General features: G+C 40.3%; 1 protein-coding gene and 2 non-coding genes across 4 annotated transcripts; 1 reads left to right on the forward strand and 2 right to left on the reverse strand.

Moving 5' to 3' along the window:
• Positions 1 to 19,226: 19,226 nt before the first annotated feature.
• On the reverse strand, positions 19,227 to 37,840 carry CUNHXorf21 (chromosome unknown CXorf21 homolog). 2 transcript variants are annotated; one of them, XM_023751315.1, is made up of 2 exons: positions 37,708 to 37,840; positions 19,227 to 20,623 (listed from the first exon to the last, which is right to left on the reverse strand). In XM_023751315.1, exon 2 carries the CDS (start codon positions 20,620 to 20,622, stop codon positions 19,729 to 19,731), a length of 894 nt encoding a protein of 297 aa, XP_023607083.1. In that variant the 5' UTR covers position 20,623; positions 37,708 to 37,840; the 3' UTR covers positions 19,227 to 19,728. The 2 variants fall into 2 exon arrangements, with proteins under 2 accessions (XP_023607083.1, XP_006085713.1); XM_006085651.3 differs by having other exon boundaries at positions 37,698 to 37,809.
• On the forward strand, positions 34,647 to 34,753 carry LOC111825290. Its single transcript, XR_002828462.1, has one exon. It is a non-coding gene; the product is annotated as a U6 spliceosomal RNA (small nuclear RNA).
• Positions 37,841 to 46,679: 8,839 nt separating the features above from the next.
• LOC111825298 lies at positions 46,680 to 46,785 on the reverse strand. The gene has a single exon (XR_002828470.1). It is a non-coding gene; the product is annotated as a U6 spliceosomal RNA (small nuclear RNA).
• Between the last annotated feature and the right edge of the window lie 25,304 nt (positions 46,786 to 72,089).

Below are 72,089 nucleotides of genomic sequence, written 5' to 3' on the forward strand. Positions count from 1 at the left end.
ACATATGTCTCCTTTTCCCCCAATTGACCCCATCCCCCCAGCCATTCTGACCCCAGGCAAGGTCCCACTGCCCCAGTATCTGTGTCCATTGGTTATGCTAATATGCATGCATACAGGTCTTTTGGTTGCTCTCTAACCCCCCCTCCCCTGCCATTTGTCTCTGGATCTATTCTTGTTCATCAAATTATGTTGATCATTATATCCCACATATGAGTGAGATCATGTGGTATTAATCTTTCTCTGACTGGCTTATTTCACTTAGCATAATGCTCTCCAGTTCCATCCATGTTGTTGCAAATGGTAAAAGTTCCTTCTTTTTTATAGCAGCATAGTATTCCATTGTGTAGATGTACCACAGTTTTTTTTAATCCACTCATCTTAGCCATGCACTCTTGAAGATTTACAATACTATCTATACATATAAAGAGGTAATGTGCTAATTGCCATTACAGTGTCCCCGTAACAACCACTTTACATATTGATGCCCATGCAGCAGGGGGCCGGTGGCTGGAGCCAAGTTCCCGGGGGTCTGAGGAGAGTGCCTGACAGGAGCACGGACTGCAAAGAAGGAAGAGGAAGCAACCAGGGAGCTCTTCCAATCCCCCTGCATGGACACCCTACCCCAGCCCCCGCACCCCCGGGGGAACGACAGACATCCTACCCCAGCCCCTGCACCCCCAGGGGGACAGGGACGCTGAACAGACGGGGAGAAGACCCAGCCTCGGAGGTAGCTGCAGCCCGCACCTCCAACTCCCGATCTCTTCCCCCCACCACCCCTGCCAGGGGCGCCCACAACAATAGCACGCCCGTGACCACCCGTCAGTGCCCCCAAGACACCCGGGGCCTGCGGCCCACCACTGCCTGGCCCCCTCCTCTGGGGCCGGGCACAACTCTCTTCCCTACAACTCGAGACCCAGGTGGAGGTAGGCCTGAGTGGCCCCCCAGGGTCAGACCCTCCCCCTCCCCCACAGCAGCAGTGCCGTCTCCGCAGCAGAAACACGCTGAACCTCGCTAGGGGCACAGCTAAACCTGCCCTCCTAGCCCACCTGGCTCTGCCCTTGCCCAGCCCCCACCCTGCTCCAGGAGATTGGAGCCCCGCCCTGAGCAGGTACAGCTGCGAAACAGCCACCACAATTTAAAGAATGGTGCCAAGCGGGAAGGTTTGACAGTTACTCCCCCTTCAGCCTCGCCACCCTCCTAGTGCCCCCCTAACTCCCTGCCCCCTGCCAACACCTCCAGGGATGACAACCACTACAGGGCTGCTGGACAGAGCCTGCCCCTCTGAGGCCTGGGGAACCCTCTGCAAAGCTTCCATAGCTACAGTCCCAGGAAACCATCATGCCCTCCTCCCCTAATCAGCACCTGCTATCTGTGAGGGTACCCATGGGCTTAGAAATAACAACCCCTTCCTGTTTAGACATCACTTACTTGATGAAACATTTCTAGGTTTATTAGCTCAGAGCCTCCTCATGACAACCCAGTGAGGTAGGCGGAGAAGAGATTACAATTCCCATGGTATAAGCGTATGTATTCAGAAATGAAGCTCAGAGAGGAAGAGTGGTTCCCAAGGTGCAGCACATGCCCCACGGGGGGGGGGGGACAAATTGATTTTAAGTGGGGGCAATTCGAGAATGAGTTAACAGTGAATTTTTTGCATTTCTTATGGTTCTAGGGGGCCTCATCTACAGCGTATCCTACATAATAAAAGGCTAATATGCAAATGACCAAATGGTGGAATGACTGGTCACTATGATGCATACTGACCACCAGGAGGCAGACACTCAACACAGGAGCTGCCTCCTGGTGGTCAGTGTGCTCCCACAGGGGGAGCGCCACTTAGCCAGAAGCCGGGCTCATGGCTGGCAAGCACAGCGACAGTGGTGGGAGCCTCTCCCACCTCCATGGCAATGCTAAGGATGTCCGACTGATGGCTTAGGCCCACTAAGCCATCAGTCGGACATCCTCCCAAGGCACCCGGACTTCTAGAGGGCACAGGCCAGTCTGGGGGACCCCCCCGCAAGTGCACGAATTTTGTGCACCGGATCTCTAGTAAGAATATAAATGCTCAAGAAACCCCAGAACATCCTGGTTTGAAGTGGTTCATATATACTCAACATCCTCTCTTGTGACCTTGCTAGCCCCTGGGTAAAATAATTAAAGACATTGGAAGCCATGTCTAGGAGTTGTAAGGCCTGTGCTGTCAGTGTGTATGCTGTTTTTCCTGTCCTGCATCCTTTTGTAAAGCTAGGTAAACTTGGTGCTATGTGAAGCCGATGGTACCTTTTGAATGTGATTGTAAATATGAACCTAAACAACCTTTAGTGGTTTTGGAGAATTCAAGTCTCCCTCTCCCACAAGGACTTATTCAAAACTTGGCAGAGATGGACATGCAAAGAGCCTCTTTTCAGGAACTGCTTTGATGTTCAAGCTCCTTCCATCTACAGATTTCTAGGCTCAGGGGCAAAAAACAACTATTACTGATGTTCTAATCTCCCAAATCTTTTGTCTTAAGCCATAACTTTGGCTTTATTTTTTAAATCAAAAGCCAAGACTCTGGCTCTGTTGTCTGTGTGTCCTGTAATGTCAGTCCTTCTATGAGGAAGTAAAGGTAAAATGCCTTAGCTATCTTGGTTCTGTCTCTAAATATAAACCTGTCAAATGAGGCAGAGTATTATATTGTGGGATGAAGATCAGATTTGGTACCAAATACACCTTGGTTCACATCTCAGCTTCAGCTCTTAGTTGCTGTAGCATATGCCGCAAATCAATTAACCTCTCTGAGTCCTTTAATAAAAGCTGACAGCCCTGACCAGTTTGGCTCAGTGGATAGAGTGTCAGCCTGTGGACTGAAGGGTCCCAGGTTCGATTCCCGTCAAGGGCATGTACCTTGGTTGTGGGCACATCCCCAGTGGGGAGTGTGCAGGAGGCAGCTGAATCGATGTTTCTCTCTCATTGATGTTTCTACCTCTCTATCCCTCTCTTTCTCCCTTCCTCTCAGTAAAAAATCAATAAAATATATTTTAAAAAAATAAAAGCTGACAGTTTTAATTACTCTTTGATTATGCCCATTCTTCTTTCAGATACTCTTAGTTCTTTCCAATGCCAAAAAGATTTCACTTCCCTTGCATTAAAGTAAGATGTTATACTTAAGTAGCAATTCTTCCCTTCACAAATTTAAAAAATGAAATATCATATTTGCACCTCCATCACCTGTGCTCCCTAGTACAACAATTTTTAGGAAACTCAGTGGCAGAAGGAAAAAATCCACACCTTTATCACTGAAACAATTTCTATCTCACTTTCCTAAACCTCTCCAATGTCTAGCAGTGCCAGATGGAAGATCTTCTACCAGCACACCTTTTCTTTAACCTCATTATTTCTTCAACCTCTGTCAGATTCTGCTTACCAGAAAATCAGTACCTCTGCCTCCCCCATCTCTCTCTTTCTCATCTTGCTTATATTTTCTTTATATCTATGATTATCAAAACAGCTTTGAAAGAGGAAAACAAATATTCTCATAAACGTGATGATAATACCTATCTCACAGGTTTTAGAAAATATCAGGTGAGCTCATTGATTGGAAATCCCCTTGTAAATTTTAAAATGCCATACACATTTAAGTATTATTGTATGGATAGTGACCATAGTCATAATATTCCTGGCACCAGATAAATCCCATCAGGGATGCAAACCTGTCTCGTCTTGTCTGGCTAATTGTTGGAACAGGTGGTCAGGAGTTTATTTGCATCAGAGACTGAGATGCTCCTGGGAATTGCCTCATTTTGAGGACAGGAAGAAGCACTGTGAATTTGACACAGTTACAAAGCTACTGAAGATGATTAATTAATGGTGCAGCAGCTGGAGGCCGTAGAAACCTAATCTCAATCATAAAGATCTGAAAGTGATATCAAAAGTTTAATCACTGAGAGGTAGTAGTGATTCTGAGTATAATGTGGTGGCAGTCATTTGAACTTACCCTTCCATCTGAAGGATTCTTAGGTCCTTAGGAGAAAAAGTGGCTGTAATGAACATCTAAATGATTCTTTTAATCCTAGAAAATAATGGACCACCTGCACTGTGCTTTTTGTATCCCTTTAATGGAAGGCAACATACACAGTGGAGATTGCAAAATGCCAAGAAGTGTTGGTACATTAAGGGCTTCAGGAATGTGGGGAATATTGGGGGAATAGCCAGGGTAGCATACAAAGATGGATAAGAGAGAGTCCCTGAAATAACAAGTATATACTTTAGCTTGGGAATAGCATTAACATTGAAGAACCACTGAGAACAAATAAACACAAACCAATTAAGTCAAACCTACACCAAGTTCCTGAACTAGTTATAACTATTTTTGGACTAAAAATAATTCACAGACCAGCAGAGGTTTGTAGGTCACAATTTGAGCAGGTATGAATTTGAGAATAAGTAATTCCTGTTACACACACACACACACACACACACACACACACACACACACGTTACGCTCCTGTGAACTTTTCTGTATTACTACACTGAAATTTCTAGGTATTTATATCTAAAATACCTCCCATCCTTAGTGAGATAGGAAAAAGGAACAAACTTTATTTATTACTCCATCTTCCTTGAGAGTCTTCCTAATTTTTAAATAACAAGAAAAATATTATGATTATTAAAAATAAAAATAAACAAGTCCATGCATTGTTTAGTTGAACACAAATCTTTGGCTCTTGGAAAACTGAAACTTCTCTTCTCTAGCTTGGGTTTCTAGAAGACACTTTCTCTCCTCTCTAGACAGGCACATACCCATTGTGGGTCTACATACATTCAACAAGGGCAAGACAGTAAAATTGCTATGTTCCCATTTTGTCTTGAAGTATTTTAGTCTTCACTTATATCTCACAGCGCCAGACAAGGATTAATGAATGACTCAGAAATAGAAGAGTAAGAATATGCCTCCTCACATGGGGCACCACCTGGCGGAGCTGATCAGCAGACCCTGAGTGATGGATGAATGATTACTCTGACACATGTTTCTGTGAAAGAGAGGGCTAAGGGGCTGCTTGGCTATAGGAACTTGGCAGCCCTGTTTGCCTGCCTTCTTAGGCTTTTATTATAACAACAGCTTCAACTAAAATTAACTACTAGATACTATCAGCAGGATAAGCATCCTTGAGAAAACACATGCATCTGTAGTGTCTTTTAAACAAGGACGTTTTGAAGTCTAAACATAAAGATTCCAGTAAAACGCCTGGGGGCTCAGACTTGTTTGGAAAAGTTAAGGCAGGGTCTGCCACCTTCGGCAAGGTTTCCCTAGAGCAGCGGTCGCCAACCATGGTCAGTGGACCACTGGTGGTCTGTAAGGTCTGAAGGGTTGGTGACCACTGCCCTAGAGACCTCTGACCTTTCAGAGAATCCTCCTTACAGACTTTCCAACCAAGTCCCATGCTTCCCACAAGAATATAGATTCTTCTAGCCATCAACAAATTGTTATTTGACTGTTAATAAACCCCTCAGATTTTAGACACTGGCTGTAGTAAATAAAAATAATTAAAATTATTGCACATTCATCATGTCATTCAAACATTTTTCAGTGAATGGCTTTGAGTTCTTATAATCCTTGAATCTTAGACCTAGAAGAGACTTTAAAAGTCATACAGTACAATGTAATTTTTTCAAAACCAACATCATATAGTTCAATATCATTAAAGATAATTTGGAAAATATGAAAAAACAAAAAGTCATATCTAATCCCATTACCCATTACAGAAAATCACTTTGAATATCGTGGCCTTTCTTCCAGCCTATTTTCTATGCATAGATGACTCATTTCATGAAAACATAACTGTAAGTCATACTGGATATAAAATATTGTATCATGATTTTGCACTTAATATTACAGAGTAAGTTTTTCTATACTATTACATAATTTTCAAAATTGGTATTTTAGATAGTTTTACCAAAAAAAATTCATCAAATGCTATACCGTAGATTACTTAAACATTTTCTTTTAATTAATGTTTAATTTGTACATTAATTTACATAATCATAAATTACACTGAAACTAATGATTTGTGAAAATATTATCTTGCCTATGCTGAGTCACTTTACGCTAACTCCTTCATTTTTTATAACTGATATATTCTTCTTCATTCCACAAGATAGAATAAAAATTATGTTTTAGTCCAACCTGGTAACTTCCATTAAGTCTAATGATTTAAGTCTAATGAGTTTCATTTGGATGAGCCAAGGTTTCAGATTATCTTTGCATCTCCTTTTGTTTCTAAGAAGCCTATAGGGCTTACTCTACCTTGTGGTATGAGGGGAAGAAGATGGAGTCCATAAGATGGTATTGATCTGATTCCATCCCTGTGTATTCTGCTGGCATCTGCTACTGAAAGCAAAGGTGACTCATTTTATTAAAAAAACAAAAACATGCAACTTATGACCTGTTTCCCTGACAACCTGGCCCAATCTTAGTTCCCCACAGTGTCTGAGAAACCTCTGAAGTTTTGCTATGTGTGAGTTAGCTTTAGCTGCATAATAAACCACCCTAAAATTTAGTAGTTTCAAACAACTATTTAGCTCATGACTCTGCTGGGCAGTTCCTTGAATGGGCCTGTCTCAGGTAATTTCATCTAGGCTTGCTCATGCACCTGTGGTCAGCTGGCAGGTCAGCCAGGGGTTGGATGGCCTCATGGGGCCACATTCACATATCTGGTGGTGGGCAAGGGCTATGGGGGTTACTAGCCCACATATTCTTTGTTACCCAGCAGGCTAGCCCAGACTTTTTCATATGGCAGCTGAGTTCCAAAAGCAAAAAGAGGGCAAACTTCATTGCACAATTGCTTTTCCAGCCAATTTTTTAATGTTTGCTAATGCCCATTGGCTAAAGCAAGTGTAAGAGTACACTGCCAAAGGGCATGGATGGTGGAAAGAAATGTTTTGTAGTCATTGTCATAATCTACAACATGCTGTAATCGTCATTCAGTTCATCCACCAGTGCTATAGCAACCAACGTTAGCATACTACCCAGTTAGACTCTAGGCAACTCACTGGGGGCATACAGAAATTTCCTGGTGCCATTTAAGAACCAAGGACAGCTTTGGCGTACCAGCTCTAGTTACCTACATCTAACCAGTCTATTGTCCCTTGTTTCTGGGGCAAGGGGGAAAATGGCCCTATTTCAGCTTTATGTTCAACCTCTCTTAAATACCTCCTGTGTTTCCCAGGATTCCTAGTAGTAGAAAACAGGATTCACAACCTAATTTGGTACAAAATGCATATTAAAATGTTAGATGGATATTCTGAAAGGACCAAAGAATGGACCTAGATGCTATACTCTTGGGATCGAAATATCAAAGCATCGGAAAATACACAATTCTATCCCAGAACCACCACTCAGAGCTTTGACACTGGATGCCAGAAACTCTACTATAGGTAAAGATCAAATGCATCAGCCTCTGTACTTTTCAGATTATCAACTCTTCCCACACGAAACCATTAACTCATGTTGTTACCTCCAAGCTGAACACTAATTTAAGAAACTGGGTCACAGATGGCCCCGGTGAGGTTGAGACGGCCCCGGTGAGGTTGAATCAGCCCCGGTGAAGTCGAGACGGCACCGGTAAGCTTGCAACGGCCCCGGTGAGCTTGCAACGGCCCCAGTGAAGGTGAAACGGCCCCGGTGAGGTTGAAAGGGCTCCTGTGAGGTTGAGGCGGGCCCTGTGAGGCTGAGGCGGCCCCTGTGAGGCTGAGACGGCCCTTGTGAGGCTGGGATGGCCCCTGTGAGGCTGAGATGGCCCCTGTGAGACTGAGACGGCGCCTGGGAAGCTGAGAAAAATACCACATGAACTCATTCATTTATGGATAATAAGGACCATTATAGACTGATGAACAAAAATGGATACAGAGGCAGAGCAGCATTGAGTAGAATGTCAAACTACAGTGGGAACCCTGGGGAGGGTTGGGGGGTGGGTAGGAGATCAACCGAAGGACTTATATGCATGCATATGAGAATAACTAATGGACACAAGACACTGGGGGGTGGGGGAAGCTGGGGGAATGTCAACGGGGGAAAAAAGGAGACATGTGTAATATTCTTTGTAATACTTTAAGAAAGAAAAAAAAAAGAAAAAAAAAGAAACTGGGTCACATGCAAAACTCCAAAGGCAAGGACTTCTGACAAATGTTTTTACATTTCCAGCTTTTTAAAAAATATATTTATTGATTTTTTACAGAGAGGAAGGGAGAGGGATAGAGAGTTAGAAACATCGATGAGAGAGAAACATCGATCAGCTGCTTCCTGCACACTCCCTACTGGGAATGTGCCCGCAACCAAGGTACATGCCCTTGACCAGAATCGAACCTGGGACCCTTCAGTCCTCAGGCCGACACTCTATCCACTGAGCAAAACCGGTCAGGGCTACATTTCCAGCTTTGATTGTACAAGAAAGTAAGCTACAAGGTGGTTGCAAAGGATGCTGAGTGATCTAATCTGTGGTACCTATTGTAGCTTCCTATTCTAAACTCCAACTCTACAGAGGGGAGATCAGGATGCATGACTAACTACATGCTTCCCCTATATTCACTTTTCCTACTATTCCTACAATCTCATGAGCTTGATGGGAGTGGCTTTCTACTTTTTCTTTCTTGTGTATTTGATCTACACATAGAGGCATTGAGTCTTAATGGTGGATGAGGCATTTTGGGATTAGGTTCTCTAAAGCATAACCTGAGGCAAAAATATATAACTTAAGAAGAAATATTTTGGGGATAAGCTGTTTAAAAAAAAAGTGGGAACAGAACAACAGGATGAGAAAGCAGGAGAAGCCCAGCTGGCATGGTTCAGTGGTTGAGCATCAATCTATGAACCAGGAGGTCACGGTTTGATTCCCGTTCAGAGCATATGCCTGGGTTGAAGGCTCAATCCCCAGTGTGGGCAGGAGGCAGCCAATCAGTGATTCTCTCTCATCATTGATGTTTCTATCTCTCTCTCTCCCTCTCCCTTCCTCTCTGAAATCAATTTAAAAAATTGTTTTTTAAAGAAAGAAAGCAGGAGAAGGAAAGCAAGATTGTAATTGGAGGCAAAACTTTTAGAAAGACAGCTACAGCCTGATCCCATAGTTCAACTGAAGTGTCATGACGCTGAGTTTGTCTGAATTAGAGACAAAGGGGCTAGGCCAGTGGTCGGCAAACTGCGGCTCTCGAGCCACATGCGGCTCTTTGGCCCCTTGAGTGTGGCTCTTCCACAAAATACCACGTGCGGGCGCGCATGTACAGTGTGATTGAAACTTCGTGGCCCATGCTCAGAAGTCAGTATTTTATGGAAGAGCCACACTCAAGGGGCCAAAGAGCCACGTGTGGCCTCGCGAGGCCGCAGTTTGCCGACCACTGGTAGGCTTTCCTGCTTGCGCATTCCTCAGTTGTTATTGGCTGAGGGCTGTGTTAGGGTTAGGGTTAGGCCTGTGTCTGTTTGGGCTGCTGTAACAAAAATACCATAGACTGGTGGATTAAAAACAAACATTTATTTCTCTCAGCTTTGGAGGCTGGAAAGTCCAAGATCAAGGCCCTAGCAGATTTAGTGACTGGTGAGGGCCTTCTTCCTAATTACTAGACAGCTATCTTCTTGCTATGTCCTCACATGGCAGAAGAGACGAGAGAGCTCTCAGGGGTCTTTTTTCTTTTTTATAAGAACACTGATCTGGCCCTGGCCAGTTTGGCTCAGTGGATAGAGCATCAGCCTTTGGAATGAAGGGTCCTGGATTCAATTCCAGTCAAGGGCACATGCCCGGGTTGCGACCTCGATCCCCAGTGTGGGGTGTGCAGGAGGCAGCCAATCAATGGTTCTCTCTCATCATTGAGGTTTCTATCTCTCTCCCTCTCCCTTCCTCTCTGAAATCAATAAAAAAAAAATAACATGATCTGATTCATGAGGGCGCCACTCCTATGACCTAATCACCTCCCAGAGTCCCACTTCCTAATACCATCACCTTGAAGGTTAAGATTTCTCATTATCCAGGGCCTGGATTTTAATACGCGTGATGGTAGAGTGGCTTGGCATTCAACATCCATTTCACCCTCTTCCTGTTCTGCAGTGGCCAGGAAGCAAAACTAGGCTTCCTTGCAATTAGAATTCTGGGTGTGATTTAAAATCAGGCCATCAGCCGGAACCGGTTTGGCTCAGTGGATAGAGCGTCGGCCTGTGGACTGAAGGGTCCCAGGTTCGATTCCGGTCGAGGGCATGTGCCTGGGTTGCGGGCGCATCCCCAGTGGGGGGTGTGCAGGAGGCAGCTGATCGATGTTTCTCTCTCATCGATGTTTCTAACTCTCTGTCTCTCTCCCTTCCTCTCTGTAAAAAATCAATAAAATATATTTAAAAAAAAAAAAAATAAAAAAATAAAATCAGGCCATCAGATGCATCCATGCAAAATTTAGAAAGTGGAAGTGAGACAGGCTGAGCTTCTGCTGCTTATACCATTTTTGGTGGCAAACCTGGTTTTGTAGGCATTTGGTTTCCTGTGGCAGCATTGACAGAGGCCTCAAAATTCAGTAATAACGTTGAAACACAGGATGCAGGGCATTTGTTTGCTTGTGTGGATCATAGCAGGAATGACGCAGCTCTGGAGCTCACAGCAGCAGTTTCCTAATCATGATTGTGGCAATAACAGCAAATTCTGGAGGCAGGAGTCTCCTGACTATATAAGAGGCAGCAGCTGTCTTGATGGCCAGGTTCAGTGGTGAGTCTGCGGAAGTTGTTCCTGAAAGCTCAAACTAGTGTCTTTTTCTTAAGCTCTCCCCAGAATTCTATAATCTCTTCCTGCTTGAACTACTTACAGGGAAGCCTGTTAGTACCACTGAATCCTGGCCTAAACGATACACTAAAGGGAATTATAAGAATTTAACACCCCCCCGGTTTTCCCCCATTGACCCCCTCCATCCTGCACCTGTCCCCCTCCCCAGGCCTTCACCGCACTATTGTCTGTATCCATCGACTATGCATATATGCATACAAGTTCTTTGGTTGATCTCTTCCCTCCCACTCCCTCTCCTTTTTTGTATGTATATTATGTGAGTTTTGCTTTAGTTGGCCTGATGATCAAACCAACCAAAAATATTTCTCAACTCAAAATTTCATTTTAGTGGTCAAAACTTGAAGATTGATTTTTTTTTTAAATCTCTGCATTCCTGCTGTAACAGCCTTATCTCCCCATGTTCATCACTACATATATTGTATCAGGCCAACTATAACAGTCATATACAGCCCTGGTCGGTGTGGCTCAGTTGATTGAGCGTCACCTCATGCACTGAAAAGTCACCAGTTCAATTCCTGGTCAGGATTCCCAGTCAGGGCACATGCCCAGGTTTCGAGTTTGATCGCTGGGAGGCAACTGATTGATATTTGTCTCTCACATCGATGTTTCTCTCTCCCTCTTTCTCTAAAAAAATCAATAAAAAGATATTTTTAAATATATATATATATCAACGCAAAAAGTAAAATCACCTTGATATATTTTTTAAGTACTCTCTCTGTTATCTACACTTTAAAACTATGTTTTAGGATACATTCCCAGAAATGAAATTGCATCATGGACACTTCTCACTCTGAATACTTATCCTATATAATAAAAGGCTAAAATGCAAATCGACTGAACAGTGGAACAACAGGTCACTATGATGCACACTGACCAGCAGGGAGCAGATGCTCAATGCAGGAGCTGCCCCCTGGTAGTCAGTGAGCTCCCTGCGGGGAGCAGGCCTAAGCCATCAGTTGGACACCTTCTGAGGGCTCCAAACTGCAAGAGGGTGCAAGCCAGGCTGAGGGACCTCCCCCCACCCGTGTGCATGAATTTCATGCACCAGGCCTCTAGTTTAATATAATTTCCTAAAGTTTTGCACCAAAGTATTTTGTTTTCACAATGTAAGATTCCTTTCAAGCATGCATTCATTGCACATGCCCTCCAAATAGGAATCCTAACAAAGGTTTGGAGCTTTTTTCCTAAATTGATTAATAAATGATGGTCTCTTATTATTGTCTTAATTTGCATTTTTGGTCACTGGGATACTTGAACCATTTACAATATTTATTTGACTAAATAGATTTCTATTTGTTAATGGAGTCTTTAAAGCTGGAGACACTTTTGTGTGTAGAGTAAAAAATCACCACCACCTGGACTTTGCTTTAATGTTCAATTTATCAAATGTGTATGTATAATGAGCAAAACTGGGAAAGTCACTTTTTCTTAAAGACATAGAGATTAAATGCTGCCTTAATTAAATTGCCTTAAATAAATTAAGCTACAATAACAAATTTAGTGTAACTAATGTTTTTGAACACTTGAGACACCTTATCAGCAGTTTGAACATTTCAAACAGCAGAGAGAACATGAATAAATACAGTACAGTGATTATAAAACTCATTCCTACAAAATGACTGCTCAAGTTCCAGTTTCAGTATCAACCAACATGCCGAACTAGGACAGTGGGCTCCCTCAGCTGAGACTGGTCTCTGAGAGATCACTTTAAAGTATGGAGAAAACTGTGAGAAACCCTTCTGAGGTTCAGCACACTGGTATTGGTGTTTTCAGAAGTTAAATCAGGGCAGTGCATAAACAGTGCCAAGGATCTGAGGAAAATGGGTGCACATGGACTGATCTAGGGCTGGCACCTTCTCTGAAGGTTCTGCAGTTGGGGGTAGGAGTTGTTAACGAGAAAGCCTTGACATGAATAAATAGCTTGGTGGAGTGAGGGGTGATTAAACTGGGGCTCCACTTAAGGGGGGCTTATTTCCTCCATAGTGACTCCTAGAACTCATTTGAGCTGGCCCAGACTGAGGCCTGGCTGTTGACCCTTTCCCCATAGCCATTGCTGGGAAGTAGCCTGTACTACAGAAAGTATGATTCCACAGGCCATACACTAGATATCTGAAGATCTCAATCTTCATACATATTACTAAGTGAAAGAAGCCAATCCGAAAAGGGTATGTACTCTGTGCCTCCAACTATATGACATTCTGGAACATGCAAAGCTATGGAGAGAGTAAAAAAGCAATGGTTGCCAGGAATTAGGAGGAATGAACAGGCAGAGCACAGGGGACTTTTAGGGCAGTAAAACTATTCTGTATGATACTATAAGAGTAGATAATGTTATTATATGGTAGTCAAAGTCCATAAAATGTACAACACCACGAGTGAAACCTAAGATATATTATGGACTTTAGGTGATAACAACGTGTCAATGCAGGTTCGTAGGTTGTTAACAAATGTACCACTCAGGTGCTGGATATTGGTAGTCAAGGAAGTTGTGTGTGTATGGGTCCAGGTGATATAGGGGAACTCTGTCTTTTCTGCTCAATCTTGCTGTGAACCTAAAACTACTCTAAAAAATAAAGTGTATTTTTAAAAGGAAAAAAATAGGTTAAAGGCATGTGCAAACATTTCACAGAAGAGAAAACACCTATTATCATCAAATATACATAGAGATTTTCAGCTTCATTCATGGTCTAGAAAATATAAATCAAGACCCAAAAGAAATACCATTTTTATAATACTCCATTGGCAAAAATTTTAATGTTTTGCAATGTCAAGATTTGGCAAGGATATGGATTGACAAGCTGTCTTGTATATTACTGATGAGAATGGATTTATCTTTTTAATTTAAAAACTCGCGTAGCCTTTAACCTAGCAATTAGACTCCTAGGTCTGACAGTGAGGTCAGTGGGAAACCTAGAAAATTATCAGTGATGTGTATATGTGGCTCTATGGGGAAAAGAGCTGAGAAGTTTTCAGAGAGAAGTCTTAACACTCTTGCTACAAAGTTTTGTCACTTATTGACTACTATAAATCTGCTACCACTTATTTATTTTATTGTATGACTAGAGGCCCGATGCATGAAATTCGTGCATGGGTAGGGTCCCTAGGCCTGGCCGGCGATCAGGGCCAATCTTTGGGTGACCAGCAGGGTGATTGGGGCCCCCGCTGGCACCCGTCTTGGCTGGCCTGGGGCCTGTGGGCTGTGGGCTGTGGGCAGCTCCTGCATTGAGCGTCTGCCCCCTGGTGGTCAGTGTGTGTCATAGCAACTGCTCATTCTGCCAGTCATTCCACTGTTCGGTCTATTTGCATATGAGGCTTTTATTATATAGGATAATGCATTGTATTTTGTACTAAGCCTTTAGGCATATAAAATGGAAAAAGATTAAGTGTAATTAAGAACTGAATTTTCATTTCTCAAGAAAAAATGGTTAGCCTGGCCAGTGTGACTTGGTTCAATTTCTGGTCAGGGCACATGCCTGGGTTTCAGGCTCGATCCCCAGTGGGGGGCATGCAGGAGGCAGCCGATCAATGATTCTGTCTCATCATTGATGTTTCTATCCCTCCCTTCCACTCCCTTCCTTTCTGAGTTCAATAAAAAATATATTAAGAATAAAACATTTGTCATCAGCCACAGCAATCACAATGACATTACCGACTGCATGAAAACACAAATCTGCTGAAAAAGCACCAACATCTATGACAAAATTTTATAGTTATTTTAAAACTGTACCTGAGAAAGATCAATGGTACATGACACTTCACTTTTCACTGAGATCAAATACCCATTCTAAATTAATTTTTCTAATTTTCAGTTCCAGTTGTGCATGTAGAGAAAAGCTAATGTAATTATTATAAATAGGCTTGTGCCAAGAACAAAAGAGGAATTGCTCATGAAGTTAAATGACCCCAGATGCTTCAAATAGAAAATCGGTTAATTCCAATAATGGCTCATTTTTTCTATTTAATCTATGTAATTAAAATAAATCTTTGAGTGTTCATTCTGTTGAAGATAAAACATCTGACATTACTGTCAATGCCATTATAAATTAAATTTAAAAGTTAATTTTTTTCTTTTTTTGCTTGATTGCTGGCAACTTTATAGAATCAGGGGTTTAATTGGATGCCTGCGTAAGTGAAATTTATGGCTGTGGAGTTTGTGGTGCCAAAGTTTACCTCAGCCAATCTGAGGAAGCTCTGGGGATCACATAGGAGGGAGGCACCTCTGAGGGCTGTCTGCAGACTGGGTCACAGGTAGAGCAAACAGACCAACTGGGATAGGAGCCAGGAGCTCAAGCTGCACCCACGAACCCCCCCTAGCTCTCTGGCTTCATCTAATGCTAAAAGTATGGATGTTAGACCAGCACCAGGTGTTAGACCGGAGGAGTCAGACCAGACCTTGGTTCAGCAACCTCGGTACTTCAGTTCTGGCTAAGAAAGAATTCAGATGCAAGACTCAAACTATAAGAGAAAGTTTCTTTAGAAAGTCACAGAGGTAGAAGAAATGAGCTGTAGAAGAAATTGGCTCAGGAAACAAATTATTGAGGCAAAAGAAGGGCCCTTGAAACTTAGGAGAAAGAAAGAGACAAGGAGAACGTGCCTGTGGGGAGGGAGGAGGAAATGCACTGGCGTGTGCGATAGAGAAAATCAAAATGTTAAACTTTGAAGACAAAGTCTTTACTTTTGAGAGGATAAAATGATTACTAATTTTGGTAGAGCACAGCCTCATGGTGAAAAACACAATGTTCTCACTAAATTAAGAAGCCTATAAAGCAAAAAGGTATTCAGAATAGGTCACAAAATTCATAATTGTATCCAAACAAGGAGTAATAGTCTACCGATTGAAATGAAAGCTGTAAATATTTTAAAGTATTTTTAAAAGATAGAATGAGTGAACTATAAAATGTTTGTTATGAAGGTGCTATTAAAACCTAAAACTTCCACAAGGAATGAGGCCCTGCCAACACCTTGAGTTTAGCCCAGTGATGATTTTGAACTTCCGACCACCATTACTGTGTAAGATAATGTTTATGTTGTTTTAAGCCATTAATTTTGTGTTACCTGGTTACAGTAGCAATAGCAATTCATTCATTCAGCTCCGATTATAGTCATCCACCTGTCATACCAAACCCTCTCAAGCCTCTGCCTAATTACAGTGGTTCTCAACCTTGGCTGCACATTAGAATCACCTGGGAATCTTTTTAAAATGCTGATTTCTGGGCCTCATCCTCCGGAAATTCTGTTACTTTGTTATGGGGTGAGGCCACAACATTAGTAACAAAGTAACAGAATTTCCGGAGGATGAGGCCCAGAAATCAGCATTTTAAAAAGATTCCCAGGTGATTCTAATGTGCAGCCAAGGTTGAGAACCACTGTGTTAGGAGGACTGGAAAGTGGTAGAGCCTAGTGTAGGTAAAGATTCCAAGGGGAAGTGATGGGTCTAATTACTCTTTTTTTTTCTTTTTCTTTTTATCTTGGATTGGGAGGATAGAGATGTTGTGATATTTTTTTTCTTTTTCTTTTTAAACATGTTTTTATTGATTTTTAGAGAAAGAGGAAGGGAGAGGAATAGAGAGATAGAAACATTGATGAGAGAAACATCATCGATCAGCTGCCCCCTACACGCCCCCCACTGGGGATTGAGCACGAAACTTGGGCATGTGCCCTGACCTGAAATCGAACTGGGGACCTCGGTTCTTGGTGAATGCTCAGCCTGAGCCACACTGGCCAGGTGGGTCTAATTACTCTTGCAGAACAAGGTTGGATCTAGGCAGATGGATGGGAGAGGTGTTCTAGGGCTAGGCCAGTGGTTCTAGTTGAGAACCACTGTCCTAACATGTCTCCTTATCAGCACTTATCACACTTGAGTTGCAATCACTGATAATTGTATTCCTGTTTGCACCACTTTGCCAATTTCTTGCTTATTAAGTGGCTTTGGTACTAGTTCCCTAGTTATTTACTAGGTCTCTCCAACAATATAGTAAGCTTGCAGAGAGCCGGGCCTGTTCCTCTGTGTATGTATGCACACACAGGTGTGTCTTCTCTATATATGTTTAGTACACAGTGTTCCAACTCCCCGCTTAAAAAAACCACAGCAGCAAATAAATGCTCATTGAAAAAATGAGCCAGTGTACAGGCACACCTCATTTTATCGAATTTCACTTTATTGTGCTTTACAGATATATTTTTTACAAATTGAAGGCAAGACCCTCTACCAACAAAAAGATTATAATTTACTTTATTGTGGTGGTCTGGGATTGAACCTGCAATATCTCTGAGGTATGTCTACGTTGTAACAAATTATTTCTTAGTAAGTAAGCAAAAGGAAAAATATCCATGATAATATTTTATTATAATGCATTTTATTATACTATTTACTAACTTGCTATAAGAAATTATGCTCATTTATTCAGTCAATTTTCTCCTTGAGGAGGAACTCTCAATAGCACATTTTTCTAGTCAAAATTTTCTGCTTTTCATATTATAGCATTTTGCTTTGACCACCAGATGCAGGACCCCTCACAACCAAAACTTATTTATTCATTTGACATATATTGATTGGGTGTCTACTATACGCAAGTGCTGTTTGGGACATGGAGAAACAAATGAATAAATCAAAGCTTATATTGTGGAGGGGGGGAGATATGCAAATAAATATTATCAAGCAAAACACTATAAAGAAAACATGAAGTAACAGAATGGTAAAGAGATTGAGTTCTTTTCCCTTGGAGTAGAAAACCAGTCTTTAATGAGGCAAACATAGTGGTCAACACGAGAGGAGGTGTTAGTGGTTAAGAACCAGGATTTTCAAGTTAAATGGAACAAGATTTAAATCCAGTTCCACAAGTTCCACCCCTAATTGTGTGCCTCTGGACAAATTACTTAACTTCCCTGAGCCAAGCTGGCTCTTCTGTTAAAAAAAAAAAAATAGGAATTTTCTCTCTTAAGGTTCTTTTGAAAATTATATAAGATAATCCATACAAAATTATTTACCTGGTGCCAGACACATAGCAAGTAATTAATACATAGCAGCTATTATTATGATATATTTTAAACAGTGATTATCATTTCTGAATAATTATTTAACCAGTTTCCTTATACAATATCATATGTTGTTTAAAAAAATCATTCACTCTACAGATACAAATACTGAGAAATGTAGAGGATGCTGTTTTTCTCCACAGATCCCTCCTTCTGGATGAGGAACTCATTCCCCCAGCAGCTATCAGAGTTTGACTGCTGAAGGCTCACACTGGATTCCCACTTTGGGAATTTTGCCCTCCACTGAATTGCCTCAGCTAAGGATACGCCCCCTTCCTGTCAAGCTGAAGAACCAAAAGCCTTGGATCTATTTTGAAGGCCCACCCAACTCCAGAGCCCTCTGAGGTGGCCTGAGGCCTCTGTGGAAACCTCTTCTGCTTTCCTCACTCCATCACAGAGGTTGTTCCCAACACCCCCAAATAAACTTGTTCACCAGTCTCCATCTCAGAGTTAGCTTCCCCCAGAGAAGCTGAATTAATCGAAGCAAGCATTATATGGGCAAGGCACTGCTGTGGTGCAGTTTGGGCAAACTTCTTCTGTAAAAGGACGATAGTGTTTTAGGGTTTTGGTGGGCCATCTGTTCTCTGTCACGTTTATTCAGCTCTGCCATCCTAGGGTGAAAGCAGCCATAGACAATACATAACTGAATGGGTGTGGCTGTATTCGAATACAGCCTTGTTTATGGGCACTGAATTTGAATATCACAATTTATTCATGTCACAAAATATTATTTTGATTGGTTTTTTCATTTTTTACATGGTTTAAAAATGTCTTAGCTCATGGGAGCTTAAAAATGATGTAACTAGATTTACTGTGGTGATCATTTTGTAATATATACAAATCTTAAATCATGTTGTACACCTGAAGCTAATATAATGTTATGTGTCAATTATGTCTAAAAAAAAAAAAAAAACAGGTGTCAGGCTAGAGTTGAGCAATGACCACAGTTTGCCAATCCCTGATCTAGAGGAAGGAGGTAGAGCAGGGCAGCACTCACAAAGCCACCATTCTGGTGCATGAATTTACAGAATTTGATATCATCAGACCCTAGACCTTGCAACCTTGTCTTTAGGATACAGAAGACCCCTTCCTGGTTCCAGAAGAGACGAGAGAGCATGGTGAAAAGGAAGAGAAGAATATGAGAAAAAATAAGATTCCTAACTGTGTATCACCAAGAAAATCATACATAGCAAAATCAAAATAGTTTAATATTCACTATGTAATATTTTCCATTTAGGAAATTTCATCTCCACTAGAAAACAGAATTAGGAGATTTGAGTGGCTGTTGTGTGGCTATATCTAAGTAACCATTCCATTCGATAATAAAAACACAATTGCAATTTGCTACTGTTTTCATGTTTATAGAGAACATAATTTTAAGTGATCTACTGATACAGAATAGAAAAGAGAGAAAAACATATTTTGAAACTGTTTGAACCTGTCTCTCTACCCAAATATAGCAGCCTTCTACAGTTTATTTCCCTCAAGAAAAAACAACTTGGGGGACTTTGTGAGTAACAAACATTCTTAACTCTTTACTCTGAAACTTTTGGCCTTTTACTTTTGCCATGATGTGTGTTCTTCTTTGGCTTGTCTTCTTTTTCGATTTCTGTACTCCTTGAAATGAATCCTACCTTTGCTTTTTTTGATCATTTTTCTTTTTTGCTTTGTTGCTATACAACCCTGGCTTTGAAAGCACTCTTTATAGCCCCTCTTCCCACATTCCTTCCTCATGTGTAATATTATGAGATTTCCTCTTAATTCACACCTGACCTCCAGCCAATGTTTACTTCTCTAGCTCTTGACTCCTTCCCAAACCCCTCCTCCACATTCTCAGAATAACTGAATGAAGTGTTGTTTTAGCTGTGAGAGTTGACAAAGAGGAATGGAAACATCCTCTCCATTATGGATTCACATTGCTATACTGTGAAATATGGAGACTAGGAGTACTGATTTCAGTGGACACCAACTGTAATAGGCGGTTAATGACTATATCCCTGGCTTTTGAGGTCTCCAGATTCTTCTCTCTCGACACTTGGAGGCTAATTTGGTCCACACTTGTCATGATGAGTTCAGATGCCAGAATCTGGGTAGGGGAACTGTCATGAAACACGGTGTCCATAATGTACTGTTTATATAACTCCACCACCTTCTGTTCCAGATACTCATTCAGCACAGCATTAGAAATAGGCTTCTGCATTTGCAAGCTGTTTTTCTCCTTGATGCTGGTTATTCTCCAGTAGGATGAATGCCGCTGGATAGGTTTTTGGGGAAAGTCACCGGGCTGAGTAGAAATGGAATCCTCCATTGGCAAAGGAATCTCAGATGATTTCAGCAAAGGGCCGTATTCAAAACTACTCTCGCAGAGAAAATCTGTAGTCACTGAATTAACGGCCATCACCTGGCCCCCTGCAATATGTAAGTCATTGTAATTCTTGCAAATACTTTTACAGGAAGGTGGAACCAAGAAGGTCTCTCTGCTGGGGTGTCTGCATATTTCAACTGCAGCCACGTTTGGGCTTTCAAACACAGGATTGGGATTTGTCTGTAGCACTGTGATTCTCTGATTTCTACTGTGTTGACTCTCTCTTGAATGCACTGAAGAAATGAACTTGCCGGAGGATTTGCAGCTCAGGTAGAGACTTCCGACTTGTGTTTCATCCACAGAGGAATAGCAAAGAGCAGCAGAGTTAGTCTCTTCTTCCTTTTCCTCAGCCATGTTCTCATTATAAGACGCACAACTCCAGGGGATGTCATTCCGGTAGGCAAGTCCACTGAGGTACCCTTCTGACAGCATTCTGGAAAGAGAGTTGGTGAATAACAATGAGGAAAATGAAGACTGGATTTTTTTAAATTGACAGTTGATGTATCAAAAAAGTAAAGGAAATAGTCATTTCATTCATTCACCAAGCCATCACTAATTTTGTGCCTGCTTTGTACCAAGACAATGGCACGTGCTGGAGATAGAAAGATAAATAGGACACAGTTCCATCCTTCAAGAAATTTCCACTATGGGCCCGCCCAGCTTGGCTCAGTGGTTGAGGGTCAACCTATGAATCAGGAGGTCATGGTTTGATTCCTGGTCAGGGCGCATGCCAAAGTTGGGGGCTCCATCTCTAGTGTGGGGTGTGTAGGAAGCAGCCAATCAATGATTCTCTCTCATCAATGATGTTTCTATCTCTCTCTCTCTCCTTCTCCCTTCCTCTCTAAAATTAATAAAACTATATATAAAATGTATATGGGAAAAGATAAACTAGATGCAAACAATTCCAATATTATATCACAGAGGGTTCAAATCATGATAGGCACAAAGGAAGTGAAGAAGAGGAGCCCTTAACACCACCTGTGGATAAGGGAAAGGAGTTACAAATATGTCACAGAGAAGATGACATTTCATCTAAATTGTGAAGACTAAGAGTTCCAGCCATAGGCACAGAGTTATAAGAGAATATGGTGTTGTGGCCTATTCACCATACACCAAGATGCTGAGCATAAGCAGAAGGGCCTGGGAAAATAGGCCAGAATTAGGTCATGAAGGGCCTTAGGAGTCAAGCAAAGGCACTTGCCTCCTGCCCCAGAGGAAATGGAGAGTGATTGAGAAGCTGCAAATTGGGAAAACAACATACCCATTGGGTTATGAGAAAAACAACGAGGCAAATTCTACTGAAAATAGAGCAATATTTTCCCATCTTTGGATTTTATACCTCAAAACTAGCACAGTTGTTTCCATTTCAGAGGGACTCAAAAGATATTTGTTAATTTGAATTAAATAACTGACAACAATGCATGGTATGAAATTAATTCACTATCAACCCATCATGAAGGACCAGGAAGCCTCACCAACCTTTGCAGCTCAGGACAAGTTTCTTGCTCTATCCCACGTACTTCTCACAATAAGTCCTGGAAATGTCTCTGCACTCAACTGACGTGTTTACCTCTACCCTAGTTACCAAAGAGATTTCCTGACCATGGGCTTTTGCTACAACCGCCTCCCCTCCCCACCCCCAGCAGTTGTCAGCTGAGTCTGGAGTGGCTAGAATAGGCTAGAAAGCAGCAGCTGCGTTTTCTAAAAAAGGAACACACTGACATTCTTGGCGCTGGGCAATAGACAACAAGGAAAACTGATCCTCTTTGTCCTTGAAAGCTAAGCTTCCGAAACAGACCTGTCAACATGAAGCTGAATTGAAAATTCAAAGTAGAAAAGGATTATTTTAACCATACATAAAGGTCCTTTTTTTAAAATATTAGCATCTCTTTTATATTCATGCAGTTATTTCCCAAGTAATTTTAATTGTATAAAGTAAATATTACAAATATCTATAATAACAAAAGCATAATATGCTAATTAGACTGGACGTCCTTCCGTCCTTCTGGACGAAGCTGGGGCTGCGAGGGAAGCCCTGGTCCCCAGTGCCTGCTGAAGGCCAGAGGAAAGCCAGTGCTGGCAGCCAGGGGAAGGAAGGCCTACTCTTGCATGAATTTCATGCATCGGGCCTCTAGTGATTAATATAATTATTTTAATTGTATAAGAGTAATATTTTCAATGTTTATTTTCTCTTTTTGGAACTATTCCAAGATATATTCAGCAAATTTATCAGTTATTTAAATGTTTATATTCCAGGTATAGTCGTGTACCATAATGATACAAAATTAAAGGTCTTCAACAAATCCATGAAGTAGTCCTTGTATGCTGGACACAGTTATAAGGATAAAGGAAATGTTTTTCTTTCCTAAAAAAAAATTTTCTAAGTGTGGTTCTGCCCTCAACAAACTGAACTTCCAGGTGAAAAGGCAAATCTTTATATATTAGTACATGAGAAGATAACTAACAGAGCAAAAAAGTTTACAAAAAAAAAGGCTTTATAGTGAGGCAGTTATTTCCCAACCCTCCCCCTCCACCCCACCAAGGCTGCAGCTAAGGCCTTCCCCTTTCAAGGCCTCAGAACATCATTGTAGAAAACCAGAGCAGAAGTGCAACTTTCAGCTTTTGAGTTTCTAAACGGGCCTCAGAAACTCTCAGAAGAAACCATAGTTTTAGAGAAATGGCTTTTGAGATACCATAACCTGAGCTTTAAAGCTCAGGTTATGGTATTCAAAAGCCATTTAATTATATATATATTAATTGATTTCAGAGAGGAAGGGAGAGGGGGAGAGAGAGAGAAACATCAATGATGAGAGAGAGTCATTAATAGGCTGCCTCCTGCACAGGGGCCAAGTGAAGGATGAGAAATTACCATGGATGCCAGTGTGACTACATCATGACAACCAGAGATACCCCCCACTCCCACGTCCCCAACTGACCCTATGGCTCTTTGTAAGCAAGAAGGAACTTAGAGGCAATCCCAAGGAGGATGGAGCCCTGAAGTGACTGAGGCTAACCTGATTGACAGTGATTACTCAGGAGAATGTAAGCTGAGCTCAAAAACGAGATCAAATTGAGTTAGAGAAAAGCAAAGATTTTCAGGAAAAATAGCTGGTTAAGCATATGCATGTATTTCCCACCCCCTAAACTTCATTAGAACAACAGTAAGTAATTTTTTAAAGTTACAATCCACAAAAAAAGAGGGAGAATAGAAGAGACAAAAGCAATTACATTTTAGAACTAGAAAGCAGGAGTCCGAAGGTTAAGGACTTAGGAGACCTAAAAAGGCTGAATCTTACAAGACCTTCTTGCTTACACAGAGCCATAGGGTCAGTTGGGGACATGGGAGTGGGGGGTATCTCTGCTTGTCATGATGTAGTCACACTGGCATCCATGGTAATTTCTCATCCTCCACTTGGCCCCTGTGCAGGAGGCAGCCTATTAATGACTCTCTCTCATCATTGATGTTTCTCTCTCTCTCTCCCTCTCCCTTCCTCTCTGAAATCAATTAATATATATATATATATATAATTAAATGGCTTTTGAGATACCATAACCTGAGCTTTAATATTAAAGCTCAGGTTATGGTATCTCAAAAGCCATTTTTCTAAAACTATGGTTTCTAAGTGCCAATCTGATTTAAATTTTCATAAATGTCTAAGAATTGGTAGCACCATAAACCCATTGGAAGTAGGGTAAAGGGAGTGTATCTAAAATAAGAAAGATGAATTGAGAGTCTATTGAAAAGGCAGTCAGAAACCCAGATCCTCTCTCTCTCATTCCAGGTAGCAGGGTGACTATCTCCCATCTCCATTACCAAGGGAAAACTTGGGATTTATTCTCTGAAAACGTAAGGTTCCTGGGCTATGAGATACCAGCTGAGGGTTGAATTACTGAACCAATAATAGATTCAATAAACATAGGCATTTAGATGCTGAGATCCATGACCTCTCTCCCTTTAGCTCTCAGGATGCTGGTGGAGGGGCATCCACCTTTGATGGCAGGATATTGTGAAGACAGTTCTGGGGAATCAGACTCGTCTGAGACCAATCGACATCCGAGGTTCCCATAACTAAATGGGGCAACCAGGTCACCCTTCATTCAAGTTCACAATCAATAGAGTCCATTTAGCTTTTTGGCTCCACAATCCTTAATATTCTCAAGGCGATAAGGATAATATTGCAATCTTGAATTATGAATAGGATGCTATTGGAAAACATTCTGAAGTTCTTGAAAATTAAAAATGTTATACAATTTTAAAACTCCATAGAATGGTTGGAAGGTAAAGTTGAGGCAAACTCCCATTTTGAAAGTAGAGCAAAACTATAAGATGGAAAATAGTAGAGAAAGGTTGAAATTAGAAAACCAGCCCAGGAGATCTATTATCTGAAGAGTAGAAAGTTCAGAAAGAGGACAGAGTAAACAGAGAAGAAATTCAAATAATTCAGCAATATTTCCCAGAACTGAAGGACATGAGTTCTCAAAATACTAGGTAAAAACAGACCACACCTCTTATTATGATTGTGAAATGATATAGAACACCTGAACCAACGTGAAAATACTATAAATTTCTAGAGATTTTAAAAAGTCAGGAAAAAAATCCAAGAACCAGAATCTTCAGACTTTTCAACAACAACATGAGAAGCAAGATGATCATGTAACAATGTCTAAAATTTCTTGAACAAAAATGATTTCAATCTAGAATTGAATGACCAAATTATCAATTAAGTATGGATAGAATAAAGATATTTTAAAGTCAACGTCTCAAATAGTTCATCTCCTGGGCAACTTTCTCAGAGAGTGAACGGAAGATGTGCTCCTCTGAAAGGAGTAAGTAAATGAAGAAAATGAAGAAAAGGGATACATGAAACAGGAGAGAAACAAAGGAGCCCTCAGACTAGGAGAGCCTGGGCCCCTCTTCCAAACCCTGCACTGGAAAAGGCCCCAATCTAGCCCTCCTGTGGTTGTGCCCCTGCTCAAATCACCTAGACCCAATCTCAGAGTTTGCGTAGAATTTTCTCCAAATCTATCATGACGAAAGCCAACTTAGGGTCTGGACATGCACACATGCCCAGGCCCAGTAGTAATGGAGGGGCAGCTTTTTCTTGGGGCTGTAGATTGAAACTGGATATGTGGGCTGAGTGTGAGGTGTGGCCAGGACTAGGAAGAGAAGATGAAAAGGCTGCAGACTGAGGCTCCCCATTTTTTGTCCTAGGCCCAGGAAGTGTCAGAGAGAGTCCTACCTTTACTGAAAGTAAAAGGACATTCCAGGATGAAAATAGGCTCCAAGGGCAACCTGACTGCCAGCCGGAGTGGCTCAGTGGTTGAGCATTAACCTAGGAACCAGGTGGTTACAGTTTGATTCCCGGTCAGGGCACATGCCCGGGTTTCAGCTTGATCCCCAGGAGGGGGCGTGCAGGAAGCAGTTGATCGATGATGTTTCTCATCGATGTCTCTATCTCTCTATCTCTCTCCCTTCCTCTCTCTGTAAAAAAAGTCAATAAAAGCATATTTTCTAAAAAACTGTGGTTCACTACATGGCTGAGTTGTAAATAGCTTTTGCATACATAATAATATATGTCACTGAAAATTGATCCAATCAAATTTAAAGTGTAACCACCAGATGACAATAAAATTGGGAAACAAAGATAGTGTTTCAGCACTTATAGTAATGTAATATCAATAAAATTATCTTGGGCATTTGCCTATGTGTCCAGACTGGGTAGCCAGTTCATACAGTGAGAGGAACAGGACAAGGATGTATGTACTTGGTGAAAGCCGGGGGAAGAAAAAGAACTAAATCCTTATTTTCATGGTGGCAAGTCAACAAATAATGCCCCAAACTGAAAAATCCAGAAGTTGCAACATATGCATGCTATTTTTTTAAAAATGGCAGTAAAAAATCAAATAATTAGTCAAAGGAGATTAAAATAGTTGCTTCTGGAAAACGGGTGTTGATTTTTTTCATTTCAAAACATCTTAGAATTATTTGACCCAAATTATGTGTGTATGTAACTTTGATTAATGCACGTGTTATTTCACCGTCATGGTCGCCTAAGAGCCTTTACTGAAATGTTACAATTTGCAGAATCAGTTTTTTTTAAAAAAAAAAAAATTTTGTTGTTGCTGTTAATCTTCACCCGAGGATATTTTTCCATTGATTCTTAGGGAGAGTGGAAGAGAGAGGAAAAGACAGAGAAACATCGATGTGAGAGAAACACATCGGTTGGTTGGCTCCTGCACAAGCCCAGACCAGGGCTCAGGCCAGGGAGGAGCCTGCAACCACAGCACGTGCCCTTGACCAGAATTGAATCCAGGACCCTTTGGTCCACAGCCGATGCTCTCTAGCCACTAAGCCAAACTGGCTAGGGCTGCAGAATCACTCTTTATCACACCTTGTTCCCCTTCAGACACATCCCAAATCTCCCACTATTTATCCTATGTCTTTTTAAAAAATATTTTATTGATTTTTTACAGAAAGGAAGGGAGAGAGAGAGAGGGGGAGAGAGTTAGAAACATCGATGAGAGAGAAACATCGATTTAGCTGCCTCCTGCACACTCCCTACTGGGGATGTGCCCGAAACCAAGGTACATGCCCTTGACTGGAATTGAACCTGGGACCCTTCAGTCCACAGTCCGATGCTCTATCCACTGAGCCAAACCGGTTAGGGCATATCCTATGTCTTTTCATAATAAATAATCAACCTGAATGAATTCTTACATTTTATGTGGATAATGTTTATGAATATTCCAATAAACTCCACGCTTTCACAACAATGAAGAAAGAGGATCTAGGATTTTGTTTTGAGTAATGGGCCCTTTGCCCTATTTGTCATTGACTGAGAACTTTGTTGGTCCTTTCATTCTAATGGAATAAGAACCAAGTATGGTGCTCAAGGCAGTTCCAATGATGGAAGGGCAGACAGTGTGTCCTAATGTCTAGGGATTGATAACCTGAAGGCTAAAGGACAAGATTCCTATGAGGGTGGAGGAGGAGGTAAGGTCAGAGAGGTAAACTGGGTCATGCAAGGCTGAGGCCATTCTATTTACCCTGCAGACAACACAAAACTTTGGCAGTTTGCTAAGCTGATTCATGGCATGATGAAATTGATCAGTAAAGTGCAAGATGAATTTCAGCAAAGTAAGATTGGAGCTAAGGACCCAAGTTAGGCAGGGATGAATTCAGCAGCCTCCTGGGGTGATTGAGACAGGATCCAGGAGGGAGGTAGCAAAACAGGAAGAGAAGGAATGAACTTGAGAGACTAAGAATATTGGACATCAAACTGAATGAGAGAACCCTGGCCAGTTTGGCTCAGTGGATAGAGCATCTGCCTGCGGACCATTCCAGTCAATGGCACGTACCCCAGTTGCAGGCTTCTCCCCAACCTGGGCCCTGCAGGAGGCTCGTGCAGGAGGCAACCAATCGATGTGTTTCTCTCACATCAATGTTTCTCTCTGTCTTTCCCTCTCTCTTCCACTCTCCCTAATTGAGTGAGGATTAACAACAAAAAAAGTGAATGAGAGAAGGAGGCAAGCCAAAAGTAACTTTGAGTCTGCACATGCTGGCAAATGGCACCAGCATTAACCAAAATGGGGAGATCAGGAGAAGGAGCTAGAAAGGGAGCTGTTGGGTTTAGTTTAGTTTCTCCTGAGTCTGACATGAGGTACACACTCTGAGTGCAAGTGTCTAATTATGCGTTGGAGATTTAGGCAGGGAGCTCATTAGAAAGGTTACTTAAAGTCAACAGTAAAATCAGTTCTCAAATGTGGCAGTAGGACTTCATCTTGGAGGCTTGCAGAGCCTGTGAGTGTTTGTAATAATTGCTGTAGGGAGCCTGCCTTGAACAGTACAAGGAGGAATAAGTGACAGCAAGAGCTGCGGTATCATGTAGCTTTGTAAAGACTACAAGAGCTTCAAATGTGTTAAACAGGTAACATTTTAAAAATTCACATTCACGCCCTAACTGATTTGGCTCAGTGGATAGAGTATCGGCCTGCGAACGGAAAGGTCCCAGGTTCGATTCTGGTCAAGGGCATGTACCTTGGTTGCGGGCACATCCCCAGTGGGGGGTGTGCAGGAGGCAGCTGATTGATGTTTCTCTCATCGATGTTTCTGACTCTCTATCCCTCTCCCTTCCTCTCTGTAAAAAATCAATAAAATATATTTTTAAAAAATGCAAGTGATGTTTCTAACTCTCTATCCCTCTCCCCTCCTCTCTGTAAAAAATCAATAAAATATATTTTTAAAAATTCACATTCACTGGTAAAATTTAGTAATGTATTGAGACTCACTATGGCAAAAGAAAATTATTGAACTAGTAGTTAAGGGACCAGAATTCTAGTTCTAACCTTGTCACTAGCTGTGGTTTTAGTCTAGTTAGGGACAAGTTTATAAAATAGCTAACATTAGTACTAGCTACAACCCTGATACGATCCTAGTGGGTTTTATTTTTTTTATTGATTAAGGTATTACATATGTGTCCTTATCCCTCCATTGCCCCCCCACCCCATTTCTGCTCATGCCCTCACCCCCCTGGTGTCTGTGTCCATTGGTTAGGCTTATATGTATGCATACAAGTCCTTTGGTTGATCTCCCCCCTTACCCCCATCCTCCCCTACGTTCCCTCTGAGGTTTGATGGTCTGATCAAAGCTTCTCTGTCTCTGGATCTGTTTTTGTTTATGAGTTTATGTTGTTCATTATAATCCACAAATGAGTGAGACTGTGTGATATTTGTCTTTCTCTGACTGACTTATTTCACTTAGCTTAATGCTCTCCAGCTCCATCCATGCTGTTGCAAATGGTAGGAGTTCCTTCCTTTTTACTGCAGCATAGTATTCCATTGTGTAGATGTACCACAGTTTTTTAATCCACTCATCTGCTGATGGGCACTTAGGCTGATTCCAAATCTTAGCTATTGTAAATTGTGCTGCAATGAACATAGGGTGTTTTTTTTAAAAAAAAAAGTGTGGTTTTTTTTTTTATTTCAGAGAGAGGAATGGAAGTGGGGAGAGGGATAGAAACAACCAATGATGAGAGAGAATCATTGATTGGCTGCCTCCTATCCACCCCCTACTGGGAATCAAGCCCAAAACCCGGGCATGTGTCCTGACCAGGAGTCAAACTGTGACTTTCTGGTTCATGGGCCGATGCTCAACCACTGAGCCATACCGGCTGTGCCTAAGTGCTTTTTATGTAATAAATCAATGGATTCCCATGAAGACTGTAAGATGTAGGTACTATTATTATATCCATTTTATAGATGTCAAAATTAAGTAATGTATCTACAGTCACCAGGCATTTAAGTACTGGTAGTCAGAAAATAGAGCCACACTCACTTGTTGCTTAACATCTCAGAGACTCAAGTTCTTATCTATAAATTAAATTCTCACCTGTGGTATTAAAGTATCTATAGATTTCCCTAACCGGTTTGGCTCAGTGGATAGAGCATTGGCCTGCGGACTGAAGGGTCCCAGGTTCGATTCCGGTCAAGGGCATGTACCTTGGTTGCAGGCACATCCCCAGTAGAAGGTGTGCAGGAGGCAGCTGATCGATGTTTCTCTCTCATCGATATTTCTGACTCTCTATCCCTCTCCCTTCCTCTCTGTAAAAAATCAATAAAAAAATAAAGTATCTATAGATTCCCCTCAAACTTTAATATTGCAGGAGTTTATGACTTATTAGGAGAAGAGAAAGAGGGTTAGGTGAGCATTACTCAGAATCGAAATTCATTTCTGAAATGTTAGCAGCAGAGGGCAGCAGATAGTATGCTAAAGCAGCTTTTCAAAGTTTGTTCTAAAGCTGTGCAAAGAATATTGGATGAAACTCATAAACAAAAATTATACAGATGTTAACTAATTTAATCTTCATTAAAACTCTTTCATGTACCGTTAGAATGAAAAGTGTTGGACATCATGACATTCTAAAATCTAAAGATAGAAAAATAGAGAAAGTTATTTGGGTTTATTTTTATTAATTGTTGGCATTTTTCTTAGTACATTTCAGTGATTATCTGTGAAATTCTTATAATATCACTCAGTCTCTTCAAAGGTATTACAAAATGTATATTTCAAGAAAATGTTAACATTATTAGACTTCATTTCATCTGATACACTAAAACTTGACCCAATGGATCACTTCAATTGTTCAAAGATATTTTATCACTTGACTTTTTGTTTTTCATCGTAGAGAAGCTATATATGTATATTTGGAATATATATAAAATGTCTAAATATATTTAGAATTCTCCATGACTTGTTAAGTGTAAAGGAAAAGAAACCCAAGGACATTTGCAGATGAAATGTTCTAGGCAAATTTAGCCTACATTAATCATTACCAGACAGGGGAATACCAAAATTAACCTGATGTGCAAATTCACAACTTGGAAATATGTGCTGAAGTACAGCACTTTGTTAAACCATTTACTTGGTTTCAGAAGAAACTGCAATATAAATTCCTCCTTCTACACTAGCATATACATAGTTTCTCAGAAAACTGTTGTTATAACTTCTGCACATAAACACACTTTTAATTTACACCCAAGCAACACAAGCATAGATTTCCAGAGAAATCCTTTATAAGAGGGAACCTTTGGAAAAACCTAAGTTAGGGATCAGCAACCTTATTAAATAAAGGGCCAAGTATTTAATATTTTAGGTCTCTGTTATAACTACTCTGCCATCATAGCAGGAAAGCCACCATAAATGATACATAAACAAATGGGTGTGGCTGTGTTCCAATAAAACTTTATTTACAAAAACAAGCAGAGAGCCAATTTGGCCCATAGGCCATGGCTTCCCTACCCTGGACCTAAGGCAAAAAGCAGATGCAGCCTGGCCAGTGTGGCTCAGTGGTTGAGCATCGACCTAGGAACCAAGAGGTCCCAGTTTGATTCCTGGTCAGGGCACATGCCCGGGTTGTGGGCTCGATCCCCAGTAGGGGGCATGCAGGAGGCAGTTTTTTTTCTTCTAACTGATGATTCCCTCTCATTACTGATGTTTCTCTCTCTTCTCCTTTCCTCTCTGAAATCAAAAAATATATATATATATTTTTAAAAACATGCAATAAGTTGGAAAGGGCATAATAATAAAAGCAATTGTGTCAAGTGTTTTCCACACATTATCCCTAATCTTTCAACAATTCTTCATGTTAGATATACAGGGTTGGGCAAAAATAGGGTTATAGTTGTTCAAATATATAACAATACAAAAATTAATAAATTATAATACAAGAATAAACTCTGTGTTTTGCATACTCACAACTGTAAACCTACTTTTGCCCCACCCTGTATGTCATAATCTGGGTTTTCCAAATGAGAAAATTGATATTTGGATATGACAAATGACCTTCCCAAGATCACAAAGCAGCTAAGTACTAGAGGCAAGAGTCAAATCCAAGTTTACAAACACCAAAGCATGTGGTATGATCTTTAAGCATATCACACTACTGTACATTTGAGAGCAGTTAATATCACAATCATGACAATTAGTCCTTCCAGGAAAATGGTAGCAACCCTGAATCTATTTAATAACAGCATCACTGCTGACTAAAGGAAGGAAGGTGCAATGAAGTTCAGAAAGAAAAGCTCCAGGAAGACAGCCAATGCCCACCCCACAGGTGTAGTAATATGACCAATTGTGTAGTAATACTTATGTATTTGACATGCACAAATGATTTATCCTCTGGTGTGTTTTTTAGTTTTTTTATTTCAGAGAGGAAGGGAGAGGGAGAGAGATAAAAAACATCAACAATAAGAGAGAATCATTGATCAGCTGCCTTCTACATGCCGCCTACTGGGGATGGAGCCCACAACCCAGGCATGTGCCCTGACTGGGAATCAAACTGTGACCTCCGGGTTCCTAGGTCGACACTCAACCACTGAGCCACATGGGCCAGGCTAACCTCTGGTATTTGAATACTTTCCTTAACCATTTCCACTACTATAGTCTGGCATCATCTCACCCTTAATGTTACAAGCAGAGTAATTTAGTATTACAGGTGCCTTGTTTAAATATTAACAGCTCCCAATCACTTCCAGAATAAAGTCCATCCAGGTTAGGTCCTCATGATGTCTGGTCCTTATCTGCCTTCCCAATCTCATCTCTTCCTTTGCCCCCACAGGACCCAGGAACTTCTCCCAGTTTCTCCCACATTCCGTGCCCATCCCAGGTATTTGTGGATTTTTTCTTCTGTCCTGAGAGCCCTGGTTCCCTATCTATCCCCTGTCCTACTACCCATATCCTTCAAGTCTCATCTCCTATATCAGCATTTTAGAGCCCCTAGCCATTCATGCAGAATCCATGTCCTTCAATTAGAAAGAGATTCTTGGTTCTTCTCTCCCTTACCCCAATATACAGGGGTGGGCAAAAGTAGGTCTACAGTTGTGAATACTCAAAACAGTTTATTTTTTATTATTTATTTATTAATGATCATATTATTGATTTGTATGTCTTATTATTATTATTCTGTATTTTTACTTATGGTTTATCTTTTAGATAATGATGGCTGACAATTTAACCAATGAAAGTGGATACTTAAACAATACTGGAAGACAGAGAATGCTGAAAAGGTTCGATAAAAATGGGCTGAACGATTTGATACCTTCACTAAGTAGACAAACAATTTACAGAATATGCGATAAATTTGATGAAACCTGCTCCAAAAAGTGGTCAACTGGACAGTATTACAACCAGGAAAATGAAATGTTAGTGAGTCAGGCATTTACAAAGAGCATTGCCCCCCCCCAAAAAAAAATAATAATAAAACAAAGAGCTTCTGTTGAGTTAGGCATTTCCCATAGATCTTTGAGTCATCTAATGCAATGTTTAGGTTTGGAAATGTGTCGGCCAAGATTGCCTCATGGGTTATTAGGAGATGATCTGGATTGCAGTTTACAATTCTGTGAAGTGGTTGTGAATGAAGACAAGGCCATGTCATCACTGGTAAAATTGTGTGGTTCGCTGAAGCACCTTTTAAAACTTTCAGATGCTGGAAATTGACACAACTGTGTCTACTATTCAGGAGAAAATCCCCATGTAATGAGAGAAGGACCGTTGAGTCAGCCAGGGACTACAGTTTGGGTGGGTGTTTCGTGTAAAGGGGTACTTAAACCTATTTTTTCCATACAACTGTCACACACAACCTGTATCTCAGCATGAGGGCCAGTGTTTACCACAATCACAGAGACAACATGATATTGATGGCTTCTTCTTTCAACAAGACGGAGTTCCTCCACACTATGTAGAAACAGTGGGTGAGTTTCCTAATGAACAATTACCCAACAAGTGGATACGTCAATGAGGGCCAGTGGCATGGCCACCGCGATCACCAGACCTCACCCCAGTGGACTTCTTTGGAGAGTTGTCAAAAATAAAGTCTTCTCACAAAAGCCACATATGGTGGATGATATGATTCGCTGCATAAGTGAAGCATGTCAAGAAATTGATGACAATAAATGTGCCAAAGTGTGCTTGAGTATAGCAAGTAGACTACAACAGTGTGCACATAATGAAGGCCAGCAACTTGAGCCCTTACAAGATTGTACCTAAGTGCACTGTGCCACTGTGATATTATTTTGAGTTAATAAAGCTATTGTAATCAGTATTACTTGCATGTCTTTTTTCATATGAACTGTCAACATACTTTTGCCAAGCCCTGTATTTATCAGGATTGCGTGAAACTTTAGCAAAATCATCTGCTACTTTAAACAATGAAATAAATCATTGGGACAGTCCTCTGAATGAAGGAATAACTGGCAATAGCAAAAGGAAAGCAGGCAGATTGGGGATCGGTAGCAAGTGGGGGAATTGGAGGCGATAAGCAGCAGCACAGATCCTGTCCCTGGAAGAACAATTTACGTGCATGCAAACTAAGTCATCTGAGAGGCTGGGATGAGAAAGGGTGCACAAAAGACCACAGCTGCACAATAATGGAGGCAGTGGGATGGGGCTGCCTCCCACATCACAGGATGTAGTTTTATGGAACTAAAGACAGGAAGACAGCATCTGCTGTTCCATAGAAGGTCTTGGGCCTAACCAGTTGGGGTGCAATTTGGGTCCCATCTGTCAGCATGTCTGCTTATATAGATCTGCCTTTTAAGTTACAAAATCATACATCTACAGGCACAGCTTACGTTAGCAAATCACTTTTCATAGTGGACATTGGGGTTTTTCTTGCTTTTTCATTATGTGCAACCACTGCGCATGCTTCCATGAATGCTTCCTTAGGCCCGCCCACTTTGGAAAAGCCGAATTATTAGATCCTAGCTATTATTGCAAATTGCCTTTCAAGTAACTTGGGCCAATTTATTCTCTCACCAGCTATGTTTGAGATTAACTGTTTCCACTGACATTCTTCAACACATTATTATTATTTTTAACTTTTCAATCAGGTAAGCAAATTTATTTTTTTGTCTCAAATTTGAGGGTGAAGCAAACTGTCTTGTTAAGATTATGTGTAGTAGTGCTCGCTTCGGCAGCACATATACTAAAATTGGAACGATACAGAGAAGATTAGCATGGCCCCTGCGCAAGGATGACAAGCAAATTCGTGAAGCGTTCCATATTTTTAAGAAAAAAAAATTATGTGTAGTGATATATCAGGGATGTTGTCTTTTAATACTCCCCATTCTCAAAATACTCTATTTCATCTCTCCAATTCCCTATTTCCCTTGTAATCTAAATGCTAGATTCTATCATTCCAACCCATGTTTTTAAGACCTTTTTTATTTGGGAGCGTTGCAGATAAACCACTGAAAGGTTGTCATTGGAAAACTTGAATATTATTTTGTTCATAATCTAGTTATAATACTGTAACCAAATCTGTATTACATGGTTGTTGTTTTTTTGGTTTTTTTAGTAAATGATATAAGAACTTTACCCAAAACAAAGGGTTTCTTTAGGAAGGACCTCCCTGTATATAAAACACACACACACACACACACACACACACACACACACCTGCCATTTCCTTACTCTTATCTTTGAAAGTTCATATTGTTTAGAGCTGAAAAAAACCATTCACTTAATCATATGCCTTGTCTTATATCCTTATTATTTCATCTTTTGTGGTATTTGTTGATAGTATCATTTGTCTAAAGTATCACTTATCCATATTTCAATTCTCCTCACAAAACATATACTTTGTGACTATCTATTCTTCTATCAAATGTGAAGTGATTCTTAACAAATTAATGTCTGAAAGTCTAATTTGAAGGCTAAGGTAATAAGTCAAAAGTCCTCTGTTTTCCATATTAGCATCACCAATAATGTTGATAATGTTAACAAATAATTTTCTTAGGTCCTTATGACCAAAGGTAACAACTACTATATCTGGATATGTGAATTTTCTTATTTCAGAAAATGCAAATTTTGGTGCAGAAATATTAGTAAATATATTTCTTTCATAGTTTGGATTTTTTTAATTCTGTCTTTACATCTCACAGATAGAAAAATTAAAGCTTATGTTCATCCTTTAAAAATATTTTTTAAATATTTTGACACAAAATGAAAGGGCTAAAAAAATTAGAAAAGTGACCATAATAGTATTGACTGGTATTAAATTTCTTTGGTGTTAATCATTGTTTATGATATTATCAATTATGTCAATTAATGTTAACATTTGCTTAATTGTAGGCATTTGAACCAAATGTATTGTAAGGTATTTCATTGGATCCTAGATTTAAAAACTCTTTAAAGAACATGTGGAAAATTGGAGAAATTTGAATATGAATTACATTCTATAACAAGATTCTATTTATGTTAAATTTCCTTTGCATTATAATTATGTAGAAGTCTGCCCATTTTGTAGGAGATATATTGCTCAAGAATTTGAAGGTATCATGTGCCCTAAAGGCAACAATATACTTTCAAACAGTTCAGGAAGAAAGCTGTGAATATGTGTGTGTGTCTATATATATAGAGAGAGAAAGAGAGAGAGAGAGAGAAAACATAAATGTGGCAAATAGCTACAACTACTTAATCTACATGATAGAAATAGGGGTGTTCATTGTACTATCCTTTCCATTTTTATATAGGTTTGAAACTTTGCACACCAAAATTTGGGGGAGGGTTAACAAATACTGAAGATAAATTTACATTCTATCATGTTTGAGAAGAGCATAGAGGGACAATATCATATATCTAAGATAATCATTAGGTATGTGATTAGAAATGGTTCAGTAACTTGAAATAACTATTGAAAACATTGCATCAAAGTGTTATTAGAATTAGTGCACTACCTTTGTATATCTGCCAAATTACCATTGTAATATGAATATTTACACGAATTTTAAATATCTCTACTCCTTCAAGAAACTTAAGTTCAGAAATGCAAGATTCTTACACTGACCTTTGCAAGCAATGTTCTGAAAATATCCATATGAATATACTGGCCAAACCAGGTCTATATTCAAGCACAGATAGATGTGCACAAGAAAAAGAATGTTTGACTAGGTCTAAAGATAATTCAAACAATTGCTTCTCGGGTTTTTTTGCTAAGATCAAGTGTAAAGATAATCCAAACAAAAGCCCACCTGTACAAGCACTGTGTTTAATACCAACCAATCACCCAGATAGCAATTCTAAAAGCATTGTCACTCAACCTGAGAAAGACAAATATCACATGATCTCATTTATTTGTGGAATCTAATGAACAAAATGAATTGACCAACAAAATAAGACCCGAAGCAGGGAGGCACGGAGAAGACTGACATACCTCGTACCTGGATGTGGGGTTGGTGGGACAAGAAGAGATAAACCAAAGAACTTATATACTTATATGTATAGCCCATGGGCACGAGCAATAGGGTAGTGAAGACCTGAGCGAGTCGGGGCTGGGAGGAGGGGGGAAGGGGGGATATGGGAGATATCTGTAATACTATTAACAATAAAAATATATTTTAAAAAACAAAAATAAATAAAATAAAATAAAAGCATCATCACTGTAGATCACATTCACTTTGAATATGTCCTGCTACACAGAAAACACTTATCACAAACTCACAACGAATAACAGTCAAATCCAATTGGAATGTATGTGACATTGTATTCCTCTCTAAAATTACGTCACCATAACAATTCAAGAGTTGTGCTCTCTTTGCAAAACTTTTTCAGCCTTTTAAATTTTTTTTTTTTACTTTTATGAAAGTACAGTTGGCCTTCTTTTAAAAACACGGAAGTTAAACCTGTGTAGGAATTAGTGAATGAGGACTGAATAAATTACACAACAAATATTTGATCAGACCAGTCCGTTGGAGGGGGGGCATACTTTAGCAATGCCCCAAATGTGAACATGAGGAGGTAAGAGAAGGAAGTGTTTGACTTAACACTTAATTCAATTCCTCGTTATTGAATGTTTATTTAAACTCCCACTCACCTCGGAGTTGGTAAACTAGAAAAGCATTTTACATGTCATAAGATTGAATCTGAGTTCTGATATTAAACAAACTAAGTATGAGAAGAGAAATGGCAGAAAAGGTTAGTGGTTACAGGGCCTGTTGCCTCATTTTCTTACCTTCACTAACCAATCTGCTCCTTTGGTCCTGCAGAAACACGATTGACCATACGAAGATGAATAAGCCAGCCAGTGCTTTATCCAGAAATGTTCACAAGCCTTTGGTGAGTATTCCTTTCGCTGCTAAAAACCAAGAAATGAAGCTGCTCATTGCATTTCCACTTTTTTTATGACTGATCCAATGGAAAAAGAGTTGTTTTTGCTCGTCTGATTTGTTCTAAAGAACAGTGGGAAGTCCCAGAAAGGGGGGGGAGGTAATAACTGACAAACCCAAACCGAGCCACAGAATGGTGTTTCTTCCCCTTTTTCAAAAAATGAAACCTATCTATGAAACTGTCTCTTGTTAAAATAGTTTATCACTCCACATTATATAAGAGCCCTATCAATGTACATTTATTCTTATAACTAAATTCTCTGGGGCCTCTCTCCCAAAAGAGACCCAAAATCAGATACAATTTAGAAAGTTCTCAATTTTATCATTAATTGTCATTTTTAAGAAGTATTATTTCTTAACTGTACTCAAAGTTTTTAAAAATGCAAGTTAAAACCATTTTCTCTCTCAAATTAACAAAAGTAAAAAAAATCAGTGAAACACTTAGTGGCAAGGTTTTGTATAAACAGGCACTCTCATATACTATTGGTGAGACTGTAAACATGTTTAGGGCAATTTCCCAGTCTCCGTCAAAGTTTTTGTTTTAATATTCATATCCTTTTACCCAACAATTTCATTTCTATAAATTTATCTATGTGATATATTTGCACCTGTGCACAGACATGTGAAAATATATTTGTAGCAACATTAAGACAAGCCCTAGCTGATTTGGCTCAATGGATAGAGCATCGGCTTGCGAACTGAAGGGTCCCAGGTTCAATTCCAGTCAAGGACACATGCCCGGGTTGCAGGCTCAATTCCCAATAGGGGGCGTGCAGAAGGCAGCTGATCAATGATTCTCTCTCATCATTGATGTTTCTCTCTCTCCCTTCCTCTCTGACATCAATAAAAATGTTTTTTTTAAAAAAAACATAAACAAGTGGAGGGAAATTCACAAACAGGACACTGGCTAAACAAATGAGAGAATATCCCTATTGTAAAATACTATGCAGTTGTTAGAGTGAGGTAGTTTAATATCTAATAATAAGAGGAAATCTCCAAAATACATTCTTTAGTAAGAACATAATATAGTCCAATTTGTATTTTTAAAGGCATTTGCTTATACATAGAATGTTTCTACAGATATACAGAAAACTAAAAATAAGCAATTGCCTTTTGAGAATGAATATTACTTTTTACCCTATACCTTTTGAAATTTTGACTTAAAAACTAATATTTTAAGTCATATTTTATCCCCTTTTTATTTTAAAATTACAGTTGACATTCAACATTATATTAGTTTCAGTGTACAGCATAATGGTTCAACTTTTATATAACTTAGGAAGTGATTCCCCTAATAAGTCTACCTGGCACCATACATAGTTATTACAATACTAGAGGCCCAGTGCAAGAAATTTGTGCACAGGTAGGGTCCCTAGGCCTGGTTAGCAATCAGGGCCAATCTGTGGGGTGACTGGAGGGTGATTGAGGTCCCCACTGGCACCTGCCTTGGCCTGGCACTGCCTGCTTGCCGGCCCTGCCCCCTGACACTGCTGCTGGTCACCATCTGTGGAGCAACTGGCAGGGTGATCAGGGCCCTCACTTGCACCTGCCTTGGCCTGGTGCCGCCTGCTCACCTGATCCACCATCCTGCCGCAGTCCTGCTCTCGTCAGGGCCCATTGGGGTTCGCAGTGCCTCCACTGCTGCCTGCTGCCAGTGCCATGTCACTGACGTCAGTCATGTTTCATGCCACCCCCTGGTGGTCAGCACACATCTAACTCCCAGTCGGTTGAACTCTTGCTGGTGGGGACAATTTTCGTATTAGCCTTTTATTATATAGGACTAGAGGCCCAATGCACGAAATTCATGCAAGGGGCTCGGCCCTCACAGCTGCGGTGGCTTGCCTTGGCCTCGCAGCCCCTGCTTCGTCTGGAAGATCATTCGGAATGTCATCCGGAAGGTCATTTGGCCGTCCATCTGGTCTAGTTAGCATATCACGCTTTTATTATTATAGATTATTGACTATATTCCTATGTTGTACTTTACATCCCCATGACTAGTTTGTAAGTACCATCTTGTACTTCGTAATCCTTTCACTTCTTTTCCCAGCTCCCAAGCCCCCTCCTATCAGGCAACCATCAGTTTGTTCTCTGCATCTATGAGTTTGTTTCTGTTTTATATGTTCATTTATATCACTTTTTAATTTCCACATATAAGTAAAATCATAGAACCAAGATGGCGGCATAGGTAAACACCGGAGATTGCTGCTGCAAACAACCACTTCAAAAATACAACTAAAAGCAGAACGGACATCACCCAGAACCACAGGAAAGCTGGCTGAGGAGAGATTCTTCAACTAGAAGGAGAGAGAACAGCATACCGAGGCTCAGAGGAGGCGCAGTGTGGAAAATAAAAAGGTGCGGAGGTGCGCGCAGAGCGGGCTGGTGGCTGAGGGCGAGGTTGTCGTTTTCAATCAGGAGGGAGTCTCAGACTCTGAGCTCCAGATCCGGGCGAGTCTCTAGGGACTCAGACTCAAACGGGAGAAGCGGGATTGTCTGGCATCAGTCAGAACGTGGTTTCTCTCCGAGGTTTGCAGCGGTGGCAGGGGTTCTGAGAAGCAGAGCCTCTGGGAACCAGACTGAGAGCAGCCATAACTGCTCCCTCCACCTGCCCTGTTGATCCCCTGCGACCCGCCCCGCCCAAGCCCTGCGCAGAGCCATTTGCCGGATAGCCTCAGGCAAAGGCTAGATTAGCACCTCTCCAGAGGACAGAAGTTTTCCCACAGCTGATTCTCACAGCCAGTCGGCCTGGTGGTCAAATCCCTCTAGTATTAACTACAACAATCAAGGCTTAACTAGAACAAGACTGCGCACAAAGACCACTAGGGGGTGCACCAAGAAAGCATAAAAAATGCGGAGACAAAAAAACATGACAGAAATGGAGGATATAGAACTAAAAAACGCAATTTTGAGGGCTTGCAATAATGTGCTAGAAGCTGCCAATAAACTTGATGAGAGCCTCACGAAAACGAATGAGACCCTCGATGTTGTGATAAAGAACCAACTAGAAATTAAGCATACACTGACTGAAATAAAGAATATTATACCGACACCCAACAGCAGACCAGAGGAGCGCAAGAATCAAGTCAAAGATTTGAAATGCGAATAAGCAAAAAACACCCAACTGGAAAAGCAAAATGAAAAAAGAATCCGAAAATACGAAGATAGTGTAAGGAGCCTCTGGGACAGCTTCAAGCGCACTAATATCAGAATTATAGGAGTGCCAGAAGATGAGAGACAGCAAGATATTGAAAACCTATTTGAAGAAATAATGAAAGAAAACTTCCCCTACCTGGTGAAAGAAATGGACTTACAGGTCCAAGAAGCGCAGAGAACCCCAAAGAAAAGGAATCCAAAGAGGACCACACCAAGACACATCATAATTAAAATGCCAAGAGCAAAAGACAAAGAGAGACTCTTAAAAGCAGCAAGAGAAAGAAAGTCAGTTACCTACAAGGGAATACCCATACGACTGTCAGCTGATTTCTCAACAGAAACTTCGCAGGCCAGAAGGGAGTGGCAAGAAATATTCAAAGTGATGAACAGCAAGAACCAACAACCAAGATTACTTTATCCAGCAAAGCTATCATTCAGAAGTGAAGGTCAGATAAAGAGCTTCACAGATAAGGAAAAGCTAAAGGAGTTCATCACCACCAAACCAGTATTATATGAAATGCTGAAAGGTATCCTTTAAGAAGAGGAAGAAGAAGAAAAAGGTAAAGATACAAATTATGAACAACAAATATGCATCTATCAACAAGTGAATCTAAAAATCAAGTGAATAAATAATCTGATGAACAGTATGAACTGGTGATTGTAATAGAATCAGGGACATAGAAAGGGAATGGACTGACTATGCTTGTGGGGGAAAGGGGTGTGGGAGATGCGGGAAGAGACTGGACAAAAATCGTGCACCTATGGATGAGGACAGTGGGTGGGGAGTGAGGGCGGAGGGTGGGGAGGGAACTGGGAGGAGGGGAGTTATGGGGGGGAAAAAAGAGGAACCAATGTAATAATCTGAACAATAAAGATTTAATTTTAAAAAATTTAATAAAATAAAATAAAATAAAAATAAGTAAAATCATATGTTATTTGTCTTCCTATGTCTGACATTACACTTAGCATAATACCCTGATCTCTGCAAACAATTAGTCACTAATACCTGCCAAGTTGACTCAACAGATCAGAGTAGTTTATAACTGAATTTGATCTGTACCTCTAGGAAAAGTGAGCAAAGTAAAAGCCCTACTGCACATATAGCAGTTATAATGGCATAAAAATAAACTTTTTCAAAGTAATGTATAACATAACATCTTTAAGGGCACAACTGCATTTACCCATATTCATTTTTCAGTTTATCTTAGTCATTTTTATATTTCCTGCAGACACAATTACAGAAGTTATATATGAAGTTTTAATGCATTTCCTCTGCAGAAGATTAATTTTTGTTGGTATTCTATAAAAATTAACTTGAACATATAGGAATTTAGGAACATATTACATATTCCAGAGAGTAAAATTAATATGACATTTAAAATTCTTGGTTATACTTCAGTAGGTCTAATTTACACCAAAGAAATCCATAAGGTAAGCTCCAGGGCAGTACTGCTTATCTTGAGGACAGGATGACAGATTATAATTGCTTTATTAACTACAACATTCTGATTTCCTATGAAGCTGTAATGGCTTGTTGCGCACTAGAAATTTTGTTACTTAGAATATAATTGATTGTAATATATACTGTTTGCTCTTGAATAACTCCCATTTTCCACCTCAGGGATTTTCATTTCAGCATCAAATAATATGATTACTGCATTAATAATGTTTCTGAAGCATTTTGAAATTTCGTCCATTGAAAAATAATTCAAAATTGAAATATCATATAAATTAAGGGGGCAAATTGAATTTAACCCCATATGTTTCATTTTAAGGCCATGTATAGTGTATAGAATAACTCATCCTTATTGGCTATTACCCTATAGTTGGCATTAATCAGAGGTAGCAAGGCAAGTACCTGAATACTTGAGGAATTGACAATCCCATGAACTATTTTGGTTTCTGTTCTCTAATTGTCAGTCTTTGCTATTACTTGACATTCTCTGACTTAATAATCTAGCAAAAATCCCTGACATCAAAATAAAAATCTTTATTATTAACTCCAAAATAAATTACCCTGGAAACTCTTGACAGAGTTTTGGTACAAGTTCTTGCTTCTTTTTGCCCATTTTTACACACTTCTGCTCCTCTTTCCTAGTTTTCATATTTTCTCTGTTAACCAGTTACCTCTCCCCTTAACCTGATGTTCAGGTTTTAGGAGCAGAGACACTTCCTCCTCAAGTCAAGATAATGCTTCACTTCCTCTATCATAAATTAGTCTTGAAAGAGAAAAAAATACTTGTTCTGTTCCTTAGTTGAGCAACTGAGAATTTCCTGATGTTGTTTACCTATTCGTTGCATTTCACACAAATGAATATTTGTATGAACTCTGCAAATATTTATTTTGTTAAGACCAGGAGGCCGCCCTGACCGGTTTGGCTCAGTGGATAGAGTGTCGGCCTGTGGACTGAAGGGTCCCAGGTTCGATTCCGGTCAGGGGCGTGTACCTTGGTTGCGGGCACATCCCCAGTGGGAGGTGTGCAGGAGGCAGCTGATCAATGTTTCTCTCTCATTGATGTTTCTAACTCTCTATCTCTCTCCCTTCCTCTCTGTAAAAAATCAATAAAATATATTTTAAAAAAAGACCAGGAGGCCAAAGACACAACCAAATCTGTGGAGAATCTCAATTTTCATGCATCAATTTCTACCCAAAACCTGTCTATCTCATTATCCTTTCTTTTGTCTTCCTTTCAGACTTTTAAAAGAAGGAAGACAAAGAGAAAGTTGGATCTCTTAGTATCTCTTCTTATTTGTGCCTCTCTAAAAGACTGAATTAAGTGAAAAGGATATATTAATTAATAGGGTAAAATTGGATTTTGATATCAGAGGGATTCCCTTCTCCTTAGTTGTTTCTGCTTTTTTAGATAATCTGAGCTATCACACAAAGAATGTACATAGTAAAACTTCAAATCCAAAAGTGATAGTGGGATCCCCAAATTCATCTTTCTCTCCAGCCTGATTCATTTAGGACCATGGCTTTGGAAGGCAAAAGCCCCAAGCAGTTTAAATACTGCTCTACAGCCCTAGCTGGTTTTGCTCAGTGGATAGAGCGTCGGCCTGCGGACTGAAGGGTTTCAGGTTCGATTCCGGTCAAGGGCACATACCCAAGTTGAGGGCTCGATCCCCAGTGGGGGGTGTTCAGGGGCAGGCGGTCGATGATTCTCTCTCATCATTGATGTTTCTCTCTCTCCCTCTCCCTTCCTCTCTGAAAACAATAAAAATGTGTTAAAAATAATAAATAAATAAATACTGCTCTACACTCATGCTATTAAAGAAAACTTTAGTTTGTCACCAAGCAGTGGTTAGAAGTTCATGGGATCCTTCATGAGAGCCAATCAAACAGCTAGCTCTTAGATCTTAGCCCAAAGGTAAAAGGGCTGAGAAAAGTTAAACCTCCATAATTTTTGTGAGCTCTAATTCCACCAGATTGTACAATTTGGGTAGATTTCTGAAGGAAGAATTACATACTCCAAAGCCAAGAAGTTTCTACCACCCCAGAGAAAGTTGCAGATTTTTAAAAATTGACATTCTCTTTGGAATGTTTCTTCTTAGTCCCCCCTCCCTTGATTCTATTTTTATCATGCCATTGTACTGACTCATGTTTATAAAAGTAACCAGGGACTCGTGAGACATATGGAGAAGAAACTAAAACTTAAGCCCAAATAACATTATTTCACAAATCAACAGGGAAGTGAAAATAGCGCTGTTGAGCCCTCAAATCTCCAGATTTCCTCCCTTTGTGGAGAAGCTCCTGGGATAGAAATTTTTCACCACTATCTCCTCCTGGCCACATCAAATCCTTCTTTGGTTCCTGTCCCATTAAAGTAAATGTCAAACGATGTGTACATTGTATTATAGATTCAAGAGCTAGTTGTGTTTAAGCAACTTCTATTTGCAAGTACCATTTGCAACAACAAAATAATTTCTATTCTTTATAACTCTTTCCCTTGCTCTTTAACTCCTAACGAGAAAAGAAAAATGTTGAGGCTAGTGAAAAAAAAAACCAACACTTTTCAAGATAAGTTTTAAACCTACAAGTCCCTCTGTATTCACATTTAGTAGAAATCGATTAATTGGTTTTGAAGTTTAAAGAAGAAAGAAGTCTTTTCTATCAATTCCCCTGGAGGAATTACTATGATGCATATAATGATGCAAACTTTATTTTGAGGTCTCCTTATCAGAAATTCCCATCAAATACGGAGATTAGATGAGGATCTAATCCATTGGATATGTGTGCTTAATTGCCAAGATATCATGTCAAATCAATTTACAGATCTCTTGGCTTTACTTTGTCTTTTAAGGCAGTGTTTCTCAAATTTTGACATGCATATGAATCACCTGGGAATCTTGTTAAAAATCCGCATTCAATAGGTCTGGTGTGGGGCCTGACATTCTAGTTTTTCAGCAGTCTCCCAGGGATGACAATGCGTGCATCTGCATAGGACCACACTTTGAGCAGCCAGGTCTTAAGGTTCCTGTATTTTTATCTTAACATGAGGCTTTATTCATAGCAAAAGTTTTTATATAGAGCATACCTACTTTGTGTGTAGTACTGACTAGAATTTTCATTTATGTCATTTAATTCAAAATAACCCTAGAAAGTACGGTTTTGTTAAATAAGGAAAGTTTGGCTTTCAGAAAAGTTCATTCTTTTGCCCAAGGTTGCACAGCCAGTAAGTGCCAGGGATTTGGACTCGGGTGTGGTTGTTTTTTTTTTTTAAAAAAAAAAGGTGGGAGTAAGGGGGAGAGATCAACCAAGGGACTTGAATGCATGCATATAAGCATAATCAATGGACGCAGACAGCAGGGGGTGAGAGTGAGGGCATGATTGGGCGGGTGGGGGGCCAATGGGAGGATAAGGACACATGTAATACCTTAATCAATAAAGAATAAATAAATAAATAAATAAATAAATAAATAAGAAAAAGAAAATCTACAGCACTGTTTTCTATGTATTATATACAAGATCTTGTACAGAGCACTTTGAGAGATGAGGAAGAGTTACTACCCTTTGGAAATCAATCCTATATGATAAAAGCCTAATATGCAAAACGACCGAAAGGCAGAATGATTGTTGGAACGACCAGTCACTATGACATGCACTGACCACCAAGGGGCAGACACTCAATACAAGAGCTGCCCGCAGCCCACAGGCCCCAGGCCAGCCAATTGCCCTGCTGGTCGTCCTGTAGAGGGAGGCGACCAATGGCAGCAGCAGGGGGTGGGGCTGGCTAGCAAGCAGGCCACCCCCCAACCACCCCTCAATTGCCCTGCCCGGGCGATTGGGGGGAGGGGCCAGCCAGCGACTGGCAGCAGGGGGCGGGGCTGATGAGCAAGCAGCACTAGGCTGGCCAAGGCAGGTGCCAACAGGGCCACCCCAATTGCCCTACTGGTCGCCGCACAGATTGGCCTGATCACTGGCCAGGCCTAGGGACCCTACTCACACACAAATTTCATGCATCGGGCCTCTATTAGTAGTATAATGGTAGGAATTGGACATATACAGGTGTAGGCAAAAGTAGGTCTACAGTTATAATACAGTAATTGATAATAATACAAGAATAAACTCTGGTGTACTCACAACTGTAAACCTACTTTTGCTTATCCCTGTACATAAAAAAAGATAAATAACAGTTTTTATGTTTGTTTGGGGTTTTTGTGTTTTGTTTTGTTTTTTAAATATGGAATGCTTCATGAATTTGTGTGTCATTCTTGCTCAGGGGCCATGCTGATCTTCTCCATACTGTTCTAATTTTAGTATTTGTGCTGGTGAAGCAGCACAAATAACAGTTTTTAGGTGTTGTGCATATTGCTATTAATAGTGTGAGGTAAAACAAGTCATCTTTTCTGTCAAAGAAGGGAGTTTAGGCAGCCACCAATTTGGCCTGCATGACTTGCAGCTCCCCTGGGGGATGCCATTTTGAAATGGCAAAGGTCAACACCTCCCTTTTAAATGAGCCAATCAAGAAAGACTGTGAGACTAAGCTCCAATCAAGAGTGAGAGACAGATGCCATGCGTAAGGAATAAAAAGCCCGGGCGGATTGCCAGCTCAGTGTGTGTGTTCCCAGACCATGTGCGTGCACACCCTCTTGCAGGAGTACATATATTTGCCTTGCTGTCTGGCTCCTGAGTATCCTTTGTGTTCTACCAGGGCCCCTGGTTTGGGGGACTCGCCTTATTTCTAACAATAGGAAAGGAGCAAAATGGAGGCCAGACATTATAAGCCTGGCCACCTGGGAAGCTTTACCAGGAAGCTGCAATTTTACACTCCCCAGGGAACCACTAGTCCATTCCCTGCAGTTCACTGGGGGAAGGGACTGGACAAAGGGGAAGATGAGCACATGTGCAGTAAGTTGTGGTGACGTAGGGAAGGGAATTGGCTAGAGGGGGTGGAGCCAATGCAAGCATGCAAAAACTTAGATTAAAATCCCCAGAGAAAGGAATTTCCTCTCGTGTTCCTCTGGCTGTGCTCCTGCTTTCTTGCACTCACCCGTGCTTACCTCCATAGCCATGTGGCCCTAGAAGCCCATGCGGACCCCACACACAATGGACTACAGCTGGGAACACCAACCTAGCTAACCTGATGCTGGACCAGATTCTGCAAATATGGAACAGAAGCTCTGGGCAATGGCTTTCATCCTAGCTCTTCTAAAGACACAGCTGGACTTCGCCCATGGCGGGATGGAGGGAGAGGAAATCTTGGAAATCCGGGGGTTTTGTTCCACACAAATAAATATCACTCATTCTCCCATGTAAGTCTCAGAAAATTCCTTTTCTCGTGACATCACAAGTAGCCCAGTTCCCCAGGCAACAGGTGGGGACACAGAGGACACCCCTCCAATAACACAAGATCAAAGACTAGTGAGTTAAATTGTAATAAAACTGAAAAGGAAACATTAATCGACAACATATTTCTGTGAAGTTGCTTTGGATTAACTCATTAATTTCTGTTGTGTTAAACTACAGAAATATTTCTAATAGGATTTAAAACCTAGCACTGGAAGGGTTAGCAGATATAAAGCATATTTCAAGAGTTTAAGTAATAAGAGCACCAAAGTGGAAGGCCCCAGTGAACCAGTGTTTTTCATGCCTCTGCTTATATCACATTTGCTAACATCCCATTGATCAAAGCAAATCACATGGTCAACCCATGTTCAAAAGATTCTACCTCCAGTCCTGTCTGGTGTGGCTCAGTTAGACATCTTCCCATGCACTGAAAGGTTGTTGGTTCTATTCCCAGTCAGGGCATATGCCCAGGTTGTGGGCTCGTCTCTGGGGGCGGGGGCGGGGGCGCACGCAGGAGGCAGCCAATCGATATTTCTGTCTCTCTCTCCAATTAAAAAAAGCTTTAAAAGATTCTACCTCTTGCTGGTTTGGCTCAGTGGATAGAGCATCAGCCTGCGGACTGAAGGGTCCCAGGTTCGATTCCAGTCAAAGGCACATGCCCGGGTTGTGGGTTCGATCCCCAGTGGGGGGCGTGTAGGAGGCAGCCAATCAATGATTTTCTCTCATCATTGATGTTTCTTTCTCTCTCTCCCTCTCTCTTCCTCTCTGAAATCAATAAAAATACATTTTTAAAAAAGATTTTACCTCTTTTCTAACTGCCACTTGTACATAACAATGAAGAGGAAGTTGGAACTATTCTGAGAGTTGGCATTAATGGGGAGAGAGAGGTCTCCAAGATACCTTCAAGGCCTCCACTTGTATGATTATGTAATTCAAAATTTAAACTTGTCATTTTAAAAAGTCTATGGACTAGCTGCTCATGGTTAAAAAAGTATGTACTACTACATGTTTTTTCACTCCCCAGAGGAAAATACTGTTTTCAGCTATAGGGTTATCTTTTCTGGCAGAACTTAGTTTTTCTTATCAGTTTTTATAAATTTTTAGTATGAGCCTCATTGAACACAAGCTACATTAAAGAAATGTCTACGTAGAATTATTAATATTTTTATACTTTTTAACATTGAGCTCTAGACAAGTGATCACTACTATTATTGAGCATTTATTATGAGCCAGGCAGGCATTAAGCAGTTAGCAAGTAAAAACTAATAAGGTTCAATCTCTAACTCCACTCAGTCATAATTAAGTGATTTCTTTCTTTCTCTGACCAGAAAAAAGAATGACTGTGGCGGTGCAGACAGGAAATTACCATTTAATACTGGCGGAGCCTTCTTCCTGTTTTACCCAAAGATAAAAAATAGGAATTTGAGGGCATGTTTCACTTCTCCACTGTGATTCCCATAAACCACTTTCTGGTTCTCACTCCAAGATTATCCATTTGAACCCCTCCTTGGATCTACTTGTCCTCTTACAATTGACGAGGAAATGAAATTGTATTTACAAAGCTTTTATCCTGGGTACAAGACAATCAAGAAAAACTGGTTCTTGCCAGTCCTCTGACATAGGCCTCTCGGCACACTCCGGCTGAGGAGTCAGCTGCCAATGCGGAATTCACTTACTCAACCCAATTGTATAGAGTTACTTCCCACAAAACTGCATGAAATTTGAGTGACCTGGGAGAAAAGTGCCTCCATATAAGAACAGTATCTTGGTGCTATGACCGGGTAGCTCAGTTGGTTAGAGCCTTGCCTGATACACCAAGATTGCAGGTTCGATCCCCGGTCAGGGTGACATACAAGGGTCAAACAATGAATGCAGAAAAAAAAAAATAAAATAAAAAAAACAATGAATGCAGAAATAAGTGGAACAACAAATCAATGTTTCTCTCTCTCTCTCTCCTTTTTCTCCCTCTATCAGATCAATTTAAAAAAATTAAGAATAGTACCTTGCCAAGTAATTAACTAATTTGTATTTATTCTTTTAAATTTTAAAGTCATTTCTGCATGCAAAATCTCACATTAAAAGGTAATTTCCCAGGGGAAGTTTTAAGGTGTGTGCTTCAAACTGTGGGCTGAATTTAGTTGAGTAATGACTTCATCAGCAACTAATGCTTTAACTAGCCTGCCGTCAAGAATAAGGAGGTTGGGAAGAGAATGGTGCAATGTTTCCCAAAAGTTGTCTCATTTTAAGAATCACCTGAGGTGCTTATTAAATAGGCAGATTTTCCAGCCACTTGCCGTGGAGATTTGGTTCTTTAGATCTAGGAAGGCAACTGGGACTGCTAATATTTAACAAATGTCTCAGATGATTCTTACGATTGGGCAAAATTGGAAAACAGTACAGTAGGGAAATAGTTTTTCAACCCTGAATGTACATTAGCATTACCTGGAGAGTTTGAAAATATACACATGTATATATTAATGCCCAGGCTTGGCTCCAAACCTAGAGATTCTGATTTATCTAAGATGGGGCCAGGCATTGGTATTTTAGGAATTTTGTTTATTTGTGTGTTTTTCAAGCCTTGGTATTTTTTAAAAGCTCCCCAGATCATTCTAGTGTCCAGCTCTTCTAGTATTTGGGAATAATGGTCCAACTCTGCTGGCGTGGCTCAGTGGTTGAGCACTGACCTATGAACCAGGAGGTCACAGTTCAATTCCCAGTTGGGGCACTTGCCTGGGTTTCGGTCTCAATCCCCAGTGTGGGGTGTGCAGGAGGCAGCCAACCAATGATTCTCTCTCATTGTTGATGTTTCTCTCTCACTCCCCCTCTCCTTTCCTCTCTGAAATAAATAAAAATATATTTTTTAAAAGGAATAATGGTCCAAAGCAATAGTTCTCAAATATTTTAGTGTCAGAATCCCTTTACACATGTAAAAATTATGGTGGATGTCAAAGAGCTTTTGTTTCCGTAGGTGATTATATTTTTCAAAATAGAAATTAAAACTAAGAAAATTTTTAATATTTTTAAACTCATTTAATAATCACAATGATAGACCCATTAAGTAGTAATATAAATAACATAGCTTTAACGAAAAAATTATTTTTCTAAAAACACTAATGAAAAGAGTAGAATCATTCCCTAATTTTACAAATCTTTAATGTTGGCTTATAGAAGAGAGCTAGATTCTGCATTTAATTTATTGGGATATGTTGTTTGGGCTGAAAATTTCAACTTGAAGTATATGAAGAAAATCCAGCCTCTCAGAAATATGCAGCTGGAAATAGGAAGAGTACTGTGTTTTAAAAAAGTTTTTAATATATTTTTTATTGATTTCAGAAGGGAAGGGAGAGGGAGAGAGAAATAGAAACATCCATGATGAGAGAGAATCATTGATCGGCTGCCTCCAGCATGTCCCATAGTGGGGACTGAGCACGAAACCTGGACATGTACTCTTGACAAGAATTGAACCTGAGACCCTTCAGTCCACAGGCTGATGCTCTATCCACTGAGCCAAACTAGTTAGGGTTCAAGAGTACTGTATTTTAGTAGACTTTTCCAGTAATTGTGGATACTCTTTTTTGACACAACACCAAAACTCAAAAATGATGATTTCTTAAAGGTTATGTGTAATGTGGAATCTGAAACCATGTCAATGAACTTACATAGTCTGCTGTGTTAAAAGCCATTAATCTATCTTATACTTAGAATGTATGTATCTTTTACTCACTCATGATTTTATAACATTATGCATTAGTCATTTGAAAAAATGCTGGTTCACTAAGGTATGCAGCCCTTTCAAATGCTGACACATTTCAGCCCAGCCCGTAGGGCTCAGAGTTTGAGCACCCACCCATGAACCAGGAGGTCACAGTTCAATTCCAGGTCAGGGCACATGCCCAGGTTTCAGGCTCAATCCCCAGTAGGGGGCGTTCAGGAGGCAGCCGATCAATGATTCTCACCATTGATGTTTCTCTCTCTCTCCCTCTCCTTTCCTCTCTCTGAAATCAATAAAAACGTACTTTTTAAAATACTGACACATTTCATATTTTTTAATCAAAAAATCACATTTGTTAATGCCATGACCAATCTCATCAGAAAAGTCTTTAAGTGTTGGTATTAGGAGCATAAATAGACATTGGGAACCAGCTGCAATTATAAGAAATGTTAATCATGCTCTGTTAGCCATGGTGATTCTATTCTGATTAAAGAAAGCACATTCTAACTTGGCTGGGAGTTGTATGCCCTTGGACAAGGGAGCTCACATCAGAATGCAGTCCATCCTCCTTTCCCAAGAACTGCTTATCATTATGGAAAGATTTACAACCTCCTGTCTGAGATAATCTAGTCCTGAAGGCATCTGCTCTTTACAACCCCAGCCCCTATTACCTGTACTCTAGTCCTGGAGGCTCCCGCCCTCTGAGACCCACCCCCCAACCACACCCCCAGCCTTCATAACTTGTAACCTGTAGTGATTATCCTGTGCCTACTTTCCAAAGCCTGTAATTCCTACTTTCCCACATAATTTTTGTCCTTCTGTCCAATATAAGCAGCTGGATTATGGGGAGAGGCAAAACAGATTTTAGTGGATGACCTGTTCTCCCTTACTGCCGGCATTATTAGAATAAACGCTCATATATGATTCAACCCAGTCTCTGCTTAATTGGATGAAGTAGTGGTAGGCAGTCCAGTTACATTGGGAGGCCTTCAAGATCATAAGAGTAGATCAAGTTTTTCCAAATTTTCATTTTCATTTGAAAACAAATTTTATCCTCGGCAACATATACTGTCAATTATTTTCATCAAAGTAGCAAACTCCCTTCCTTCTTTTTCTTTTTTGTTTTCAGTTGGTACATTTTTTAATTGTTCTGTAGTTCAGTGATCTTAATGGTAACAGCACTCTGAAGAAAATACAATTAAGAATTTAATATATTTTAATTGGAATTGCACTTGGACAAATTGCCAAGATACTACTGTCTTGTGTGTAAATTCCCAGTTGTTTACATAAAAATTCGTCAGAGCAGAATGATGCTCAAGATTTTAAAGATCTGAAAATAAGGTGGTATTTTACACCATCTCTACTTTATAATTTTGTATTTCTGCTACCTTTAATTGAAATAAAATGTTTATACTTATGGAAAATGTACAGTTTAACCTAGAGAAATTGATATTAAAGTACTTCATCTAGTATGTTTCATGTAAAAGAGAAAAGAACTCATTATTTGCTTGAAAATTCATACTTCAAAAACTCTGTTCTTTATCATTCAGGACAGTGGTAGATTATTATTCTAGTGAGAATTCTCTTTGGTAAATATTAGTGCTTTCAATTTTGGGTAGATTAAGTAATTTTCTATGGCCTTTTAAAGAAAAAATCTAAAGCACCAGAGTTATCTTATATAATAACACCCTAATATGCAAATCGACCAAACGGTGGAACAACCCATCACTATGACATGCACTGACCACCAGATGCTCAATGCAGGAGATGCCCCCTGGTGGTCAGTGCACTCCCACAGGGGGAGCTCCGCTCAGCCAGAAGCCGGGTTCACAGCTGACAAGCGCAGCGGCAGTGGCAGGAGCCTCTCCCGCCTCCGCTTCAGGCAGGCAGTAAGGAGCAAGGGGACCCAGACTGCAAGAGGGATATATGACTCCGGCTTAGGCCTGATCTCCCGGCAGGCAGACATCCCCCAAGGGGTCTTGGACTGCGAGAGGGCACAGGCTGAGGGACACCCCCCCTCCAGTGCACGAATATCATGCACCAGACCTCTAGTATTTATTATAAACATATATATGATTTGAACATCTTGTGTTAAAGATCTTACAGGATACAAACTGAATTAAGATCTAATCCCTGCCCTCAAAAATCTAATGGAGGAGATCTTCCTTCATTTTCAAGATGTCTGCCAAAATTCTAAGTGTGAATAGCTATATTGTGTCTGTCCGTTGTCCTTTCAAGTAAAAATTGTGTTTCATGAGAAAATCTGCTAGTTCCACTCACAACTCAGTCATACCAGTGTTTTTTCTGGAGGTATAAATTCTACTTCTATATGCAGCAGAAGTTCTTTATGCATATTTCACATTTCATTACAGAGAACACTTCTAAAAGTCTACTCAAGAGTCAAGATTTAATAAAATTAATAATTGTTGCTGCTTCATCAAGGACATTCTTATATTACATAGGCATTTCTTTGAAATTGTGATTGTATGGTGGTGAAGAATAAAATGCTTATTAGTAGCATTTGAGGGTTTGGTGCCATCGCCTTGATTTGTGCTAAGGAACCAGAATTTTTTTATTGCTTTTCACCAACAGTGCAAATGTCAATGTCTTGGTGTTATGAAATGGTTTTGACGTGTGAGTAGGAGTCAGCAAAACTGTACATTTTTACAGGTTTCACCCCTTCCTTCCAGTTTCATCATAGAGACGTTTCCTAACATTTTATTGCCTTAGTGCCCTCATCTATAAAGTGGGCATACAGATGCCTTGCTTGTTTGTGATGGGGATTAGGACATGCTACCAACTAATATGCCACTTTGGCATATTGATTATTTTGTGTAGGGAGCGGGTCTAGGGTCAAGCCTCGAGCTGACCTGTGGCAGGGCCACAAAGAGTCCCAGCCTGGAGGGCAGAGCTCTCCTAGCATACTTAAGCCTGACCTTGTAGCCCTTCTTAATTCCTTCCTAAATAGCTAATGGGCTGTGGGAGGTGCAGCAAGTGTTGCCAAAACAAGAACCTTTGAATACATGTTAATCCACCCTTGTTTAAATCAGACTATAAATTAAAGCATTGGCTTGCAGGCTGGGTCTTTCATGTCCTCATCCGGGCATAGGAGATCCACTGAGCCCCAGCTGTATTCTCTTGTCTGTCTTTTCTTCAATCCTTCACCGCCCCTCTTCAGGTTCACCCTTGGCCGTTCTGGCGTGGCACATTTTGAGCTGAAGGCAATTGAGAAACAGCCAAGTGCAAGAATAGCCCTCTGCTCTACCCTTTCTACCTGAAAGGAAAGCATCAATTTTCTCCTCTCCTGTACCAAGGTGAGGAGAAAAAAATCCTTATCACCAGAGATGGAGGGCTGGCACCAAGATAAGTCCACATAAACAAGCCTTATTTAGATCACTCTTATCTGTATTAGTTTCCTCCATATACTTACTTTCTAATCACTCACATAATTTATCAGCCTCAGAAGCCCAAAGCTCTTTTCCTTTGTCTAGTCCAGTGTGGTGAACCTTTTGAGCTCGGCGTGTCAGCATTTTGAAAAACCCTAACTTAACTCTGGTGCCATGTCACATATAGAAATTTTTTGATATTTGCAACCATAGTAAAACAAAGACTTATATTTTTGATATTTATTTTATATATTTAAATGCCACTTAACAACAAAAAAATCAACCAAAAAAATGAGTTCGCGTGTCACCTCTGACACGCGTGTCATAGGTTCACCATCACTGGGTCACTTCTCCACCATTCATCAGCCCTTATTAAAATGGTATATAAGCCCCTGAGTCTAACCACTTCTTTGGGATTTTCAACTTCTTTTCTGTGGTCTCCTGTGCATGTAAAAATATTGACATCAATAAAAGTTGTATGCCTGCCCTAACTGATTTAGCTCAGTGGATAGAACGTCGGCTTGCAGACTGAAGGGTCCCAGGTTCGATTCCGGTCAAGGGCATGTACCTTGGTTGTGGGCACATCCCCAGTAGGGGGTGTGCAGGAGGCACTAATTGATGTTTCTCTCTCTCATTCCCTCTCATTGATGTTTCTAACTCTCTATCCCTCTCCCTTCCTCTCTGTAAAAAATCAATAAAATATATCTTTTAAAATCAATAAAACATATTAAAATTTTTTTTAAGTTTTGAAAAAAAATTATATGCCTTTTTTCTTAATCTGTCTTTTGTTAGTTTCATTCACAGGTTTCTGGGCCCTGAGGCTAAGAGGGTGAAGGAAAGATTTTTCCTTCACTATACTTGCTAAAAATTAAAGAATATAAACTTGTGAGAAGTTATTTGTTCCATACTAATGATTTTCAACATGACCACACCAGATTCGTCTCACTCAAATACAGGCATAACGTAATACAGCTAGAAAATATTATCCTAACATTTGGTCCAGAGTTCTTTTCTGCAAGCTATTTCTATCCAGAAAACATGTTAATAATTGTTCAGAGTGTATCAGTTAGTGACTTCAGAGGAAGGAGAAGAAAAAAAAAAGAAAATTGTTTTGACCTCATAGACTTCCTGAAAAGGTCTAGGAACCCTACTTTGAAAACTGCTGACCTGAAAAAACATAGAGCAGCCTCAGTAGGGGGGTTGGGTGGGACAAGTTTAGCATTCATTTACATATGTATTGCTGAGACTAGAATATCTACCACATGTGGGTTATTACTTATTATTATCCTATTTAAGCCTCACAGTAACATTTACAAAGTAGATATTATTTCTATGATACAAATAAGAGAATTGAAACTCAGAAAAGTTAAATAACTTTCTAGCTCAAGCAAGGACTAGGATTTAAAGATGCAAATCTAGCTCTTCCTGATGTTAAGTTTGTTCTGTTGCCATTACACCAAGTCATTTGCCTTGTATTGAACTCTTTTGGGTTTAAATAACAGCTACTAAGACTTAATGAGCACTTATGGAAACTGTTCTTAGGATCTTAAATGTATTAACTCATTTAATCCTCTCAACAGGGCCCGTTAGCCCTGTTTTATACATGAGGAAACAGAGAGGTTACTTAGATTTCCCAAAGTCACAGTGCCAGTAACTAGGGAGCTAGGATTTTAACCCAAGAAGACTGACTTCAAAACCATGTTGCTAAAACATCTCCTAATTTAAAACACTAGTGAGAAACCTAAAATGTATATATGTGGCATACTTGTAATCACTACTTGAATAAGAGAACTACTTAAATACATGAAACAGATACTTTTGCCAATTTGCATAGAAAACATCATGTGATCAAAAGGCCTTGGTTTATTTGTTTCATTTCCTCAAGGAGAGGCAAAAGCATGTGTGGAAAAACCTTCTTAAGTGTGTGGAAATTTGGGCAGGAAGTTAATTCACATAAAACACTAAGAATAGAGTCCTAAAAGGAGCCCAGTTCAGTTTACATTTCAGATTTTCAAGATCAGGATGTGGTGGCCAAGTCTGCAGATGGGAACATGACGTGGTCTATGTCATACTGATCACATGACAGACACCCGATGAAGAGCACACCTGTTCCTGGAGAAGGAAGACCAGGGCTCTGAAACAACCACGAGTGTGACAATGGAACCATCTACCACTATAAGCATTAGTCATCTTGGGGAATATTTTCTTTTTCTAAAAATGGCAGTCGTATTATTACTCAATCCACCAAAATGAGTTTATAGGTTAACTTACAAGAAAAGAGCTCTTTTTCCTAAGTGGAACTCCATTTATCCAGCCAATGGGAGACTCCTCGTCTACAAAGAAATGTTATTCATGTTTACCTATAATTTTCATAAAAATGCTAACAGGCTCCCCAATTGGTCCTTCCATGTGTGTTCAAGAGACTGCCTCCCTCACCTGGCTGGCATGGCTCTGTGGTTAAGGGCCAACCCAAGAACCAGGTGGTCACCATTTGATTCCCAGTCAGGGCACATGCCCGGGGTGCGGGCTTGGTCCCCAGTGGGGGGTGTGCAGGAGGCAGCTGATCAATAATTGTCACATCATTGATGTTTCTTTTTTAAATATACTAGTGTGTTGTAGGGCGTGGCTATAGGGTTAAGTCTCTGACTGAACTGTTGGCAAAGCCACAAACAAGTCCCAGCTTAGAGGGCACAGCCCTCTTAGCATAATTAGGCTTGACCTTATGACGCTCCCTAGATCTTCTCTGGGTAGATAATGGGCTGGGGAGGTGCAGCAAGTGCTGCCAAAACAAGTGAAACTCACAAGAACATTGTAACTATGGTGACTACTACCTTATTTACCTCTGACACACTCCACACTGGGGATTAAGCCCGCACCCTGGGCATGTGCCTTTGACTGGAATCGAACCCAGGACCCTTCAGTCCCCAGGTCGATGTTCTATCCACTGAGCCAAACTGGCTAGGGCACATTATTGATGTTTCTATCTCTCCGTCTCCTTTCCTCTCTGAAATCAATAAAAATATATATTTTTTTAAAAAGAGACTGCCTCCCTCTGGACCATGGAGTTCCTTTCCTATTTCCTACCCCTCACCTACTACAGCCCGTGCTATCTGACTGACTCTACTTTCCTCCCACACCTCCATCTTTTCTTACTCCGCCTTCCCAAGTTCTGATTGCCTTTCCCAGGTCAAAGCAGGATGGAGGGTCTCTGCAAGAGGGAGGGGATTAGGGGCAGGAAAAACCTCCCTTGGTGGGCAACAGCATCTACCAGCAAGAAAGAAGGAACGAGAAAATTCCATTCTGTAACTAAGGACTCCAAACTTTTTAGCTGCTATTCCTCCTCCTCTCTCTCCTTCTTCTCCCTGCCCTGAGGTTTCAGTCTCTACTTATCATACACAGGAACCTCCCCAGTGATACAGATGAGAAAGGAAGGCAACTAACCTGTCGTTTGTACAGGAACCTTGCTTTCCCAGGGCTCAACTCCCTCATGCCCAGTTCAGCCTCTAAGCTCCAAACCCAATATGGATTTCTCCCTCCAAAGGCCTTTCCATTCCCCAATAGCCTCTATTCCTCAATCCTAGAATTCCAATCCCTGTCCAGATTTGGCACTGGAAGGATCTACCATCCCATTGAAAGCTGTCTTGCTTGGTCACTGTGGCTTAGTGGTTGACTGTTGACCTATGAACCAGGAGGTCACGGTTCAATTCCCAGTCAGGGCACATGCCTGGGTTGCAGGCTCAATCCCCAGTGTGGCGTGTGCGGGAGGCAGCTGATCAATGATTCTCTCATCATTGATGTTTCTACCTCTCTCCCCTCTCCCTTCCTCTCTGAAATCAATAAAAATATAGATATTTTTAAAAGTCTATCCTTTTATTTATTTTTTTTAATTAGACAGAAATCTTTAGTTTTTTAAAATATATTTCTTTATTGATTTAAGAGAGGAAGGGAGAGGGAGGAAGAGATAGAAACATCAATGATGAGAATCATTGATTGGCTACCTACTGGGGATAGCCCGCAACCCGGGCATGTGCCCTTGGCCGGAATGAAACCCGGGACCTTTCAGTCCGAAAGCCGATGCTCTATCCACTGAGGCAAACTTGCTAGGGCAAAAGTCTATCCTTTAAAAAAAAAAAAGAAAAAAAAAGCTGCCTCAAGAGGTCAGGAACCTCTGAACACATATCCCCTAGAAGTATTGCTACACCTAGTGGTTCTCATCTATAGTTCTCTTAACCTAGATCCCATCTCCATTCTGCTTAAATTAACTTTTCTGTGCTAGCCTGGGAACCTGATCACATTTATATCTGCTCATTTATTATTTCTACTCATTATCTCTATCTACTTAATACAGTTTTTGAACACAGAGCCTAAGACCTGTTTTAGGCATTGTACAAAACAAAGTCTCTACTTTGATAAAGGAGACCAATCCATTGATCCAAGTCAACTTGATGAAGGTGAATAAAAATCTCCACCCAAGCTCAAGAATTATAACACAAAGTATTGCCTGGGCCCTAACCGGTTTGGATCAGTGGATAGAGCGTCAGCCTGCGGACTGAAGTGTCCCAGGTTCGATTCCAGTCAAGGGCATGTGCCTTGGTTGCAGGCACATCCCCAGTGGGGAGGTGTGCAGGAGGCAGCTGACCGATGTTTCTCTCTCATCAATGTTTCTAACTCTCTATTCCTCTCCCTTCCTCTTTGTAAAAAATCAATAAAATATATTTTTTAAAAAAGTATTGCCTGGAACCCTCAGGAGGTTGACATAAACCTATTCCTTTAGAAAGTGGGAAGCAGCCCTGACTGATTTGGCTCAGTGGATAGAGTGTTGGCCTGTGGACTGAAGGGTCCCAGGTTTGATTCCAGTCAAGGGCATGTGCCTTGGTTGCAGGCACATCCCCAGTGGGGGGGTGTGCAGGAGGCAGCTGACCGATGTTTCTCTCTCATCGATGTTTCTAACTTTCTATTCCTCTCCCTTTCTCTCTGTAAAAAATCAATAAAATATATTTTAAATAAATTAAGTAATTAAATTTAATTTAAAAAAGAAAGTGGGAAGCAGTCATTAATTCTCAAGACTTACCACCCCTAGGCAAAGAGTAGAGTATCTCTGAAAAGCAGCAGCTCTAGCATTATGCTATTAAAGGTACTGAGTGAGGATTCTAGAACATTTGGGAGAGCAGAAAAAGACTCTCAGGGGAGGTGAAGTTGATGCCCTTCTGACATTTGTCACAGTCATGGTAAAGAAGTCACCTTAAAAAGGGAAAAAAATAATACAATAAAAAAATTTTTTTAAAGTCACCTTAAGCAGAGCCACACAAAGCAGTTCCAGATAGGCCTTGAGAGTCCCTTCACATTAGGGCAGTCCTGAGATGGGAAGGAGAATTGTAAGAGACAGGAATAACCAACTAGGACAGCATCTGGGATCGATGGGCTTTGAGGATGTGCCATGAGGATGTATTATGAAGCATAAACTAGGGATTGCCACTAGACTAGACAAAATTTCCCCTTTCCATACCAGTGGTTCTCAACCTTCTGGCCCTTTAAATACAGTTCCTCATGTTGTGACCCAACCATAAAATTATTTTCGTTGCTACTTCATAACTATAATGTTGCTACTGTTATGAATCGTAATGTAAATATCTGATATGCAGGATGGTCTTAGGCGACCCCTGTGAAAGGGTGGTTCGACCGCCAAAGGGGTCGCGACCCACAGGTTGAGAACTGCTGCCATATACAAAGTAGAACAAAACCAGAGATTCTTTAGGATTTCAAAAGGTTTTTTTTTTATCATTCTCCATGATTTTCTATTTCCCTTCCTATCTCTAGTCAATGACCTTGGCCACTCCCATTCTACCAACCTCTTCTCTTACCAGCTAGAACTGAGCAACTCCTGTCCCACCATCCCTCAGGCTCTAGTCCAGTGGTTCCCAATGTGGGGCACAGTCCTCACAGGGGGGAAATTTGATTTTTAAGGGGGACAATTGGAGAATGAATTATTAATAGTGAATTTTTGCATTTCCTATGGTTCTAGGGGCCTCATATATAGTATATAAATATGTATTGTGATAAATTTATGTATTTCAGTTCTTTATTATGTTTTGAAATTTTATGTTATTTTTTCATATCACTTCATATTTTTTTAAACAATTTCTTAGTGATTTCTTCCTCAATACTTAACCTGTCCTTTCGTTCTTTTATTTTTCTCTTTCATGGATGCCATGTTCTTTGGAAGCTTGTTTAGACCAAGTTAATGGCCTTTTAGGCTTCCTCCATGTGAATGAGTCACTTTTTGAATAATAAGAATTATATGTCACGGGGGGGGGGGCGGACATCAGGATTTTAGAGATGTTTAGGTGGGGCATGGCCAAAATAAGGTTGGGAACCACTACTCTGACCAATTCCTTACCATCTACTCCATACTTCTTGCTCTTTGCTCTTTGACTAATCCCCATTCTCTGTGCCTCCTGATATTAGCAGTTCTGAGCATCACTCAAAAGGCATTAGCTTCTCTTTAATTGTTTAACTGTTTAAATTAATCTTATTTGAAAAAATGTATCCCCAGCTTTAATAGTTCTTTTAAAAATATATATATATAGATAGATAGATAGATAGATAGATAGATAGATAGATAGATAGATATAGATAGATAGATAGATAGATTTCAGAGAGGAAGGGAGAGGGAGAAAGAGATAGAAATATCAATGATGAGAGAGAATCACTGATTGGCTGCCTCCTGCATGCCCCCTACTGGGGATTAAGCCTGCAACCCAGGCATGTGCCCTTGGCTGAAATCAAACCTGGGACTCTTCAGTCTGAAGGCCGACGCCCTATCTACTGAGCCAAACCAGCTAGGACCAGCTTTAATAGTTCTTACCATCTAGCAAAAGTATAGAAAATTTCAGTGAACTGAAATGTAATAGATCTCCAAGATCTATTGTAAGTAAAAAACAAGATATTAAATAATGTTTGTCTCTAGGAGGATATGGAAGAAACTGCATACCCTTTGGTAATTTTTGAAACTTGTATCGTGTGTATTTATTATCTTTTCTACAAAAGAGAGCAAATCTTTTAAAAAATAAAATTATAGTGTATAAGAAAAGTTATTTTCTACTCAGTTACGGTCTAAACAAGATTATTAAGAAAAATGTTTATTTACCTTAGGGTAACAACCAAAAATTAACAATAGTTATCTTTAAAATATATTATTTGAAAAAATTTTCCTTCCCCTCTCTTTTTGCCTAGTTGAGGATTTTATGTTTTATAATGAATGTTTTGCTTGTATAAAAATAATAATAAAGTGGAAAATAATAGAAAAATAAGCTTGTGTGAGGGAAGATAATAAATGGGAAATCTCTTCATCTTCTGCTTAATTTTGCTGTAAACCAGGAACTACTCTAAAAAAACAAAATCTTAAAAATCATTGGAATGTTGCCATATATAAAAGACAAATTATAGAAATTCAAGGAATAAGAAAAAAGACAGGGAAAGGGACTGTTTACAGAAATGCACCTTACACATTTCCATACATATCTTCCTAATTGCTGCTCCGTTTAAAGCTAAAGCTATTTCCTATTATTTATCCACTCAGTTTACTGAGTGCCTCATTTGTTATTATAAATATGTACCCACACAGCACAACTTTGTGTCTATCCAGACATCCTTAAACCTCCAAGAGGTCCAAGACCTGAGAGCTCCCTCCTCAGGACAGTCTCCGTTCAGGATCACCTAGGACTTTCCCTCCTGAGTAGCTAGTATACAAATATCTTCAGTCCATTGCCCAAACAGGATAAGTTCCCATTTCAGGAACTGTTCCTCCTCCCCTTGAATGCAACTTGATCAAAGTGCTTTGACCAAGAAGCCAAGGATTCCAGCAGACTCCCTTCTCAGGCTTCTAAAATCCCTTGTTCCTCCAAAAGTGGAGCAACTCTTGTTCTTTTCTACATGCCCTCAGCTGTGGCATCACCATTTACCTCCCACATGCTGTCTTGTCCTCTACACCATTCCTTCTTTATCTATTCAGTCATCTCATCATTCATTCACATCATAAGTTGTTTTGGTTTTTTTTTACCTTACCCTCTGTGCCGGCGGCTGAGAGATAGCTCCTACCATCAAGCAACTGTCTGTGTTTGACTTTCTGGTTAGGGACTACCAAGGCTGAGTCACAAATAGGTTAAAATCAGAACATCATAAATACTTTAGTAGGGAACTTATTTAAAAGGTGCTACTGGAGCCCAGCCGGTGTGGCTCAGTGGTTGAGCGTCGACCTATGAACCAGGAGGTCACGGTTCAATTCCCGGTCAGGGCACATGCCCGGGATACAGGCTCAATCCCCAGTGTGGGGTGCACAGGAGGCAGACAATCAATGATTCTCTCTCCTAATTGATGTTTCTATTTCTCTCTCCCTCTCCCTTCCTCTCTGAAATCAATAAAAATATATTTTTATATTTATAAAGAGTCCTAGGAAAAGAAACTAAATAGTCTAGAACAGTGGTTTTCAACCTTCCTAATGCCGCGACACTTTAATACAGTTCCTCATGTTGTGGTGACCCCCAATTTCATTGTTACAAATTGAACATAATTAAAACATAGTGATTAATCACAAAAACAATATGTAATTATATATGTGTTTTCTGATGGTCTTAGGCGACCCCTGTGAAAGGGTCATTCGACCCCCAAAGGGGTCGTGACCCACAGGTTGAGAACCGCTGGTCTAGAACAATGGCTCCATAACTAAAATAGGCCAACATAATTATTTAAGTTCCAACTTTTAGGCCTTCCAATTTGTCTATCAATGTAGTATTTTGTTGTTGTTGCTGTTAATCTTCACCCGAGGATATTTTTCCATTGATTTTTAGAGAGAATGGAAGTGAGGGAGAGAGACACAGACAGAGAAACATCGATGTGAGAGAGACACATCAATTGGTTGCAGCCTGCACACACCCTGACCAGGGCCAAGGATCAAGCCTACAACCAAGATACATGCCCTTGACAGGAATCAAACCTGGGACCCTTCAGTCCACAGGCCAGCACTCTATCCACTGAGCCAAACCAGCTAGGGCCTATCAATGCAGTATTGATTTCTGACAAATTAGAAAAACATGGTCTTTACCCACAAGCTCCTGTTTATAAATACCAGATGTTTCAGGAACCACTGCTTTTGTTAGGGAAGTTTAATTTTTGCCTTGCAATTTAATAAGAAATAAGAATTGCAATAGGTGGAATATATTCTCAAAGCTGAAGTATTCTTGAATTTGTGGGACAACCAGTAACAAGTACAGTATACTCATCTTAAAAGTTAAAGTTTTGTGCTACAGGATGTTGAAAAAAGAGAAAGAGGAAGACATAAACAGATGGAAGAACATACCATGTTCATGGATTGGTAGAATCAATATCATTAAAATGTCCATACTACCCAAAGCAATCTATAAATTCAATGCACTTCCCATTAAAATAGCAATGGCATATTTCACAAACCTAGAACGAACTTTCCAAAAATTCATCTGGAATAAAAACAGACCCAGAATAGCTCCAGTGATCCTGAGAAAGAATAACAAAGTAGGTGGGATCTCAATACCAGATATCAAGCTGTATTACAAAGCCACTGTTCTCAAAACTGCCTGATACTGGCACAAGAACAGACATATAGACCAGTGGAACAGAACAGAGAACCCAGAAATCGACACAAGCCAATATGCTCAATTAATATTTGACAAAGGAGGCAAGAGCATACAATGGAGACAAGACAGTTTCTTCAATAAATTGTGTTGGGAAAATTGGGCAGATACAAGCAAAAAGAATGAAACTAGACCACCAACTTACACCATACACAAAAATAAACTCAAAATGGATAAAGGACTTAAATGTAAGAAGGGAAACCATAAAAATACTAGAGGAATCCAAAGACAACAAAATCTCAGACATATGCTGAAGCAATTTCTTCACCAATACATCTCCTAGGGCATTGGAAACTAAAGAGAAAATGAACAAATGGGACTACATCAAAATAAAAAGCTTCTGCACAGCAAAAGAAACCATCAACAAAACAACAAGAAAGCCCACTGCATGGGAGAACATATTTGCCAATGTTATCACCGATAAGGGCCTAATCTCCAACATTTATAGGGAACTCATACAACTTAACAAAAGGAAGATAAACAATCCAATCAAAAAATGGGCAAAGGACCTAAATAGACACTTTTCAAAAGAGGACATTCAGAAAGCCAAGAGACATATGAAAACATGCTCAAAGTCACTAATCATCCGAGAGATGCAAATCAAAAAAACAATGAGGTATCATCTCACACCTGTCAGAATGGCTATCATCAACAAATCAACAAACGACAAGTGCTGAAGAGGATGCGGAGAAAAGGGAACACTTGTGCACTGCTGGTGGAAATGCAGACTGGTGCAGCCACTATGGAAGACAGTATGGAGTTTCCTCAAAAAGTTGAAAATGGAACTCCCATTTGACCCAGTGATCCCACTTCTAGGAATATATCCCAAGAAAACAGAAACACCAATCAGAAAGGATATATGCACCCATATGTTCATAGCAGCACAATTCACCATAGCTAAGATCTGGAAACAGCCTAAGTGCCCATCAGTAGATGAATGGATTAGAAAACCGTGGTACATCTACACGATGGAATACTATGCTGCTGTAAAAAAGAGGAACTCTTACCATTTGCAACAGCATGGATGGAACTGGAGAGCATTATGCTAAGTGAAATAAGCCAGTCAATGAAGGAAAAATACCACATGATCTCACTCATTTATGCATAATAAAGACCATTATAAACTTATGAACAAAAATAGATACAGAGGCAGAGCAGCCTCGAACAGACTGTCAAAGTACAGCAGGAAGGCCGGGGAGGGTTGGGGGGCAGGAGGGGAAGGTAAGAGATCAACCGAAGGACTTGTATGCATGCATATAAGCATAACCAATGGACATAAGAAACTGGGGTGTAGGAGAGGCCAGGGGATTGTCAAGGGGGAAAAAAGGAGACATATGCAATACCCTTTGTAATACTTTTAGCAATAAATAAATAAATAAATAAATAAATAAATAAAAGCAAAAAAGTAAAAAAAAAAGTTAAAGTTTTGTGGATGAGCAATTCCATGAATATTAAATGTCTTTTTAACCTATAAGAAGATACCACCCTTGACTGATTTTTTTGGAGGCCTAGGTTCAATTTAAAGGATTTCAGCATGAGGTATATCAACTGATATAAAGAATGTTTTCTTATTTTACTTTCACTGCATTTTCCTATTCCTCTGTGAGTCGGTGTGTGTGTATATATACACTCACCAATATCTTCTCTTAGAAAAGAAACTTGGATAATACCAATAAAAGATGAGTTATTTTTGCTTTCTTTATAAATATATATTTAGTTTGTTTTTCAAATAAAAGATAGCAACACTATCTTGTTGAGCAGTCACAGTCATGACGTACTGAATGACAGAAGTCATTGTGGTTTCATGCCAGCAGAGCTTGCTGGAAACCCACTCTAACTTGCTGAGAAAAAATCAGTCCTCTCAAATTCCTGAGGAGCTGTTTACAGAGAGGTGCTTCATGAGAGGTACTATGCTATAAAACTACTCAAGGTGGGCCCTAGCGGGTTTGGCTCAATGGATAGAGCATTGGCCTGTGGACTGAAGGGTCCCGGGTTTGATTCCAGTCATGGGCACATGCCCGGGTTGCAGGCTCAATCCCCAGTAGGGGGCATGCAGGAGGCAGCCAATCAATGGTTCCTTCTCATCATTGATGTTTTTAGCTCTCTCTCCCTCTCCCTTCCTCTCTGAAATCAATATATATATATATATATATATATATATATATATATATATATATATATATATAAATAACTACCTTACAAGTGCTGGTGAGGATGCAGAGAAACGGGAACCCTTGTGCACTGCTGGTGGGAATGCAGACTGGTGCAGCCACTGTGGAGAACAGTATGGAGTTTCCTCAAAAAATTAAAAATGGAACTCCCATTTGACCCAGTGATCCCACTTCTAAGAATATACCCCAAGAAACTAGAAATGAAGAAACCAAGATGGCGGCATAGGTTAACGCCTGAGTTTGCTGCCTCGAACAACCACTTTAAAAATACAACTAAAAGACAGAACGGACATCATCCAGAACCACAGGAAGACTGGCTGAGTGGAAGTTCTACAACTAGGAGGAAAGAGAAAAGCATACCGAGACTCAGAGGAGGTGCAGTGATGAAGTAAAATACTAAGGTGCGGAGTGGGCTGGCGGCTGAGGGCGTGGTTGTCTGTTTCAATCGGGAGGGAGTCTCAGACTCTGAGCTGCAGATCCGGGCGAGTCTCTAGGAACCCAGACTCAAATGGGAGAAGTGGGACTGTCTGGCTTCGGTCGGAACTCAAAGGCAGCTTTCTCTCCAAGGTTTGCAGTGGTTGCTGGGACTCTGAGAGGCAGAGCCCCTGGGGACGGGACTGAGAGCAGCCATAACTGCTTGCTCCGTCCGCCCTGTAGATCCCCTGGGACCCGCCCCGCCCAAGCCCTGCACAGAGGCATTTGCTGGATAGCCTCAGGCAAAGGCTAGATTAGCACCTCCCTAGAGGACAGAAGTTCTCCCAGACACAGCTGATTCTCACAGCCAGTTGGCCTGGAGGTCAAATCGCCCCTAGTGTTTCCTACAACCATCAAGGCTTAACTACAACAAGACTGCGCACAAAGACCACTAGGGGGTGCACCAAGAAAGCATAAAAAATGCAGAGACAAAGAAACAGGACACAAATGTCAGAATTGGAGGATATAGAGCTCAAAACCACACTTTTAAGGTCTTTTAATAATTTTCTAGAAACTGCTGATAAACTTAATGAGATCTACAAGAAATCTAATGAGACCCTCGATGTTGTGATAAAGAACCAACTAGAAATTAAGCATACACTGACTGAAATAAAGAATATTATACAGACACCCAACAGCAGACCAGAGGAGTGCAAGAATCAAGTCAAAGATTTGAAATGCGAAGAAGCAAAAAACATCCAACTGGAAAAGCAAAATGAAAAAAGAATCCGAAAATACAAAGATAGTGTAAGGAGCCTCTGGGACAGCTTCAAGCGTACCAACATCAGAATTATAGGGGTGCCAGAAGATGAGAGAGAGCAAGATATTGAAAACCTATTTGAAGAAATAATGACAGAAAACTTCCCCTACCTGGTGAAAGAAATAGACTTACAGGTCCAGGAAGCGCAGAGAACCCCAAACAAAAGGAATCCAAAGAGGACCACACCAAGACACATCATAATTAAAATGCCAAGAGCAGAAGACAAAGAGAGAATCCTAAAAGCAGCAAGAGAAAGACAGTCAGTTACCTACAAGGGAGTACCCATACGACTGTCAGCTGATTTCTCAACAGAAACTTTGCAGGCCAGAAGGGAGTGGCAAGAAATATTCAAAGTGATGAATGCCAAGAACCTACAACCAAGATTACTTTATCCAGCAAAGCTATCATTCAGAAGTGAAGGTCAGATAAAGAGCTTCACAGATAAGGAAAAGCTAAAGGAGTTCATCACCACCAAACCAGTATTATATGAAATGCTGAAAGGTATCCTTTAAGAAGAGGAAGAAGAAGAAAAAGGTAAAGATACAAATTATGAACAACAAATATGCATCTATCAACAAGTGAATCTAAGAATCAAGTGAATAAATAATCTGATGTACAGAATGAACTGGTGATTGTAATAGAATCAGGGACATAGAAAGGGAATGGACTGACTATACTTGGGGAGGAAAGGGGTGTGGGAGATTCGGGAAGAGACTGGACAAAAATCGTGCACCTATGGATGAGGACAGTGGGTGGGGAGTGAGGGCGGAGGGTGGGGAGGGAACTGGGAGGAGGGGAGTTATGGGGGGAAAAAGAGGAACAAATGTAATAATCTGAACAATAAAGATTTTATTTTTTAAAAAAAGAAACTAGAAACACCAATCAGAAAGGATATATGCATCCCTATGTTCATAGCAGCACAATTTACAATAGCTAAGATTTGGAAACAGCCTAAGTGCCCATCAGCAGATGAGTGGATTACAAAACTGTGGTACATCTACACAATGGAATACTACGCTGCGGTAAAAAGAAGGAATTATTACCATTTGCAATAGCATGGATGGATCTGGAGAACATTATGCTAAGCGAAATAAGTCAGTCAGAGAAAGATAAATATCACATGATCTCACTCATTTGTGGATTATAATGAACAACATAAACTGATGAACAAAAACAGATTCAGAGACAGAGAAGCATCGATCAGATGCTCAAACCTCAGAGGGAAGGTAGGGGAGGGTGGGGGTAAGGGGGAGAAATCAACCAAAGGACTTTATGCATGCACATAAGCCTAACCAATGGACACAGACATCAGGGGGGGTGAGGGCATAAACGGTGGGGGGGGGGCAATGGGGGCATAAGGACACATATGTAATACCTTAATCAAAAAATAAATAAAATCCTGTTGTAATAAAAAAATAACTACTCAAGGTGGGTGCCAGGGGAAGCTTCTGGACAATAGATGCTGTTGGCGTCTATGCACTGGGTTAAGGAAGGCCTTTCAATGAGTAAACTTGGTTAGGTAAGGTAGGGATCGTGATATAATCATTTAGGATTGGTAATGAACACAGCAAGGGGAGGATTTTTAAGACCTAGAATTAAAGAGTCTTGGAGGGTAATGTGTCTTTCAGGAAGTTCCCAGAATGAACAATAAAGTTACTTGCAACTGTTATCTTCTTCAGCAAGCATCTGCTGAGATCGTAAGTTACAGTGATGAAGACAGTGGAATATGGAGTAATGAAGGAACATTATGATTGTAGACAGCAAGCTCTGTGGGTATAGATGGTCTTGGTTATTATCCATAAGGGGTTTATTTCTTCATGATCAAATTCAAGCATGATATGTGGCAAATTATCAATGGATTGATCATTAACCACTTTCAATATCGAGACCACTCTTAACATAATAACTAACTCTTACATAATATGTGTTCTTCACAGACTTGCTCATTTAATCATCATAACTATGAGGTAGGGGCTATTTTCATCCACATTTTATACATGGTGAAGTGATGTACAGAGAGGTTAAGTAACCTACTCCAAGTCCAGAGTCCTTTCTCAAGACCTAGCCTGGCTGTTTTGGCTCAGTGATTGAGCATCAACCTATGAACCAGGAGTTTGCTGTTCTATTCCTGGTCAGGGCACATGCCCAGGTTGCGGGCTCAATCCCCAATGTGGGGTATGCAGGAGGCAGCCAATCAATGATCCTCTCTGAAATCAATAAAATATATATTTTTAAAGACCTAATTAGTATACTAATTATTCCATGTTAGGGTTTTACAGCTACCATTCCCTCAATTCATGTGCGACTCATATGAGTCAGATCAGAGAGGTGTTGCAGATCAACCTGTGTCCCAGGTCAATCAGTTAATAAGTAATGGCCTTAAACCTACGTTTTTGGGCTTTCTTACCTGAGTAATTGTTCTCATCATCCTTCACTTGTTCTTCTATAACAACCTATTAATTTCCAAAGAACAATGAACAAATTCATTAAATATTGCCCAACAAAGACAAAACACACCCCAAAATCTAGTTCTTTTTTAATATTTTTTTATTGATTTCAGAGAGGAAGGAGAGGGAGAGAGATAGAAACATCAATGATGAGAGAGAATCATCGATTGGCTGCCTCCTGCATGGGGGGCCCACAACCCAGGCAAGTGCCCTGGACTGGAATCGAGCCTGGGACCCTTCAGTCCGAAGGCTGATGTTCTATCCACCAAGCCAAACCAGCTAGGTCAAAATCTAGTTCCTTTATTCCGTAGGGGCCCTGCAAGTTAGAACATTGACTGACCTTTGATCCCTGCTATAAAAATAGAATAAAGAAAGCAACACAGAATTTTAATGATCTGTTAGCTCTGAAGTGGCTTCGCTTAATGATTGTCATTCAAAGAGGTAACTAAAAGTAATACTCTTTTACTTAAAACATTTAACTCTTACAGTAGAATTGTAAACAGAGTAATGACCTGTGATTTCTCAATGTTCTTCCTTGTTGAAGGACATTTAACTACTTTTGATGTATAGTGAGGATAAATATAGTGAAAAGCTTAAATTTCCAACAATGACACACAGACAGGAAAGATAAGCCATGACACAAACCTTATTTGGAAGAGAAAAAAATAAATCATGGAGCCATGAAATGTCTAATGCTAATGATTTTTTCCATTAACTCAGAAAATAGAGCTTTATTAAAAAATATTTTTGTTGACTTCAGAGAGGAAAGAAGAGGGACAGATAGAAATATCAATGATAAGAGAGAATCACTGATTGGCTGCCTCCTGCACGGCCCACACTAGGGATGGAGCCCGCAACCCGGGCATGTGACCTGACCCCAGATTCTGGGAATCGAACCGTGACCTCCTGGTTCATAGGTCGATGTTCAACCACTGAGTCATGCCAGCGGGGCAGAAAATAGAGCTTTATAAAAGTCACTAGTGTTGACCTTTTTTGGATTTCAACAGAATAAAAACTCTTCTGTCTTTCAGTTGATGTGGCCTTTTTTTCTGGATTCTGAGGTTAATGGGCAAGTTGATATACACTTTGAGTGAAGGGGAAAAGGGTAGGTGTGCAACTTACAATTGCCAATGACGATATTACCTTTCTTTGTTGTGCATTTCACAAGCAGATTACATACCTGTTTGGGATATAGCAGCAGCAGCAGCAAGATATTTGAATAACATGTGCTAACTACACAGAGGTGCCTGGATTTTAGGAAATGTAGTTTGGAGTGAGCTTTGGTGTTCCTGTCTTCTCTCTTGGTGAGTAGAGTGGGAGATGGGAGAGAGAAGCAGGGGTGACAGGAATGCTCTGTAGGCTTGCTTACAGAAGGGCACACACGTGTTCCCTATTTAAGCCCCCAACCCAGCACATACACCCACATTATATGCAGATGAATGAGGCTCTTTATAATGCCTTGAAAATGACTCAGCAACTGTGTATCTCTCACCCTCCCTCCCCTGTATTTACATGCCCAAAGTCATGCATAATTTCCACTTTTTATCCCACCCAAATGCCTCCTCATCCCACACTCTCCTGACATTTCCTTGTGAACCAACCATTGTAGAGGCTGTCAGCTGGTTTCTAATATTGTGTACCTTTCAGGCAGGTTAAAAAGAATATTACACTACAGAATAGACC

Source organism: Myotis lucifugus, unplaced genomic scaffold, assembly GCF_000147115.1.
Source record: "Myotis lucifugus unplaced genomic scaffold, Myoluc2.0 scaffold_20, whole genome shotgun sequence".
In the NCBI taxonomy this organism is placed as follows: domain Eukaryota; kingdom Metazoa; phylum Chordata; class Mammalia; order Chiroptera; family Vespertilionidae; genus Myotis; species Myotis lucifugus.

Coding starts and splice junctions, on each gene's coding strand:
- CUNHXorf21 (XM_023751315.1), bottom strand. CDS start 20,622: ATGCTGTCAGAAGGGTACCTCAGTGGACTTGCCTACCGGAATGACATC.